This window comes from Genypterus blacodes, unplaced genomic scaffold (assembly GCF_046128005.1).
Source record: "Genypterus blacodes isolate CSIRO-AG114 ecotype Tasmania unplaced genomic scaffold, CSIRO-AGI_Gbla_v1 ptg000043l_1, whole genome shotgun sequence".
Taxonomy (NCBI): Eukaryota; Metazoa; Chordata; class Actinopteri; order Ophidiiformes; family Ophidiidae; genus Genypterus; species Genypterus blacodes.
This window is the reverse complement of record NW_027466856.1, coordinates 378412-437226: the sequence shown is the minus strand read 5'-3', so window position 1 is coordinate 437226 and position 58815 is coordinate 378412. Positions and strand designations below refer to the sequence as shown.

General features: G+C 48.5%; 1 protein-coding gene across 1 annotated transcript; it reads left to right on the top strand.

Moving 5' to 3' along the window:
- Positions 1-9545: 9545 nt before the first annotated feature.
- xirp2a (xin actin binding repeat containing 2a) lies at positions 9546-41698 on the top strand. Its single transcript, XM_076148823.1, has 10 exons — positions 9546-10060; positions 21015-21114; positions 26766-26944; positions 28818-28955; positions 30089-30175; positions 30372-30441; positions 30812-30915; positions 31445-40652; positions 41348-41481; positions 41562-41698. Exons 1-9 carry the CDS (start codon positions 9845-9847, stop codon positions 41440-41442), a joined length of 10197 nt encoding a protein of 3398 aa, XP_076004938.1. The 5' UTR covers positions 9546-9844; the 3' UTR covers positions 41443-41481; positions 41562-41698.
- Positions 41699-58815: the final 17117 nt, after the last annotated feature.

Here is a 58815-nt window from a genome sequence, read left to right as displayed (position 1 = left end):
GCCACGGTCTCGGTTACAGAGGGTCTCTCTGCCCCCACCCCCTCTACAAGGTGTGACCAACACTGACCTGTTTCCACGTCTCGTCTCTGGTTTCCAGGAAGTCCTCTGCTCTCTCTCTCCCTCTCTCTCTCCTCCGCATCACCGGCCCAGCGTTCAGCGGCGGCGGCCAAACATCCCCATGTGTCGTGATGATGCAGAGAGCGCTGCCATGATGCTGCTCTCTCTCTCTCTCTCTCCCTCTCTCTCTCTCTCTCTCTCTCTCTCCCTCTCTCTCTCTTTCTCTCTCTCCCTCTCTCTCTTCCTCTCTCTCTCTCTCTCTCTCTCTTCCTCTCTCTCTCTCGCCCTCTCTCGCCACTATTGTGCAGCACCAAACACAGCCTCTGTCACACTGCTCTCTTTCCTTGTCACTACCTTATGCTCTCTCTCTCTCTCTCTCTCTCTCTCTCTCTCTCTCTCTCTCTCTCTCTCTCTCTCTTTCAACCCCCTCTTTGCCTACCCAACGCTCATGCTGTCAGCGCTCTCACCATCTTCCTTCCTTTGCATTGCATCCTCCCCCTCTCTCTATGTCTCTCTGTCTCTCTCGCTCTCTCTCTCTCTCTGTCTCTCTAGCTCTCTCTCTCTCTCTCGTTAGCTGGATGCTGCTGCTGCTGCTGCCGGCTTGAGGCGCTGGAGCTTGACTGAGGTGAAGCGAAACCCTTGGAGATCACAGAGAGAGAGAGAGAAAGGAAAGGAAGGGAAGGGAGGAGGGGGAGGAGTGAGGAAGGGAGGAAGGAGTGGGAAGTGCAGATTCGGCTGCAACTCTCTTTCATAGCAACATTACAATGTTAAAAATAAATGCCTCTGAAACAGGATGAGCAATAATCCCTCAAACTTGGTCACATCCTTCTTCATCTTCATCTTCATCTCCATCATCAGCTCCTTCCTCTCTGTGTGACCTCACAGGTGACATTTTGTGACTCACGATTAGTTGGCAAGCAATTAGATGAAACTGCGACCTCATTTAAAACGGAAAATTGGCAAATATGGAGAGGAAAGGAGACGAGGAGAAGATGATGAAGAAGATGATGATGAAGGTCACCCAAGAATGACATGTGACTAGTTTGAGTCTAAATAAATCTGATGGGATTGAACTAATTCCAATTCCAATTCCAATATTTAAGGCAGGAGAGGGAACGTAAGGGAAGCAGCGGGAACGTTCGGGGTAGCAAAGGGAACGTCGGGGTAGCTGTGCCTGAGTGTCAAAAACAAATCATCCCCTGCTGCACTGACAGTCAGGCTGGAGTCTGAGCCGGCAGGCAGGCGGGCGGGACGCGACCACAGCAGCCTGTCAGCGCTCACAGCACAGCACCTTTCCTCCATCTTACCCTCAGCACCCACTGTCTCCTGCTCGCCATGGTTACGCCTACATCGCCCCTTACTTACTCACCATCCTGTCCTTCGCCTCTGGAATGCACTTTGAGTTGCATCTTTGTGTGAAAAGTGGCATATTATTACGTTTTGATTGACAGATGGCTTGAATCGGAGGCTGATCAGTTTCCGATCACACGGATATCAGAGCGACAAGATACACAGAGCGACACAGAGACAAATCCAAGAGCGCCACGTGAAACACAATAAGCATAACGCAACGTGGCCCAGCTGTGCAATCAAGCAAACACACACACACACACACACACCCTCTCCAGCACTCCCCTTCACTCCGGCAGCAACAATGGGCGGCGTGATTTGCATATCCAAATGATGACTGTTTGACTTTGCTCTCAGCCCCGTCAGTCACAGAGTTTCGGAGCGAGTGTGAGCGCATGAAGCAGCTCAACGTGTCAGTCTATGAATCATTCGCTCCATTCAGACGTTCTGCTCATTTTTACACGAGAGAAGAAGAAGAGTCTCTGTCATACGTCTGTGCAGAGACAAGGCAGCTTTAAGTGTGGAGAGTGATTAACTTTGTGCTTTATATAGAATATGCGCAGCAATGGCTTTCAAAAGTGTGTTTTTAAACCAGGCAATACACACACAGACACACACACACATTCACACAAGCCCTTAAATTTTGTTGCTATAGCAATGCCAGACCAGGAATATCAGTGCTTGTTAGGAAGACATGTGAGGCAACACACTGGTGAGTCTTAGCCTTGGGTTTCGCCTGCGCAGAGTGTGTGTGTGTGTGTGTGTGTTTGTGTGTGTGTGTGTGTGTGTGTGTGTGTGTGTGTGTGTGTGTGTGTGTGTGTGAGAGAGAGAGAGAGAGAGAGAGAGTATGTGTGCGTCCAGCAACCATCTTCTTTTTCCTTTTCACACACACACACACACACTCATACACAAACACACAAAGACGAAAATCCGAGTTTGCTTCGAAAATGAGTTTAAAGGAGGATTAGAAATAGTGAAGCTTGTTTCTTTATGTGCGTGTGTGTGTGTGTGTGTGTGTGTGTGTGTGTGTGTGTGTGTGCCATTTGCAGTTGTGTGAGCGTGTGGAGTAAAATGTCCTTGCCAGTGAAGCAAAGGGCAACAAAAACCTCATCTCAACATAAATCAAATGTAGATTTCCGAACTTGTGCCACACTGACGTCTAGTAAACAATACGACCTGGTTTCTGTACCTGACCTCCGCTCGGGTGCCGTGGAATAGAAGAGGAGGGGGAGGGAGGGTTGTGTGTGTGTGTGTGTGTGTGTGTGTGTGTGTGTGTGGTGCTTAGAAATACCTCGCTTTTGGTCCGGCAAAAAAAAAAAAAAAACGTTGTGTGGAATGGTCTTTCCAATCAGCTTCCATGGCAACGGGCCACGAGGGGGAGAGAGAGGCAGCGAGGAGGAGGAGGAGGAGGAGGGAGGAGGGGGTTGTGGGGAGGAAGGTGGGGGATGTGGCAGCTCCCTAACGCTGAGGAAGAAGAGAAGAGGAGGGTCTGTGCGAGCTTACGCCGGCGAAAGGAGAGAACACTGTGTGCGCCTAGAAAACTGTGAACAATGGGAACGAAATCAGACATCAGACGTCCATTTTAGACGAAGATGAAGACGATGGAGCGCCTAAAGTTTCACTAACGGCCCTTTGTGACGACTCACAGTCACTTGGAACGACAACAAGATGCCGCTTGTGAGGTCATTAAAGGACAGTGTGTGTGTGTGTGTGTGAATGTGGATTGGGCCGTGTGTGTGTATTGAAAGAGACGCATATAAAAAAAACATTACATAACAGTCCTTTAATGTTCCTTTAGGGGTCTTGGGTGAATTTAAAGCGACGTCACTCTGCTGTTTAAGCTCTAAAACTATATAATATTGCTTTACGGCGCCTCATAATACATAGTTAACTTATTTTGTGTTTTTAATCCCTCATTAAATGACTGTATGATGTCATATATGGTGACGTTTCATAGGTTTGTGGTTGCGTTTGAGTGTCATGCTGTTAAGATTTAAGCCATGTTTGTTGTTTAATAAAGTGAAAACAGCTGGAACCGTTTCCTGCTAATTTGGGTCTGAACACGCTGCAGTGTAGCCGGCGTCCAGCAGAGGGCGGTGTTGCTCACTGACACTAACTTTTTTCCCTTCACTTTGAATCATGAGGTCATCATTAATCCTCATCCTCCCTCCTGCTCAACTCTCTGTCCGCTGCTCAGGTGTAATTGTGTCCCCGGAGACCCCAGATGAATGGGCTCGGCCGAGTAGCTGCGACGTGACCCGCAGACCTGTGTGTGTGAGTGTGTGTGTGAGAGAGATAGCGAGAGAGAGAGAGAGAAAGAGAGAGAGGGAGAGAGAGCAGCAATTTCCATTCCAAACACGACTTATGTACAAATACGTGTTGAATTTAGGAATTCTGAGGATGTAACAATGTAAACAAGCTCAGTCCTGCGTCATTCTAAGCCTCTGTGATGTTTAAGCTGCAGTTATTAAAGGTGCCTGTCACGTGATGATTATTACAAATCCTGTCTGCGTTCTGCCGCCGTCACACGACAGCCAATCACATTAGAACCTGAGTGAAGACCCTCCGGCCCCCGCTGTAGATTCTGTGGTAATATGAGTTCCTGCGGCGCCGATCCAAATGATTATCAGGCCTCGGTGGTGCCATCTGTGTTTTTATTAAAGGCCAACGCGAGGCTGTTGGAGCGGCGATAGGAGACCACTGTGACGCCATTACGGGTCCTGGCTGGGGACAAACACTGATAGAGAAGACACGTTGCGAGAACTTGTTCCCTGTGTAATTCATTAAAAACTAACTAACTGCTCTTTCTGTTGTTTGTTGTCTTTAAATTGCTGGAATCTGATTTCGCCTATTTAAGCTGAAGTAGCTGACAGAATTCAATAAAAGAGAAGTAAATGGCTAAAGCGTAAATTGTGAAAATGTGAGGTTGTTACGTTTGAAGTTGTTAAATCACTCAGGAGGTGGAGATGAAGGTGAACGACTCCAGCTGGCTTTCATCCCGGCGCTCCGAGACGTGTTTGATTGATTCATTTTCCCTTTTACCCTTCCAAGTACTTCAAACATTCTTAGTGGACACACACACAACACACACACACTCGCATTACTGTCGCTCAGCTTTCATTTCAAGACTGTAGTGGCCCGATGACATCGCTATCTGAATGTTTACAAACCCAAACCGCATGTTACCCACATATTCTTCTTATTGTGCTCATATTGTGTCTCAAACTTACTCCATTAATTATGTAAAGCCAAAAAAAACAACAACAACATTCTCTATTTGCACTCCTGCTTAAAGATCAGAAGCCTTTTATTATTTCATGGCTACACAAATATTAAAGTTTCAAAGCAGAGCCAGAACACGAGTCCATGTTAAACTTTTATACTTTGGCAGCCTTGAATAATTAAAAGGCTGCGAGGGGAAACGTTGTTGTTCAGTTCGCAGCCTGAGTCGCAGCTTTGGGTGAAAAGTTTATCAATCGCACGCCGTTTGGTTTTCAATCCCAAGCCGTGAAACGATCAAACTCCGCTCCTGCTTTTCTCCCCTGCCGGCTGGTTCGTCACAGTTAAGGGCCTTCACCTGGTGCATCAGATGTGACCTCATTAAGTGGCTCAAACCAGAACCGGCAGGCTTCAGGCACAGCAGGAGGTCATAGCCAATTAGCTCTTTATTCCTCTGCCATCAACAACAACACATCAGCTCTCACGGTGAGCTCATGGATATGTTGAACTTTTCATACCGGGGTCAAGCTTGATGAACGAATCTGCATGATTTCATTTCATTATCCCTCATCTTCAACCCCAGCCAGACAAAATAACTCAAATGTCAACATAATCAAACTAAATCAATCGCTGCAATCGAGGAATTTGGAACTCTAAATGACGGATTTTTTTTTTCCAAGCACAAACGCAGCTTCACTCATTATCACCCAGGGTGTCTTTATAGGGAGTGACCAGCAGAGGGCAGACAAAGCACAATGGAAACACATAGGAGCGAACCTTTTAGTGTCAACAAACAGTCTCGTGTGTTTAAGAGTGCAATTTAATACTGAATTCCACGCCTGTACACATACTTGGCAGTGGTGAAACATTATATAAGGTAACATGTTCTCTCGCTAGTGAGTAAGTGAATAACAGTGCGATTAATTTCCTCCCCCGTTGCGACTGGAGGCCCCCTGGAGTCCATTAAGAGACCCGCAGAGGTCCCCCGACCCTGCATGGAAAGCCTCTTAAACGCCTTCTGTGTGTATGATCCTTATGCATCACACTGAACGGGAGGCTTTTCTTTGTAAAGCCACCAGGTTAATGGGATTTTTTTTTTACTCTATCAAACTGGTGGCATGCTGGACGACCCAGCGGTAGGAAAAACCTCAACTTGGCAATATGTTACAGCCGCTCTGTCTTCCCTCGGCTCGGCTGTGATTAATGCGGAAGAGAGGAGACGACTGCTGGCTGAGAATAGGTTTAAGGGGGGGGGGGCAAGGGGGGCCGGGATGGGGGGGGGGTTTGGGGGGATGGCATCTCTGTCTCTGCCGAGCACCAAGTCAAACAAAACCCACGCGACTCCTGGGATGATCTCAGAGCTTCCACTGCCTCCTCCTCCTCCTCCTCCTCCTCCTGAAGATTCCCCCCCCCCCTCACACACACCACATTTTCCTCTTAAAATCCTGATCGATGCACGGCCCTGTCCGAACACGTAATTGATTGGACTCTTCAGCTTCCTGTTATGCAGCAGCAGATGGATCAAGCTTCGCCACGTGCGCCCGTATTTCACGCTGAGATTGAGTTTCCATTCCTTCTCCTTGGAATTCGGCCGAAGGGATCGTTACTCCACTGTAATGACTCGATATATAACACCAGCTGCTCTCCAATATTGGAAATGAAGAGATTAACAGCAACTATTAAGAAAGAATTAAAGCATTAATTGTGTCGTTGTGATGCATTTCCAGCTCCTCTGAATATTAAAGCTCCCTGTGCGCTCAGGACCTCTGCCTCTCCGTCCTCTGACCCGATCAGGTGACGTGTTAGAGCTATAATGAAGCTGAGATAGGAAGTAAAACCTCAGTAATTGGAGGAGTGTGTAGCTGTCACCCGACCCTCGCCGCCCGCTGTGTGTGTGCGTGAGTGGCCGCTTGCCTGCAAAAGCCAAGAGGAAGCTTTGTATTGTGTGGTGGAGCGTTGTAGTGTAAGTGGAGCGAGGATTACTTAACCCTCTGCTGTTGGAGGACAATTTGACTTTTCGATGATTTTCGCTTTCACTTACCAGGTGCAAAGTATAAAAAATCCATTTTAGCACGGATGGAATTCACTTTTTGTTCATGGAAGTCGGCAAATGAACAGATAGAATAAGTACAGATAGTAATAATGTGGAGATTTGGGAACCTGATAGTTTGTTTCTAAATCTAAAATAAGCAACAAAGACGAGGAAACAAAGTATTTAAGTCAAGAATCGGAACTTAATGCTGCGTTCCATCCACTGGGGAGGTCAGAGGTCACAGTCCATCCCTCCATCCATGCCAAACAGGTGAGACGTCAGCCTGCGTGGTTGAGAAAATCTGAGTTGGAGTCGAAGAAGATGAAGAATCCATCAAAACAGCAGAGGAGGAAGAGGAGGAGGAGGAGGAGGAAAGTATTTTCCCACAGGCAGTCGCTTCAAGAGGCCAAAATACAGCGTTGCCAGTGTCCACAAACCGGTCGTGTAGGAGCTATATTTATGTTCCTGTATTTGGCCTCAAAGCAACAAGTTCATTCTTCTTCTCTGGTGGTTGTCAAAAGGCTTTATGGGAAACATAGGAAATCACTCCCTGAAGTGGAGTTAGACGAGCCGGGCCCAGAGAAAATGGGAACGCCGAGAAAAAGAAGATTACAGCTCTTTGTCACAAATTGTGTGTGGGGGGGGGGGGTCTGTGTGTGTGTGTGTCTCCGGCGGATGGCTTCTTAAGGATGATTATACAATGAAATGATATTGATCCCAGCTGGAATATTAGAGCCTTGCAGTGGCCCAATAAGAGGAGAGTGCAGAGAGCAGAGAGAGGAATAAAAGAACACAAAAAGTAAGAATATAAAAAGCCTAAAAACAAACACTCAAATCCTCGTTAAAACCATTTAAATGCTGAGCCGTGCAAACTGAGTGTGAATACTGATGAGCTGAGGATGCATTTATGTATCAGTATGCAAATGAACACGGATTCTGCTCTCCTTAGAAAGTCTACAGAGGCAGCCAAGGACCGTGACCTTTGACCTCTCCGCAGCAACATGCACCTCAGCAAGTATGGTGCGCCTCAAATGCAGGAGGAGGAGGAGGAGGTGTCAGAGGAGGAGAAAGAGCTTTAGAGATTTAGTTTGGAGATGGGAGTTTGGGGAGGAGGGTGGAGAGAGGGGAGGAGAAGATGAGGAGAAGATGAGGAGGAGATGAGGAGGAGATGGAGGAGAAGGAGGAGGAGATAGAGAAGGATGAGAAGATGAGGAAGAGATGGAGGAGAAGGAGTAGAAGGGGGAGAAGGAGGAGGAGACAGAGGAGAAGGAGGAGGAGATGGAGGAGAATGAGTGTAATGATGCATTTGAACATATCACATCACCTCCTTATTAGGATCTTAGATTTGCTCCTCATACTTCGTCATCGCTCCAACAAACCGACAGCAGACTGTGATGGGAGAGGATTTGGTCCCGGCTCAGATCTGTGACCAGGCTGATTTATCCTCCAGACGCTCTGTCGGGAACGAGGAGGACCTCTGGCTCTGCAGAGCGACGATAGGATGGCACGACAGCGTCCTGCCAAACGAAACATGTGTGTGCAGATAAAACCACATCATCTCAAATCCGCTTGGTATTCCAGTCGGCGTTCCCAATAAAGCTCCTGTTGTCTCTGCTGCGGGAAATTTAACATTCCAGCAAACCTGCAGCGTCTCTTCTTCTTTAATACCAGGAGACACTTTTAGTCTTCACCGCCCTAAAGTCCCTGATGAAGATGAAGAGAAGTTCCACCTTTTTAGCTCCAACTCAGGTTCATCAGTATTTTGGCCTGTTTCGATTTGGATTTCAGTGTGTGTGGGTGTGTGTGTGGGTGTGTGTGTGTGTGTGTGTGTGTGTGTGTGTGTGTGTGTGTGTGTGTGTGTGTAAAGTGAGTGGCCGCGGTGGACACAGGATCCAGCTGAAAGTGACACACACACCTTTAGTCCCCGTGCTGAATAATGGATCTTGCCGGTATAAAGGGGCTGATAGTGTGTCCTGCACGCTTCTATCAGACGCAGATATCATGACGCTTCATTCATTAGGATTAGATTCTCCAGATTACCTCGCTCTCCCTCTCCCTCTATTTACGTCTCTATTGTCCGTCGTTCCGGGTTTCCCCCCCCTGTCAATCCCTTTCCCTCTCCTGTCCGTCAAATCTCGCCGTGTAAGTCATTCTGGGTAATAGCACCTTGCCACATAGTGTGCGCGTAGGTGAGACAGGGTGAGAGAGTGTGAGAGAAGGTGAGACAGGGACAAGAGTGCGTCATACAGGAAGCTAACAGGGTTCATGTGTTAATTCCCAGTTTCTCTGACAGGAAAACACTCCCGAGGAAGTGTTGGCACGCCCGGGCGAGAGACAGAACAATAAAGCAGCATGTCGCCTGAGAGGCTGGCGAGCCGGCTCTGTTGTTTTGTCGGCCTTCCATGATTTGTTCAGGAATAATGGGCCTCTTCCTCGCCGCTCGGGCCGGAGCCGACAGGCGGGAAGGATGAAGGGCGAGAAAGCTGTTAGAAAAAATCGCCGCCCTCTCCCCCGGCAGAGGTCAGCTGATCTGAACTGTTGACGGCGAAAACGAAGTAGACTGAGTTATCGCCGCCGTCGGAAACCTGCTGAATCAACACCACCACCCCCTCCCTCTTCCTCCCTCTTCCTCCCTCAGAGCAGCAGCCACAAGTCACAGCCATCACCTTGGCTCCCCTTTACCACTCATATCTCAATTTGCTTTTTCCTTGAGCACACATGTGTTTGCTCTCTCTCTCTCTCTCTCTCTCTCTCTCTCTCTCTCTCTCTCTCTCTCTCTCTCTCTCTCTCTCTCTCTCTCTCTCTCTCTCTCTCTCTCTCTCTCTGTGTGTGTGAGTAATTACAGGGCAGAGGAGAGAGGGAAAAAACTTCCCAATGTGAACTTTTCCTTTTCCCCTCCTCCTCCTCCTCCTCTTCTTCTCCCACTCCTGCAGCCGTTCAGCCCACAGAGCCTCGCCGGACACACGCAAGAGAAGAAGAAGAAGAAGAACCCTCACCAGACTCCCACCACCATCTCCATCTCCCTGCAACCCCACTTCCTGTCCCCAGCTCAATCTTCCCCCTCTCTCTCTCTCTCTCTCTCTCTCTCTCTCTCTCTCTCTCTCTTTCTCTCTCTCTCTCTTGATCTCGGAGCGAGTGTCCAGGGCCTGCAGGGAAAAGAGGGAGGAAGATTGAATTTCCACAACAATGGAAATTCAATCAGGAAATGGAGAGGAGGTGGCGAGCGCTGTGTCGGCGACCTCAGGCTCCGTTTCTGGCAGTGCCTCCGGCCCGCAGGTACAAGCGTCAGACGCGCCCGCGCCGCTGAGAGAGGATCTGCAGGCGGCCAAGAAGATTGAGAGGTTTGACATCCCGCTTGACAGCCTGAAGAGGATGTTCGAGAAGCCGGCAGCGGAAAACACAGTGAGTGCCGGGCCGGGAATCAACCCCAAAACACTTTCTAACCATGGAACTTCACTTCTTCTTCTCTCTGTTAGATAAATGGAGCGTGAGAAGTGTGTGTGTGTGCGAGTGTGTGTGTGTGTGTGTGTGCTTGTCCAGCTCAGACGGATGCATTTTTAAGGTTGTCTTGCGTTTGAATAACAAAGTGGAAACGTTCTTGGAAAAACTGGTCTAACCTTCCGAAGCAAACGTGAAGTCAGCAGCGATGACATAACGCGGCTCCGATTTCTAAGCGGTGAAACTTAACACGCTGGAGATTTCACTGCTTGGTCTCCGGTGAGGAGGACGATGATGAAGATGCGTTCAACTCTGCACAATCGGACCTGAGCTTAGCGGCAAAACATACTTGCACTTTGAGAAACTTATGACTCAGTCAGCGGTAATTTACAACGTTTTTGTTGACGCTGCTGAAACACACTTTGACGCCTTTCGCTCGCTCTCTCGCTTTTTCTTCGTCGCTCTTCTTTTTCCGTCTCAAGCGCTGGCTGCTCTGAGAGGAAAAATCAAAGTGTGCTTGGAGGCAAAAAACCTCTGGATGATGGCGCAGAGACGGCCCAGTTGACCTACTTTAGATCCGCTTCCCAAACCCTCAGAGGAGGACGAGAAAAGCCCGATGACCACCAACGCGGCTTTTGACGACGTGATCAGATTGCATTATGGGGGATGAAGTTTACAGTGCTGGTGGCAGTCGGGGGGGAAGCGAGCTGATATTGGACACTCTGTAATTTAACACCTATTTTGGGAAGCTTTATGGTCAGGCCCGATTTCAAAAATAACCCTGTAATCGGTGCGTCAGCTGTGGCTGCAAGGAGCATATGGCCCCGGGGAGAGAGAGAGAGGGGGGGGGGGGGAGAGAGAGAGAGAGAGAGGGGGGGAGAGAGAGAGAGAGGGAGAGAGAGAGGGGGAGAGAGAGAGAGGGGGAGAGAGAGAGAGCGAAAGAGAGGAAGCGAGAGGGAGGGAGGGAGGGAGGGAGGAGAGAAGAGAGAGGGAGGGAGAGAGAGAGAGGGAAAGAGAGAGAAACAGAGAGAGAGGGGAGCGAAAGATAGAGAGAGACAGAAAGAAAGAGAGAGAGGGGAAGGGAGGGAGAGACAGAGAGAGAGCGAGTGAGAGAGCAAGGGAGAAAAAGAGAGAGGGAGGGAGAGAGAGAGGGAGAGAGAGAGAGAGAGAGAGAGAGAGAGAGAGAGAGAGCAGGAGAGAGAGAGAGCGAGAAGGATAGGGAGAGAGAGCGAGCGAGAGAGAGAGAGAGAGAGAGAGAGAGAGAGAGAGAGGAGAGAGAGGTGGACTTACTGGAAGTGAGTGTGATCTGGATCCTGTGCACACATTTGATTCCAAAGTGTTCCCATCTTCCTCTCGTGTTCTATTAGAGCCTGGAAGTTTGTCTCCTGGTAAAGAAAAGTAAAAATAGGAGCTTTATGTCCAAATGTAAAGCTTAGAGTGTGCAGATGAGAGGGAGCAGATTTGGCAGATAAGGGGGTTAATGATCCGCCTCACTTAAAGGCTCAAAGTCTGGGAGCGTTCTGGCTTTGATTCTCTGCTGCAGCTGGACAAATTGACTCTAAACGCTGTATGTGTGTGTGTGTGTGTGTGTCTGTGTGTGTCTGTGTGTGTGTGTGTGTGTGTTTGTGCTGCTGCGCTCTGAGCCGTCACAGCCTGCAGAGATAAGAGAGGTCGCAGCACATTCCAGAGCGTGGCACAGGAAGAGACCAGGAGGGATCTACAGCAAGCTGCCGCATCTTTGCATGAGCGTGTGTGTGTGTTCAGTGTTACTGTATGAAACACACAAAGGTCACGGATGTGTTTGTGTTCACGGTCTTTAGAGGTAAAGCTGCTTATTCTTCTTCCAGTCTTAGACCTGAATAGTTAAACATTCTGCCAGCGTCTGCCTTCACTCTGACGGACATTTTTCCATTAGAATTTTAATTAAATTCCAGTTTATTTTAACAGTGAATCATCTCGTCACTTTAAATTCATTGCTCTCACATTGATATGTTGGCCTTCTGCTTCTAAACTCAATCGTCTCTGTCAGTGAAGGTGAAACATTGAACTCGTCCATATGATGACTGAATCAACGGCGTGCCGCTGGAGAAACGTGGATACGCTCCTCTCTGCCGCCGCCGCCAGATTGTGTGTGTGTGTGTGTGTGTGTGTGTGTGTGTGTGTGTGTGTGTTGACCTTGTCCCTAACTCCTCTGTAAGACTCCACCTTAATATTTGATGACGCAGCATATTTTTCTCTCCGCGCCTCGTTTCATTATTGAAGCGCTGCGATGTCACTGAGTCGCAGTCATAGCGATGAGCGGTGGCCAGGTGGTCGCTACGCCGCCGCCAGCATCCTCACACACATGTGGAGCGATGCAATAGTTTATCTCCAGTGCAAACAGTGTGTTCTTTCCACTCGTGTGGCCGGCCTGAACCTCCTGGGACTCACACACACACACACACGCCCATGTTTGCAACATCTGTCTCACCTTCTGGTCAGGACTGTGCACACAAACACACCAGGGGTCGGAGCTCAACACACACACTCCCATGTGTTCAAACACTCATCACACACACACACACAGACACACACACACACAGACACACACACTGTTATTCTGTGTTAGTTCATTCAGTTTTCCAGTTGATTTTAGCGCTTCTATAAATTCCCTTCCTTGGCTTCTTCTCATGATGTAATGACCCTTACTCACCAGCGGGGGGCAGTGTAGCATCTGAGAGATCGCTGCTGTTCCTGCAGTTCAGTGGAGGATCATAATATTTACGTAAAAGATATAAACCATGATGAGACAAATACCTTTATATACGTTTATTCATGCCAGCGGTCGTGTGTGTGTGTGTGTGCGTGTGTGTGTGTGTGTGTGTGTGTGTGTGTGTGTAGCTCCACTTGTGTCTGAGGCTGTCACATTATCGGCATTTACATATTCAAATATAAATATTAATGCAGGGCTAACGTATTTACAGAGGATTTTACGCCCCCGCCCACAGTGCCCCTCTGAGCTGTGTGTGTCATCTGTGTGTGTGAGTGACAGAGACTGAGAGAGAGGGAGGCAGTGGAGGTCTTGAATGTCCCTGAGTTTATTTCCATAACTCGACCCGTCACTGTCACCGAGTCGCTCTGTGTCTCGTTAATAAGGAGGGACCGGTCTTTCTACTGTGCTCGGGGTTTTCACTCAGTATGCACCGCAATGATTAAAGGCTGAATCAACTAAGACCCGCAATGTCTTCGGTCCGAAATTGATCCGGGTTCCAATGGAGGCGGTGAGGGGACGATGGCGTCGCCCCTCCTTCATTCACCTTCTGAAAATTCCATTAACTTTTAAGCAGCATCTCTTTGGTCGTGCAGATTCAGATCTTTTAATGGAGCTGGCACAGTGGCTGTGTGCGTGTATGCGTGTGTGTGTGTGTATGGTGATGACTTGTTGCTCAGCTCCTTTTGGCTGTGAGAACAGTCGTGGCGTTGCCGCGGCCTCATCGTCTGCCAAACGCCGCTCCAAAACTCACCGCATCGCTTGACTCAGCCGGATAAGTTTGGATTTATTTTCCGAGAATCATTTGTTTTGTTTATGAGTTTGGCAAATCAAAACGTAACTAAAAACCAATAAAGGCTCCTCTGCTGTGCCGTCACCGCTCGTTACGCCGCCACTCTATCCCCGTGGCAGCGAGCGAGTGATGATAATCCGTCCCTTTAGCTGCAGAGTGAATCCACGGCGTACCTCCAGGCCTCCGTCTCCTTCCTTCCTGCGCCGCTCTGATTGTCGCCTCGCAAAAAAACCTGCCGTGACTCTCTGAGCCCGCACCAGAGCACAGGCACGTCCAGCAATTAGCCAGATACCTCAAGGCGCGCTGCTTTACATCATTTATGTTGGCTGGATGTGTCTCTGCCAGAGACGACGACGTGTCTCACGCTCGCTGTTGCCATAGCAAAACATGGGAGTGCTTCCAATGCAAATCATTTGGCAGCGCATCATAAACCAGAGCTTAAATATTAAATTTTACGAGCAGAACGGAGCGAAGGCAGCAGGGAGACTTCGCCGCTTTAAATGAGTCTAAATGTTCCCCCTTTGCATGCGTTCGCGGCGACGGGGTGACACGAAGTTCGTCCGCTCGCATGTGCTTGTATTACACACTCACACACTTATAGACCTAATCCCCAGAATACCAGCCAGGCATGCAAGTGTGTCACCGGATGGTTGTGTGGTTGTGAGTATATTTGGAGCGGCTGAAAACAGAGCCGGATCCTAAGCCGCTTCGGAGCCGGGCGTGTATAAATATGGACGCCCGGGCGCTGCACTGAAAACGTTACGGAAGTCTGATGAAAGAGAGTGAAATTTAGATTTACATTCAGGGAGGCAGCGAGGCGATGTTAGCCGGGATCTGAAGGGATGATGGGGAGGGGGAGGAGGGAGGGGGAGGAAGATGAAGATGGATAGGAAGGGAAGGAGATCCAGAGTGAATCAGCAGGGGGGTTAAGTGAGAATTAATTCGGAGAGCGAGTTCATATTTTAGCATGGCAAGCAGGTCATGGCGCCTGATTAACAAATTACATTCATGTTCAATGAAGATAAGCTTCCTCAGCGGCGCACATCAAGGCGCCGCAATATCTCCCTCTGACTGTTTTTCACTCTTTGCTCTTTCTCCCACAACTTTGTTTCCCTGGCGACGGAGCAGGCGGCTGTCCGTCAGTGCGTTAGGAAAGGCCGAGAATAACGAGAAAGAGAAGCGCAAAGAGGTCAAGGCGTGAAACCGGAGGCTGCCAACCAATCTGCCATCAAGTTTAACAGAGGGAGCCTCATGTTGGGGATCCGATTTTTAAGACTTTTTTTCTGTAGCTTGATACACTTTGCAAAAATGGAATAACTCTGGGGGCGAGCCGGAAAAGAAAGGCCGCTGTTGACTTCTTCCCCTTGTATCCCAGCATGCATTGCTCTCCTCCAGTCTTCTGTGCAGACGCATCCATCACACTGCTACATCCTCTTCCCCTTGATATTGAAAATCGCTACAAACTAAATCTTGCATTTTAATAAATAAATAATCCAAATTTAAAATATTTATAGAAAGAAAATTCTGTAGTATAATTGTTATATATACACCAAAAAACTAGTTTAAACATTATTTTCCACATTTTTCAGTGATTTATTTTTATATTTTTAATATTTATGAAAGAAGTAGCTACTAGTTAGCTACTTTGAAAATAAAGTAGCTTTGCTGCAGCTTAACTACTTTAAATCCCTCCAAAGTAACTTGTACTTTGTAAAGCTACCATTTCAAAGTAGCTTCCACTACCCTGGCAGCCAGCAGCAGCTTCAAAGTACAGACAATGAAGATGAAGATGGAGGATGTGACACGGGACCGTTTATTGTCATGAATAATCACAGCTCCACGTCACAGCGCCGACAGAGCGCTCGGCCGTGACCGACTTCATCGTTATGTTTGCTGAAGCATTGGACGGCGTGCGTGCGTGTGGGCCAGCCTCGCCTTCGTGTGCGATTCGCTTTGGTGTCAGTGTTTTTTGGGGGCGGCTTGTTTGCCACACGGAAGTTGCAGTTGTAAATCCGGTGGACTTCTCCCCGCGAGTGTTGACACACCTGTGACAGTCGGAGAGGCGAGCGTCCGACCCAGCCGTCAGTCAAAACCGCTCCGTTATAAATATTTGACCCGGTTGCCGTGATGTGAAAAGTTGAAGACGGCAGGAAGCGGCGGCGCTGTGAATGTCAAGCAGCCCGGTGGAGACGGACGAGGATCCTGACAGGGCAGACGGCATGAATACTGCAGGGGGAAGCTCGTGTCCAAATGTTGCATCATGTATCCAGGAAAAAGTGCTGGATGTGACCGGAGCGCCAAATATTCATACTTCCCCCCCGTGTGAGACATTCCAGTCTGCTGCAATATTTCTGCTGTTTTCTTCACAGCTTCCTCACCGCTCCTCTTCCTCGCTCTTTAGCTTTTCTCTGTCGCGTGGCCTTGGGTGCAGGATTATAAAACTGCCTTCGTCATCCTCTCTTCTTCTCTTCATGCTTCATGCTTTTTCCATTTGTTTTGACTCAAACGTTGATGTTGCCGTTCCCACCTGTTTATTCTAAATGAGGGCAGGCAATAACAACAAAGTGCTTTTGAACCAAAGCAGCTGCCAAAGCGTTGATGGAGAGAGGGAGAGGGAGAGGGAGAGGGAGAGGGAGAGGGAGAGGGAGAGAGAGGGAGAGAGAGAGGGAGAGGGAGAGAGAGAGAAAGAGAGAGAGTGAGAATGAGAGAGAGAGAGGGAGAGAGAGAGAGAGAGAGTGAGAGGGAGAGAGAGAGAGAGAGAGAGAGAGAGAGAGAGTGAGAGAGAGAGATAGAGAGAGAGAGAGAGAGAGAGAGAGAGAGAGAGAGAGAGCGAGGGAGAGAGACAGAGAGAGAGACTGGGTGACCTTCGGAGGATGAGGAGCTCAGTTGTGGAGCACCGACAAGGACGAAGTGTGAAAGAAGGCAACAAACCACCGTGAAAAGAGACGACCTTGTTGCTTCTTTAACAAAATTCTTCTTTGCCAAATATTTGGATCCAAATTTCAGCCATTAAAAGTTGAACCTTCCATTTCGTCTTCCTTTCTTCATCTGCATTAGCATGCGCGGCGGCCCGGCAAACTAAATCTCAGGTGTGCCTTCAAAAAAACCCTGTGTTTGTGTTTCTCTGCAGTCTGTAGCTGCCGCAGGATCCCCTGAATCACAATCATCACTCGCCTCCTCGCTGCCTCACCTGCTCTGCGTGTAGGACGAGCCGAGAACTCAACGCTTAAGACTCATTTAACAAGCAAGAGTCGAAAATGGCCTCTCCATAGCGACTCGTTGCCTCGGTCAAGAGTCTCATGGGTCACGTTTGAGTGCATCCACTTCCACGCCGTACCGACAAAGCCCTTACGGCAGCTGTCACAGCGAGGGAGCACCCGGTCCCAAGAGCTGCCAGGGTGCTCATGTGGGCAACGCTTTGTGTCAATGGACGCAATAGGTGTGAACAAGAACGCAGCTTTCTAATCGCCCGAACGGTTCTTTCAGATCACTAAGAAGGTGGACTGAGGAGATGAGGTTGAACAATCTCTCCTCTCTGCTGTCCGGAGTGTCGGCTTCCATCTGATATCGAACTGGACGGACCTTATCGACTTCTCCGGACAAGCCAGGAAAGGTCGGAGCGGTTTTCTGAGCCGTTAGGAGGTCAAGGCGAGTTGGCGCAGGCGAGCGCGGCGCTTCAAATTACGCCAAACACAGGTCAGAGGTGACAGGGCTAGCATCACATGAGGTAGCGGCTGCTGTCTCCGCTGTGTCCGAGCTTAGAACATCATTGTCACATTCTTTAGTGCGTGTTGATAAAAATAAAACCCCAGGCCGAGTGAGGTATTAAGAGTGGCAGTTTGCGTGGCGGCAGCGGGATGCAAGGGGACACAGGGAGGACAGGTTTAAGAGGGAAAGAGGGAAAGAGGTGGACAGCTCCTCCTCAGAGACCCTTCACATTAAACTCCACCGAGTCGCCGAGCGGGAGCACGGGTTGTTAGCCGACTTACCGGCGGCGAATATGTCAGCGCCTGACAAAAGACCATCAGGGCAGAATGCCGCCAAATGTCAAAGAGCCTCCCGCAGTCTTGGCGGTGCCGATGTCTCCGCCTAATAGGTGCCCATCTGGAGGTGGAGGGGTGTCACTGCGTCACCTCCCCGAGTCTCACTCTGGGTTTATTACCGTTTCCTTGTTACCATGGTTTCAGTGTGTCAGAGTTCTTTCTCTGGCCTTTTTTGTCGACGGGATCTGTCGGCGTTAATGTCGCGCGCCAAGCGGTCCCAGATGGGGCGGCGTTGATTTCATTAGACCAGCTTCTTTAAAGAGGATTCAGTGATTTTCCTTTTTTTCTCCCTTTTCTTCCTCTTCTTCTTCTTTTTCGCGGGGATTATCTCCTGTGACAGGCTGGCAACGTTTAGACAGATTTCAGCGAACACAGTCCCTTATTAACTCTGTCAGCCTGTTGGAGACACACACACACACATACACATACACACACACACACAACGCTCACCACCCCATCCCCCGTTGTTGCTTCCTCTCTTCCTCTCCTCCTCTCTTCCTCGGTGGCAGCCTGAGCCAGAGGGAACATATGGCCGAGGCTCCCAGCTTGACAGCGCCGATGGCTGCGTCAGACGGCGTAACGTCACAGACTTCGATTTGGGGAAAATGATTAACTGCGGCCCCTCGCCTATATTTTATCTTGCATCACAGGTAGAGTGAGACAGGCTGCTGTGATGGTTCTGGGTCGATTCTATAGGTGCTTGAATGTCTGCAAAACCCTCCAAAGAATGCTGTGGGTTCATAGCCCGCTCAGCTGGCATTAGCAGCCTGAAGGTCCACAGGAACATAAACATCTACAGTATGAGGCGGCGATCGATTCCATACCAAACAACCCAACAACTTAATGTAACTGGGGTAAAATGTTTGATATGGCAGCTTCAGTTGAACGTAGAGCAGCTGAAGCTCTGTCTGTCAGCGTGAGCAGCTGGGGGAGCTGATCTGCTACACATGCTGCCGCTCTAGTCAACTCTCATAGAGGATTCACCGCAGATATCATAAGAAGAAGAGTCAGGGCGATGAAGAAGTGATGGTTCCCCCTTCAGCCCACATGAAGGTCCAGGGCCGGCGTCCAGGTGAGACGGAAGAGGGGGAAGGAGGAGGAAGGTCCAAGGTTCAGACGCTAAATGGTGATGGATGGATGTGAGGGGAGGATTCTTCATCAGGGAAACAACCTTTAACACTCTGCGCTCAAGTGTGTTTAATGTTTAATCTCCCAGCTGCTGCACTCACACATGTGTTTGTACAGGAGTGTGTGTGTGTACAGGAGTGTGTGAAGAACATCAGCTCCTTTATTGAGGCCAGTTCATGTTCCTAATAAACACCAGTTGCATTTTATTAGGGACAGGCAGTGATAAATATGTAAATTCATCCTTTATTATTACCGAGACTCACATACAGACACACACACACACACACCTGAAAATACTCTCACTGTGTGTTTAATCACCTCCGTAGCAAACAAACACCATAATGTAGACAAAACACCGTGAGCACCGTTTAATATCAGCAGACACACACCGAGCACCGGGGAGTCGCGGTTAGCTGCTGGCTTGGTATTTGTGTGTGTGTGTGTGTGTGTGTGTGTGTGTGTGTGTGTGCGTGTGTGTGTGTGTGCGTGTGTGTGTGTGTGTCTGTGACAAGCTTGTAGATGTAGCAGTGATTTGAGATTCATTTGGTGTGCTGTTTCAGCGATTGAGTGACAGTGATGGACAGAGAGAAAGAGACGGAAAGAGAGAGAGAGAGAGAGAAAGAAGGGGAGAGGGAGAGGAGAGACAGAGAGAGAGAAAAGGAGAGAGAGAGAGAGAGAGAGAGAGAGAGAAGGAGAGACAGAGAGAAGAGAGGGAGAGAGACAGAGAGAGGAGAGAAAGAGACAAGGAGAGAGAGAGGAGAGAGAGGGAGAGAGAGACAGAAGGAGAGAGAGACAAAGAGAGGAGAGAGAGAGAGAGAGAGAGAGAGAGAGAGAGAGAGAGAGGGAGAGAGAGAGAGAGAGAGATGGAGGACTCTGTCCTCCTGACAGTGAGGAAGACAGGAGCTCAGAGAGATTGTGTTTACACTGTTTTGCACTTTGTATGTGAGTGTGTGTGCGTGTGCGTGTGCTTGTGTGCGCGCTCGTCTGTGTGTGTGTGTGTGTGTGTCTGTGTGAGATACTGTGGAAGTATGCAAATGATCATGCATGTCTTAGGGGGGATTTGTTAAATGGGATTTTGAGGACAGTGTTTTGTTCTTTGCTTTGCATCTGAAATTATGGTCGACACCTTCAGCATGGAGAAGGAGAGAGAGTGTGTGTGTGTGTGTGTGTGTATGTGTCTGTTTACGTTTACAACCAAGGGTGCCAGGATGAAACTTGGCTCTCTCATGTGTAGACTTGAGCGTCGTGTATGTATGTGTGTGTGTGTGTGTGTGTGTGTGTGTGTGTGTGTGTGTATGTGTGTGTGTGTGTGTGTATATGTGTGTGTGTGTGTGTGTGTTTGTGTGTGTGTGTGTGTGTGTGTGTGTGTGTGTTTGTTGCCACTCAGCGCTGACGCCCAGTGAGAAGCTGTCAAAGGAACGCTATGGGGAATACATTTGATTTGCAAATACAGTGGGAGATTCAACCCACACACACATAAACACAGACACAGACACACACACACACACACACACTCACAGGTGTTTGTTCCCCCATAGGGACTATTCGCAGCTGAATAAGTGTGTTGTTGCGAGCGACTTCTAAGTTTTGACAAAATGCTTCCAAGGGAAAAGCAAGGACGGAGCGTTTACCAGCGTCGCCCCGTTCACCAGGAGGAAGTTTGACGGCGACGCCTTCGGTTAGAGAGCGAGCTGATTAAAATTCAGCCCGCCGCTCTGTTTGCTGTAACTTTACTTTGCACATTGCGCTCAAGGTCGCATGTGTTTGTAGCCGCAGATGTGTTTGTGCTTATGCGCGTGTGTGTGTGTGTGTCTGTGTGTGTGTGTGTGCGTGTGTGTGTGTGTGCATCGCCCGGATGACAGACATTCCATCACCCCATCCAGCAAGACAATATTTCACTGGAATTCAGCACTTAATGCCACCACACACTCGGGTGTCTCATTTGTCATGCTTAGGTTATGCGTGGTCGCATCTGTATCCTCATTTCTGCACGCGCCTGTGTGTGTGTGTGTGTATGCTTGTGTGTGTGTAGGCGCTGGTGTGTTTGTACAGTCCTTTCAGACAAACCCAGCCGGTTTTGGCGACCCACAGCATCACCCCTTCATCTCTCCGTTGAGAAAGCACAGGTGTTTCCTCTGATAGCTCTCCCTCTCTCTCTCTCTCTCCCTCTCTCTCTCTCTTTATCTCCCTCTCTCTCTCTAGCAGGAAGTGAGAGCCGTCCACACTTCCCCGTCCAAACGAGTGACGTCCAGCAGCCTCTCTCAGCAGGAGCCCTCAGCAGGACAGAACATGGACCCCAGCCCTGGTAAGTACCTGGCCTCTCCTTCCCCTCCTGTATTTTCACCTCTTATCTTGAAGTTGAGGCGTCTTTCACGTTTTGAATAAACTTTCTAAAGCGAGTTTTCAGAGCTTTGTGCTGCACAGTTAGACGATAGGCGGCCGAGCTGCCTGATTGCTCCGTATTGGCTCATGTAACAGGCTGCCCCATTTGTTCTCTGTGATAAACATTTGGCACAGAGCAGCGGTTGAAAGCTGGATTGTTCCTGGCCAGATAAGGTTTCCTCCCCGGCAGGTTTTTGTAAATGGGAACCAGAGGGCTCGCTCAGATACTGGAGTTCCATTACTGCGATAGTGCAGCTGCAGCGGCGGTGGCGGCTAACTCCAGTTTGTTTTCCGCCGCCGCTGATAGCAGCAGATAGAGCTCACATGAATAACACAGAAAAGAGGGCAACACGTATACATTGTGTACAGAGAGAGAGAGAGAGAGAGAGAGAGAGAGAGAGAGAGAGAGAGAGAGAAAGATTCAACAATGGTGGGTTCAGTAACAAAGTTCCACCAAAGTGGAAGCAAGGTATAAAACACACACATGCAAACACATCCAGTATAAAAGAGTTTGTTCGCTCACACAGAAACACACACACAGAAACACACACACACTCACACACAGAAGCGCACCATCTAAGAGCACATCTTACCTCCACCTGAGCTCATAGCGGGTTTGCTGTCGTCCCCTGCTCCCATAAATCTCCGCCGCGTCTAAAATTAGAGGTTGCCGTCGGCGACCTTCACCTCACCGCTTCCCCCCCGCCGTCTTGATTGAGCGATGACTTTTGACTCGCGAGCTGACAATCCGTCGTCGCTGACAATGCCGCATGATTTGCCGAGTCAAAGCGACGCAGACGGATGCGGCGGGGGGGCTGAGGGGGGTGCGGGGGGCGTGGGGGGTGCTGAGGGGGCTTCAGGTGCCGCCGTGTTTAAATAAAGCACCGCGGCACAGCAACGACACCCTAAGCGAATGTAAAGCTCGCCACTAAACCTCCACACTGCTGCAGTTTTAAATAGGCTGAGTTGTTTACTTGCCTCTTGCTGCTGTTTCTGGAATATTCCATCTTCTCACTGAAGCCTGTCTCTACATTATCAATGAGGATCTACAAATTAAAAGTCTTACTAATCCAAGCTGTGTTATGTTTATCTTAACACTTTATATGAGATATTCCTGGTTAAATCTTTGACTCTGGACTTGAGTTTTGGCTTTTCTCAGGCGCTTCATTAGGCATTCAGCAGGAGTGTGTTTATTTTCCACTTTCAGAACAGGAAATCCATGTGCAGTAGCAGGGGGATTATCAGCAGAGTGCAGCTTCTCCAGCAGCCTGATAACCGCGCTTTTGTCTGGTCGATGTGTTGCCAACGCCGGCTCACCGGGCGGGAGCAGGCGGACGACAACAACAACACACCTCGTGTTTTGCCAGTAAACAGCGATGATCAGGAACAATAATATGGGCAGAAACAATTTCGCAAAAGGTCTGCCTCACCATGTGTGTGAACATATCAGGTAAATAGGCTGTAAAAGAGACTCGAGGGGGCGTTTGATCACACGCTCGCTCTAAACAGCAGGTCACATTCGAGAGCTGCCTGGCCCTCGCCGCGGGGCAAAGTCTGGCCCCATTAACACTCCACACATGAAAGAGGTGGAGAGAAAGGGTAACAGAAAGATGTGAGTTCTCACCTCGTTCTCTGGTTCCTTAATTGTTGAGGGTTTTCATGTTGGCGCTCTCGGGCAGAAATGGCCTCCTTTCGAGTTGTATTTGAAAAAGGTTGAAAGGCCTTGTGGTGGTAGGCAGAGTGTGTGAATAAAAGCAAAGATCTCTCGCATGAATCACACCGTTTTCATACTATATCTACTCTTATAATGAATTCGCCCCTTTGAAAAAAACACTCAAAGCCATTCCTTTCGCAGCCAACTCAATATTCATCTCAAGCAAAAAGCATAAACAAGGCCTGTATTGTGAAATAGCGGGTTAGTGACATGGTGAACGTGTTGAGTACAAACTGTTCAGACACACCAGCTGATCAAAGCACACAAAGACCATTCCTTTACATTCCTGATGAAGCCATTTAAGTTTGCTATTAAAGCCATCAAAGAACACTTTAATGTAATACACTTTGATTTGAATTTGAATGTCTTTTTATGCGTTCTTTTGTCTCGCTTTTAGCAGCATTCAGCCTGGTGGTGGCGCTCTAACAGCCACTTTTGTCCTGTAACTTTGAACTGTAAGTCAGAGAATCAAACTTCCTTTTTTTCCTGGATTCATTGGGTCCTTTCACATCACTTCATATAGGCCACGCCCCTTTGTACATAACTTGATAGTCACATAATCTTAACACATAGTAGGCGTGGCTTATTCATCAAACCACATAAGATTATTAATTAAGAGTCTTAATTGGAGGTTCTGTCCGGCCTTGGTGCAGGTATGAGCCCTCCGTGGTGCCTTCTAGTTCTCCTTGAAGCAGTGTGTGTTACTGTGTGTGCTGAGGCCTGATATTTAATAACCGCGTGATATTTACCTCGTGAACAAGCGCATTACCTCATCTGCCAAACATCCTCGCTGCTCTCCGTTGTGTCAGTGAAGGATGAAGTCAGTGAGACAGCGGGGGGGCGTCTGTCTTCATAAAGCTGGGTCGTGACTTAAGGTTAAGGGCATGTTGGGTACCTCAGCGGTCTAAATAAAGCCAGAAGCGTCCAACTCCCCCTCCCCCCCCCTGTCCCCCCTGTCCCCCCCCCCCCCCCCCCCCCCCCCCCCGACTCCATCCTGTTTTTATTTTTTTTACGGAGGGGAACTTCTAAAATAAAATCAGCTGTCACTGGATGCCGAGGCCCCACTGAGTCGTGGAGCGCACTGCTGGAGCTGGTCTCCACGCTACACCGTCTCTCTCTGAGCTTTAAGACCAAGGCCACTTTGAGTCTCCAGGCCTCTTTGTGTTCCGTTTGGATTCTACAGTAGAGAAGAGCGGGACGTCGCTGTCAAAGAAGGTGAGCAGCGCTTCTGGATTATCGGCGTTTGAAGGTTGACTTACAGCTTCATAGAGAGATTTTCACGTCTTGAAGCTTCAGTAGAAGGATTGGCTGTTGGTTGATAATGAAATGCTTTGATGTGCCCAGAGCAGGAGATAAAGAGAAGTCCCTGGTGTGAAATGAGAAATAAGACGAAGCGACTGTGACGTGACATTAAGAGCTACATCTGTACGGCGCCGCGTTTCTGTGATTCCTTTGCGGATTTGTCATTAAACATGCATGGGAGTCTTCCCGTTCCCCTTCTGCCAGACATAAGGAGCAGCTATCGGATCTGGGAGATTCTGAAAGCAAAGCAAATTGGAGACAAAGTGCTTAGTCTGGCATAAGGAAGCACTTGCAGGCAATGTGGCCTCTTATGTACAGAACTTCTTTTGAAAGATTTGACAGCTCAATTATTGCTCTTGTTTTCGCTTCCGTCTGTACGGAACAAATCTCTTTTTCCAACAGCTGACGTTTCAATTAGTGTTGCTCTTTTTTTCCCAGCTCCCCCTGTCAAACCTTAACCGGACCGAAAAAGACTCGGTCAGCGTGCGCTCGGCTTGAAAATTGTGTCGCTTAAGGGCTCCTGTTCCCGGAGAGAGGCGGTGACACCTCTGTGATTACGACGCGGCCTCTGCCTGACACCGACGCTGCGAGCTGAGATCCGGCGTCGAGCTACTTCTCGCTCTCTCGTCCAGGCTGAACCGATCTGCCTCTCGCTCCTTCGTTATCTCCCTTCACCTCCCCCCCAGTTTTTTTACCGTTCCGATCGTTTCAGCGCATGCAGCAGTGACAGGCGGGTCAACGGCCCTTCGCCTCGGCTCGATATAGCCGCTGAGTCGCGCATACCAGTGGCAGAGTGGCCCTCCCACCGTTCCTCCCACTCCCGCTGACCCCTACCCGGCCACGCTGCTTGTGTCGGGGCAGATAAGAAGCTACTACGGCAGGAAGACACAGTCGCCCGGTCACAGCTATAAAAATGCATTTGAGCTGAAATGATACGAATCTGTGAGGACGGTTTGTCTGATATGAATAGACTGAGAACAGAGAGATGTGCCTCAGTGAAAACAAGGGGGAGAGGTTGGGTGGAAGACTATAATAAAGTGTTAGAATGGAGTGAAACCTTTGCATTCTAATTACAAATCTTTGAATTTTATGTCCCCGTTCCGTTCAGTCTCTCTCTCTCTCGCTCACGTAACAAGAGAACGTGACGCTGCAGACAGGCGGTTTATAAAAAGGCCGGGTTCTATTTTTCCTTCCTCGGTGGAACTCGGTTAGCTCACCTCCATGTTATGGGAGCTTTGCATACTGACATATCAGAAGCCGGCGCTGACACCAGAAGCCCTTGTCTCCTCTCTGACAGCACACACAGACTATGACGTGAGCTCTTATCCCCTCGGCGATAAAGGAAAGGCATTATCCCCGCGTTTATGTCTTCGCATGGGCGTCGGGTTACAGCGCAAACTCTCAGGTATCGGATGTCGGACCGATATGTGTTTATTTGCAGATGATGCCGTATTAGTTATTGCTTGCCTCAACATGCCTGTTGTTTTAGTTATTGCTCACATCAACATGCCGCAGCGGGAATCTAACATTGACGGAATGAGTGGAAGATGATTTTGTCACACGGTATCTGAATCCGACCCGGCAGGCTTTTGGTTTCGTTCATTCTGATGATGTTTGGATAACAGATTCTATAAGTGGCGAGCTCGCACAGCAGGGTGCAAATTTCTCATCTCTGAATCTCTGCCCCTGGCTTCATTAGGCCCACATGTAGTTAAAAGCCAAGAAAAATACAGAATAAACACGACCACCATCTGAAATAGAACCCAACGCCGGCCTGCATTTCATGCCAAAGTTATGCTTCTGCGTGCAATGTGGTGCAAACTCAGCCGCCCCAATGTGAAAACATAACAAGAAGGAGGATTTGAGAATGTCAAAAGGTTAGAGGGTGAGTATATAATGAGAGAGTGATTCTGTGTCGGGTGTCCTTTCATCCCACACTGTTGTTACCCGCGCGGAGAGAGAACATGCCAGGAGCTAAAAGGTCCAGTGTGGGAGTTTGCTGAGCTGTAACACAGATCTTCTCCGAGGGCTTAATGCTGCTTTGTTACACAGAAAAGGCAAATGTAAAATCAATGACGCTCTCTAATTGGCTATCCACAGGGACGAGTCCAGCAGCACTAGGGCTTGTCATATATTCTGATTGATAAATCTTCCAGCATTTCTTCTATATTGTGTCCGTTCGCCCCTGAACACCGCAGGGTCTCAAGTGTTTTCACGCCAATGAAATTGAACAGAAGGAGTGAGCAGAATGAACAAAAAACCTTAACACATCCTGACTTATTAAATATAATGTGGTGCAGATAAGGTACAATGGCTTTGAATGGCGAATGGCTTTGTACATTATTTATAAAGTTGGATCCCTCAGTGCATTTACAGAAATGTACCAGAGGTCTCATTATTAAATGGCATAGATGTGTCTTCATTGACCTTCCAAAGTGTGACTAATGAGACGGCGGTAAATATCACCTGAGCTTTGGAGGCAGAGATGAGGTGTATGAACATTAATCACACAAATCATCTATCCAGCATTAACTCCTGCGCGTATGTGTGTTTTGCAGCTGCAGGCGGCGCCGGTAGATCCGGGTCTGGACATACAGAAGAAGAGCCCAACCAAGGGAACGGTGTCGAACAGGACCAGGGAGCCGAACAGGTGTCGGTGAAAGAGCGGCTGGCCATGTACCAGGCCGCCGTGTCCAAGAAGGAAGCGAGCGCCTCCTCCTCCTCCTCCTCCGCCGCGGTAAGACCATGACTTCACCGCACAGTCACAGAACAGCCCTGAGGCTTAGGTCCACCTCAGCAAAGATGCCCCGCCCCCCTCCATTATGAAACTAGCCCAAACTTGGTGAAGATTTCTCAAACTTTTAGCTTGAATTAAGACCGTCCAAAAACACCAGAAATCATTTATGATATGTTGTTGTTTTTTTGTCCTCGTATGGGGACGTCCATTTTGTCCACATCTTGATCACAAACTTGTCCTGGAATTTCAACAATATCTCAAAATCTCTCAGAAAATGCAGCCAAAAGAGTGTGTGTCATATGGACTTACTCACACACACACACACACACACACACACACACACACACCAGAAGAATGCATTTTCCAGTGGATGCAAATAAACCCGCAGATCAGCACGTCAGTATGCTTTTAAACATAACTTCTGTTTAACTTAAAGTTTCCTTGAAGTCATTAGTCATGACGGAGGACAAAAAGCCATCAGCGGCTCTGAAAAGCCTGCCTGCACATCCTGCTCTTTATAAATCCACTCATTTATTGTGGGAGTAGTTATTAAGCCGGGCCCATTACAATAAGTCAGCTCTAATTTGTAAAAATAAACTCTTGCGAACTGGAACATTCCTACGTCTTTCTCTGTAAAGAATGGCGACTACTTACAGCTAACAACTTAATGGAACTCATTTACAAACATACAAATGTTATTCTTATCTGTGTGGGCGTGGCAGAGACGCCTTAAAAGCCCCACAGCCGTGTCTTTTAATCTTACAGCTAATAGGCAAATGTTCAATCCCGACAAATTAATGATGCTTTGATGGTTATTGCTCAAAGGTTCGGGACTTTGAAGGGTAAACAGCGGAATGTAACATTTTATTCCAGGATGCCGCGTCCCATTCCTCAATTCTGTCGCCCCCGGAGGTCATAAATAATCAATATCCAGCATGTCTGTGTCCTGTCATCCATCAGATAGCGGCGCTGTAGGTTTACAGAGCGTGACACGCCACCTCCTGCATGGAGGAGACAGCTGAGCATCAACTTCTGCTCCACACATATAATCTAAAAAGGAATTTCTGAACCGATTTTTTACCTTATAGAAGTTGTGGGTTAGTGGGGACAAAGGGAGGAGGACACATACATGCAGTATAATGCCTTTCCTCAGATTCTATACATGCAGAAACCTTCATACACAGCAGGAAAGGACAGTAATTGACAGGTTCGAATAGGAGCGTATAGTGAGAAAGAGAATTGTGAGAAGGAGTCGGCGTGTTGGACAGGATCCTCCTTTATTCACGTCCGTTTCCCTTTTTCAAAGCAGTAAACAGTTTTTAAGAATGTTTTATTTTCCTCGCCGGATAAAGGCTTGGACTTTCTGGCCACTTTGTGTTCCATTAACCAGAATAATGTGCAGAACCACAGTCCGCTGAAGTTTCCCACTGCGTGGCTTAAGACAGATAGAGGGAACAAAAAAGCCATTAAAGTTCATCCTTCTATCTTTGTTATTTCTGCAAATCCTGCACAAAATATACATTATTACCTCATCATATAACTGATTATGATTTATATTGTGTCAAAGACAGCTCCATACCTTGACTCAGCATTAGTCAAGGTGAGATCTAATGGTCCTTGCTCCCCCCTAGAGGCTGCTAGAGGAATCGTTGGCATCTCTTCTCTTACATTAGCATAAACCAAAATATTACATGTGTAAAAACAATAGTGGCCGAGGCTCATATTGGGTCAGAGCCAACCATCTAAATCCCCCCTTAACTCTGGGATTAGAGCATATTTCAGCTATCATACACACACACACACACACACACACACACACACAGATGGGATTTTCCTGCTGTGATTGGTGTTGTCTGTTTTCCCTGGCTGATAGATAATGGACGAGTCGGAAGCCTGCTCGCTGCCCGGAGGCCTGGCCAGTGTGAAGAGACAGTTTGAGAACCAGGAGTTCGCCTCTTCCTCCTCCCAGAGCAGCGTCACCCAGTTCCACTTCCAGCAGAGATCAGTCCAGGTATTGTAGACACACGCATGCACGCACGCACGCGCGCGCGCACACACACACACACACACACACACACACACACACACACACACACACACACACACACACACACACACACACACACACACACACACACACTTTCTGCCCACGAATCACACGTTTGCATTTCGTTTGAGGAAGCTTCAGAGGAGGAAGTGAGATATCGTCAGACGTTCCGCTCTCACTAGATAATGAGTTGTCAAAGAGAGTGAGGATGACGAGGGGGGGATTTCTCTCTTCCTCCTCTCCACAGGCAACGTGTGTGTGCCATAGAGAAATACAGTATGTGAGACGCCTCAGGGCTGATTTACATTCCCGCTGCTGCTGTTATTGTAAAAACGAAGTCGTTACCGACTCGAGACCGCCGCCGATGTCTTCCTCGCTCGGGGTCGAATCAAAGGGTGCGAGCGGATTGAACTTTTCTTCATCTATCTGGGCGCTGTCATGCTGCGCGTGAGGAAAATTCCAGAGCGATGTGTCGGACTATCACAAGGGGGAGGGCGGCGAAATCTCAGTGAAGTAAGGTCGATTCCAACCCCGACACGCATTTCCCTCCCTCCCCCTCTGTGCTCATTCAGCCAGGAAGCAGAGCGGTTTCATTGAGCGCACAGGCAGCTTGCTGAATACTAAATGTAACATGCAGGACAGGGAGAGGGACACATATGGGGCCTTCCTCTCATGCTCTCATGCTCTCATTCCTCTCATGCTGTTAAACTCCTTTTTCTGCTCCCAGGTGTCAAAGGCGAGCGACAAAAGTGTCTTCAGATGGACAGAGCTCTCCTGCCTGTGTAGCTTTCACAATGCAACCTCAAATGTCATCCACATTGCATGCATATCCCAGGAAAATGGCTTTTTCGTGACTCAACGCTTTGTATTTCCGCCGCCTTCAAAAACAAAGTTATTCTCTGGGAAGAAACTCTAATGGAAAAGCATTTGTCAGCGGTCACAGATGGATTTTATGAACTTCTCTCACAACATAAAAATGACTTACTCGCCCGCTGTTACTTACAGCTGGTGTCGTGAACGCACGCGCCCGTGTGTGTGTTTGCAGTGAGGGATTTACTGTCTTCACATTACCCCCCGTTTCTTTCACCATTCGCCAGGAGATGTCGAGCTCCTCGGAGGTGACGGTGAGAAGCAGTGCCAGAGAGGTCGTTCCAGCCACAACCACCTTTCACGATCACCAAGAGGTACTGCATGTTACCCTCGGCATATGTCATCAGCTGCTATGACTGAAAGCCTGACAGATTTTAGTGACTGAATCGGAGCCTGCACTTTTGGTGCAATTTACGTTCCCTTTTTTGAAAATTACCCCAATTTGAAGCTTTTTGCTCCCTGATAGAAGTCTTTCGCAATTTCACTGATGGTTTCCCCTCTTTTTCGCAGATAACACATGATGAAAGAGTCCACCATAACAACGTGGCTGCCAGTTGCGGAAACCATTACAATGAAACAGGTCGGAATGGTGTTATTCTGCTCTTGCATTTCAGGTTGTAAATTACACTTCTTCTTCACAACAGCTCTGCCAGTGTCCTGTACATTAATTATGCTTCCCCTCTTTTGGCGGAATTACGGGAAAAGCTGTGAAAATGAGTCGGTGTGAGGATGATATTCTTCTCAGTGCAGTGGTAGAAAATCTAATCAAGGGCAAAGTCGGGACGGTAAAATATTGGAAAGTGGAAATTGGACAATCACCGTTGCATGGTTTCAGAGAATGAAAACCACTCAGGTTTTTAATGAAATGATTTATTTCTCCTTGCAATCCCCCTGAGCTCCCGCACCGTGAACGACTTAATGAGGCAACCTTCTTCTCGTGTCTAATTCAGTTATGCTCGTCGGAGGAGAGGACCTGCCCAAGGTTTCCACTCAGGCTTTGAAGCAGCACTATGAGAAGACGATTGAAGAAGCAGCGCCAGCCAAGCAAATTAAGGTGATTATGTCGTCTGTTTGTCCAAATAATACTTTGGATCTTTCGATGAGGGTATCAGCGTGAAGATTCAAAAAAACACAATTTCACATGAAGCAGATTGGATTGGATAAAAGACTGTGTCATTACTCAGCCAGTGACTCTGAGTTTTTTATTCACCAAAGGAAAACCAGGCCTGAAATAGAATGTAAATGACTCTACACAGTTACTCTGATCCTCAATGAATATTTCATCCAACATAATAATGAGAAACATGCACTGCCCATAAGTCTCTGCCTGCTTCTTCTTTCTGCTACATTCAAAAGATGTGTTTCTATCTTTACTTTTGCTCAAAGCTTTGGGAAATGCTCAAAAATCCACAGATTCTGACTCAACCGCAAAAATCCTACAACTAATATAATCCGATCCAGGGTTTTTATTTGACATTCCTCACTTTTTATTCTTGATAATTCTGTACATTACCAGGATTTCTCACTATTACACAACTTTCACTGCTCTTTTCTCCTTAACCAAAACTTCCTGCAAACCACAGGTTGATGTGGATTACAGTCAGTTTCAGTGGACACCAGGTAACCAGTCCACCAGAGCTTCCGCGATGAGTAGCTATGACGTCTCCTCCACTGTCAAATCTGCCACTGCCTCTTCATCATTAGCCTCCGCCTCCTCAGTAGCTTATGAGACTACGGATCACTTCCCTCCCCCACCCATAGACCTCCTACAGGTATCACAGGAAGTCCCGGATTACGCCATCTACTCCCAGTCGAACGACGAGGCCTCCCAGAAGTACACAGCTCATAAGGAGCAACACTTCACACAGAAAAGCAAGGCTGAACTGAAGCGCCTCTACAAGCACATACACCCAGAGGTTCGCAAGAACCTGGAAGCAGACTACCTGAACGAACTCAGCGAGGCAGAAGTGGAAGAGCTGGATAGCGAGGAGGCTGTGGGAGATGTGCAGCAGGCGTGCTATCTGTTTGAAAATGAAGGCAGCCCTAGGTCCCTGAGCCCAGACAGAGAATATATAGAGTGGGACGAGATCCTTAAAGGAGAAGTTCAGTCCATGCGTTGGATGTTTGAAAACAAACCGCTTGATACTATCAAAGATGACACCCCGGATGAGAATGAGGTGAGGAACATTGCCCAGCAGGAAATTATTGCTGGCAAAGATGTCCGATTCACAGCTTGGATGTTTGAGACTCAGCCCATAGACGTTCTAGGGACAGAGGCACACGATCCCACTGATCAGTCTCAAACACAGGATGAGCTCGCCAGAGGAGATGTCCGCACTGCTACCTGGCTCTTTGAGACGCAGCCACTGGATTGTCTTAATAGAATTTATCAAGAAGACGAGCTAGAAGGGGATGTCGACGGTGAGAGAGACATCACCGGGGGAGATGTGAAAACTGCCAGGTATCTCTTTGAGACCCAACATCTGGATTCCCTTGGTAAAACGGAAACCATCGAAGAGAGCCACTTCCTGAGCCTGAAGTCTGAGCTGGAGGAGATCAAAGGGGAAGTGAAGACAACCACACGCAGGTTCGAGACGCAGCCCATGTGTGTCATCAGGGGCGATTCCGGGGAGATGCTGGAGATCACCACCATTCGCAGGGAGGAGACGGAGAAAGGAGATGTGAAAACGTCGCGGTGGATGTTTGAAACCCAGCCGATGGATATGATCAACAAAGACCCAGCCAAGGTGAAACTGATCTGCGGTATTTCCATGGAGGACAACGCTCAAGGTGGTGTAAACAAAGGGAGGTGGCTTTTTGAGACAAAAACACTGGACACCATTAAGGATGAGGAGTGGGAGAGTTCCATGAAGCAAAGGGAGGAAATAATTGGAGCTGATGTGAGGAAGCATTGCCTGGTGTTTGAGACTCAGCCTATGGACTCTCTGAAAGATAATGCCAATGCTCGCCCTTTGCACTCAGAGGAGATTGTGGGAGGCGATGTTAGGTCGGCAACATATCTATTTGAGACAGTGCCCATGGAAAATCTGAAGGAACTGAATGAAGTTGGCAAACTGCAGAAAACGTTTGCCTCTGAAGAAGAAAAGGGCGATGTGAGACACCAGAAGTGGGTGTTTGAGAGCCAGCCACTGGAAAACATAAGGGAAGAAAAGAAGTCCGTAACAAGAACTGTGAACATGGAAGCTCTCGATAAGGGAGATGTCACAAACTATAAAGAAAGATTTGAAAGTATGGATTTAAGTAAATGTGAGGGCGCACAGAAGATCCAAGTAGAGGGCGTAACCAGCGGCTCGGTCAAATCTAATAAAGTTTTGTTTGAGTCCACCCCGATGTACGCCATGCAAGACAGCTCTGGCCATTACCACGAGGTGAAGACCGTGAGGCGCGAGGAGATTGTGAAAGGAGATGTGCGGAGCTGCCGGTGGATGTTTGAGACACGCCCCATTGACGAGTTTGACGAGAGTATTAACAAGTTTCAGATCATAAAGGGCATATCGAAGCAGGAGATCGAGTCAGGAGACGTCAAAACAGCCAAATGGTTATTTGAAACTCAAGCGCTGGACACCATTAAGTTCTTCGACGAGGAGGAGGAGCACCAAACTAAGGAAGGCATTGAAATAGAGAAAGGAGACGTCAAAACTTGCAGGTGGCTTTTTGAGACCCAGCCGATGGACGTTTTGTATGAAAAGACAGAGAAGAGTGAAGTCGACGTGGAGGAAATGCAAAGAGGAGACGTGAAAACCTGCACGTGGCTCTTTGAGACCCAGACCCTGGATAATATACGAGACCACACAGAGTCGGAGTCTGAGACGATTCTGAAAACCTGCACTGTGAACCAAGATGACATACAAGGAAAAGATGTCCGCCTGGCCCGCTTCCTCTTCGAAACAGAGAATCTGGAGAACCTCACAGGTGAGGACGCCGGTTCTTTCAGGAGGGTTACAGAAATCAACATCCAATCAGGGGATGTCTCCAGGATGAAGTACATCTTTGAGAATCGCTCCTCCGACATCATGAGCTCCACCTCCGGGGAGACAATGCAGCGGTTGAAGACACAGCAGGTTGAGGATATTCAGAAGGGAAACGTGGTGAACTGCACCTGGAAGTTTGAGAATCAGGCGATCGACGCGATTTGCGAAGATTCCACAGACGCGCGGGAAGTCCGCACCGTGACAGACGTGCAGGGGGGCGACGTCGATCAAGGTCGCTTCATTTTTGAAACATACTCTCTGGATCGAATCAAACAGGAGTCCACAGAGACCGACATTTCAAAGCTGACTAGTGTCATCAGGGATGAAATGGAGAGGGGAGACGTGAAAAATTACACCATGATGTTTGAAAATCAGCCGCTGTACGCCATCCGAGATAAAGAGGGCCACTATCATGAAGTGACCACAGTTACAAAGGAGGAAATCATGAGAGGTGATGTGGTTGGGGCCCGGTGGCTATTTGAGACTAAGCCGCTGGATTCAATTAGAGATTCAGAAGAGGTCTATGTTATCAAAGCCGTGACTGAAGAGGGCATTAACAAAGGAGACGTTAGCTCTGCCAGATGGAGATTTGAAACACAACCTCTGGACGAAATCGCAGAAGATATCAAAGTAAAGGCTAAATCCATTGCAGATATCCAAGGTGGCGACGTCAAGACAAACAAGCAGAGGTTTGAGACAGACGAGACTCAGAAATACATCAGAACCGTCAGCATGAGCGAGATCCAGAAAGGAGACGTCCGATCAGCCACGTGGATGTTTGAGACGCGCACGATGGATGAAATCCACGGCGACGGCGCAGAATATGACCACATGAAGACGGTAACGAAAGAAGAGGTAATGAAGGGGGACGTCACACAGTCGGTGTGGCTCTTTGAGAAGCAGCCCCTCGACACTATCAAAGAGGTGGACGGCACTGAGCAGATCGCCACCAAGGAGGAAATCCCACAGGGCGATGTGAAGACAACGACGTGGCTATTCGAAACCACTCCTATCTACGAATTCAACGAGAGCAGCATGGAAAAAACGGAAATAACAGGAAAAAGCATAAAAGAGACTCTCCAGGAGCTTTACTGTCAGAAAATGGTGGACTCGCAAGGTATCCTCATTGAGGCGGATGAGATTGGCGACATTCGAATGGCCAAATACAAACTGATGAACCAGGAAGAGCCGCAAATCCAAAAAGAGGAAGTCATCAGAGGGGATCTCAACAACATTATGGTGAACCTTCTGAACCGCAGGGAGGCCACAGAGAGGGGCATAACTATCGATGAAGAGGAGAGGGGCAACATTAACACAACAGTGAAGCGGCTATTTAACCAGGAGAGTGGACTCGGTTTGGAGAAGGAGGAAATCGTCCGTGGTGACATTCAAGAGGCTATCAACAATCTCCTGAGGAGCGAGGGTTCCTCAAAGCGTGGCATTCTGATTCAAGAGGACGAGAAAGGAGATGTGAGAATGACTATTTACTCCCTCTTAAATAAAGGAGAGAGCGCCAGCGTGGAAAAGGAGGACATCATTCAAGGTAATGTCAGCAAAACACTACATCGCCTCCTGTCCAACCCCGACGGGGAGGACTCCAAGAGGATAAAAGTGGGAGACACAGAGAGAGGAAATGTCAGTTTTTATTCCACGTGCATCGAGTCTGGCGCCTTAGATTACCTGAAACAGCTGCAGTGCGAACCTGACGAGACGCTGGAAAAGGTCGAGAAAGAGCACATTATCGGCGCCGACGTCGAAGAGACCAAGCTCATACTGAGGAGAAATCAGCAACAGATTGGCCGCACAGTGGCAGAGGACGATATCCTCCCCGGTGACGTGCACGGCATTGTTGAAGTGTTTATGACGGAGCCGGCTGTATCATACAGCAACCTTGAGAAAGGGGACATTATAAAAGGTGACCTCAGAGGTGCTCTGGACTCACTGACCCAAGCTGTCAATCAGAGAGCAGTGATAGAGAAAGAGGAGGTGGTGAAAGGAAATTTAACCACTACTCTGAGGTCACTGGAGGAGGCTCAGCATCAAGCGAAGGAAATGGAAAAGCCAGAAATCGTCAGGGGAGACATCAGAGGTGCGCTGGAGTCGCTGGAGAAATCTGCAACTACAAAAGCTGAAACTACTGTTGAAGATTTAGTGGCAGGTGATATCAAAGGCACGCTGAAGTCTCTGGAGGTGGCGAGCCAAGCTGTAAAAGAGGTGGAAAGAGAGGAGATTGTCAAAGGAGACATTCACACGGCCATGCAGAGTTTACACGAGGCCTCGAGCGAGAAGAAGATTTACCAGTATCAAGTGAGCGAACAAGGGGATGTTAAAGCTACTATCCAGCTCTTGTTAGAACCAAACACTTCACCGGGATCAGGGCGGAGGGGGAGCATCGAGGGAGATGTGAAAACATCTATAAAATCCCTCTACGACGGACAGGAGGAAACACAAGTGGAAAAAGAGGAGGTAGTTAAAGGTGATGTTCAAGGGACTATAAAGTGTCTGATGCAAAGGAAACAGTATTCAAATACAAAACGCATGTATCCTCCCAAGAAAGCAAAAGCGCCACCAAAAAATCCATTAACCGCAAAGCAAGCCGAGCATGAAAGCGTACAAGGCGGCAAGAGTGAGAGTGGAGCAGTCAATCCAGCCCCCGCTGTTAAAAACCTCTCTCAGAGCAGTGAGTCACAGAAACATACACAGAGGCACGACGAAAGCAAATCCATGAAAACGAAGGTAATAACCCAAGAGGATCACTCTGTTACTGTGGCCAAAACAGACAACACCACCTCTCAGCACCTCAGCCTTAAAGAGCAGACCGTGAAACAGAAGGTGCTGCCCGCACAGAAAATAACAGCCCCCAAGCCCACTATGATACAAAAGAAGCAAATGACGAGCAGCGACCACACAGAGCCAAAATCCGCGGTAGATGTGAATGTGGTGAAAGAGGCGCAGAACACATCGCAGACGAGCGTTTCCACCAAGCAGACGAGCGAGACAAAGATCGTCAAACACGTGCAGACGACGGTGTCGGAGAGAAGCGTCACACACAAGCAGCAGGTCAGCACATCAGAGCAGGTGTCCCCCGTGCAAAAGCAGAACATCAAAACTGAGAGCAAGGCCGTCACAGCAAAACAGAGCGTCAAGAATATGAAGAGCGAGTGTCGCAACCTGGACATGAAAGGGAAAGGCCTGATCAAAAAGGGGAAGCCGGAGATTCATTTCCCCCCGCCTCCGCCTCTGACTTCCCCACCGCCGCCGTCAGAGTCTGAGCTCTCCCTTCCTCCGCCTCCGTCGCCGGTGCTCGAGACCCCGACGTCCAGCTCCCTGCTGATGAGGCAGGAAAATGACCTTCCTCCCCCGCCGCCTCCTATGGAATGTGCAGAATTTTTCCCTCCTCCACCACCTCCGACCCCGCCCCCTCTGGCCGGACTAGACTTCCTTCCGCCGCCACCCTCGCAGCAGGAGCTCGGTGCGATTCCTCACCCTCCCGCAGTCAAACACGGGAAACCAATCGGCAAGCCTTTATTCAAAGTGCCCAAACTTCCAGAAACACCCAAGCAGCCCATACATGTTAAACCAAAATGGCAGAAAAAACAGCCGGCGCCTCCACCGCCACCACCTGATGTCCCTCCTGTCAAAGAAACCACATCAGTAGAGAGCACAAAAGAAGCGACGGTGCAGGAAGTGAAAACGGAAATGACTAAACAGGTGGAGACAAGCACAAGGAGTCAATATGAAACAACAGCAGCAGCGACTACAACCAAGATACCCACTGGCTTTGTGAAAGCAACACAAAGCGAAACAACGCAGCCGCAGCCGCCAAAGAAAGTGTTCCCCCCTCCCCTCAAACTGCCCCCTCCGCCAGAAGCTGCCCCGGCGCCGAAGCCGCGACCCTACGCCCGCAAGTTTAAAACCCCTCTCATGCTCGCAGAGGAGAGATATCGCCTGCAAAGGATGGAGGAAGCAGAGAACAGTAAAGGAACCCCTCCCACGTCTCCACCAGCTCACTTTCAAGCAGCGACCCCTGAGCTCTCTGTGCCACAGAGCGTCGAGGAAGAAGTGGCCGAGGAGACAACAACAAAAGCGAAGCGTGAAGAAGTTAAGGCCGTCTGCAAAGAGGAATTCTTGGCACAAGACGTATCATCTAAGAAAAGCTCTTCCCACATCCCTTTGAGCAAGCCTTTGATGGCAATAAATAAGAAATCAGCCGCCGGCCTTTCAAATGTTTTCTCAGATAAAAAGCACATTGTCAGCGAGCACTCGTCTTCAGAGAGAACGCTCGCCTCGTCCGACGCCATTAAAAGATGCACGGCCACAAATCAGGCGCTTTCCTCATTTAATGCTCATCAGGAGGCCGGCGACATTACAGTCCAGCAATGTCCTAATGTGGCCTCTTCTTTAGTCACAGAGAAGCAGCAGTTTGTTCAGAAATCCAGCAGCAAGTCTGTCACCAGCACACAGAGCGTGGTGAAGGAAAGTGTTCATCTTCAAAGCCAGTCTGCAGTCACATTGAGAGCTGAAGATGCAAAGAATATTAATGTGGCGCTGACACAAGAGGGAAAGACGGCTCCTTCTCAGCCCACCAAGATTCCAAAGGTGACTCCGAGTTTCAAGGTGAAAACATTGAAGGTTCCGTTGGATAAGAAAGAGGAGAAATGTGACGTCACCGGGCAAAAAGAAACAATGAAGAGCGAGGTGAAGGGGAGCGTATCGGAGAGTAAGGAGACAAAGGTGATTCAGGAAAAAAACCAGGTGACGTCAGTGAGACACGAGAGCAAAACGGAGATTAAAGTGAAAAACCAGGCAAAAGAAGCGGAGGTGGAGGTTCAGGTGAAAAAGGGGAAACAGATGCAAAAGAATGACGACGAACTGAAGCTCTCTCCGTCCGTTACTGTTTTTGTATCGAAGGAGGCGAAGATGGCACCCTCGCCGACTCCTCAAGGACACGGTCACGTCTCGGCCACGCACGTCCAGCAGAGCGTGAAGGCCGAGCACAGCCAGAGACGGGAGGAGGTGGTGGTGACGGAGAGAGTGGTGCAGAAGCAAGAAGCTGTCCATACACAGAAACAACAAATCAAGATCTCCCAGCAGCAGCAGCAGCAGAGAGCGGAAGCTAAAACGCACGTGATTGGAGGAGGTTTTAAAGGCAATTTGACAGTGAAAGGCGCCGGGAAGACAGCCATTAAGGACGAGACTCAGCAGTCGGAAGACATTACGGATTCGGAAAAATGTGCCATCATGCAGATTCTGCTGGCTCAAATAAAAGACATCGAAGGCGCGCCGAGCAAATTAGAGTCAAACACTGTGAGGATGGTTATAAGCAAATTCCCAGACTGGATAATGGGCACGGAGGAGAAGAGCAACTTGAGTGAAATTGCTAGCCAGAAAAGTAAGAAGAAGTTAAAAGAGCTGACAAGCTACGTGAAAAATATGGTCCGAGCTAAACTCACTTTTTTGGAGGAAAGCATGATCACAGTGGAAAAGAGTGAGAAGCTGTCTCCGCCGCAGGTGGCTCCCAAACCTGACAGGAATGTTTGTGGTGGGATGACTGCTAAGATATCCAAAATCAGTATCGGCTCATCTAAAGTAGAGACGCAGAGGATCAAACTGCATCAGGACATGAGCGAGGTGGCAGATCACAGAGTGTCCTCCCCGCTGGCCAGCATTCGCACCCCGTCGCCCACTTTCATCAGCATCGAATCGGTGAGGAGGATGGACTCCCCGCTCAGGGCGACCCCATCTCCTCCGCCATACAAGTTAGTCGGGACGCCGCCGCCGCCTCCTCTGCGCAAGATGTACACGCCCACGTCTCATTTCAGCCGGGCCACGCCCTCTCCCACCATGAGCCGCTCTGAGAAAGTGATAAAACTGAGGGAAACCCCGACCAAACTCTCTGGCGCCATGACCCCCCCTCCTCCCGCGACAGAGTTGGAGATTTTTACCATCGAAAGCGAGCAGTCATCTCCATTTAGTGGCAGGGAGACTCACGAAGAGAGATATGATGAGGAGGTCATGGATGTGACGGAAATGGTCGACTCCATGTCCACTGTCAGGGACAAAAAGTCTTTCTTCGAGGAGGCCCAGAAAGCGGAGGTCAACAAGGTTTACACTCGGAGAGTTCCCATTGATATCCCTGAGCGCCTCGGGGCTGATGCTGAGGAAGTCCCCGAAGGCGTGAACATAGACCTTCTCAAAGAGGATCTCCCCAGGGTGGACCTGTCTAAGCTGGTCAATAGATTTGAGTCTCCACAACCTAGAGTTTTCACCAGGAAAGAGCCCATTATCATCACAGAGAGGCTGGGGAGTGACACAGAGGATGCAGAGACGGAGCCCAAAACACCCAAGACTGATGAAATCCCCATTTTGAACGTTAAAGCAATAAAAGATGTGTTTGAGACCGGAGAGCACGGTTCTCAGGCAGCCAAAGAGCTGCGAGAACAAATAGAAAGAAGAGAAGCAGAGCCGATCCTTGCTGAGCCGACGGCTAACTCTGAAACAACATCAGTCACAGAGCAATTCTGCAGCATCGACGACTTTGGAAACATGACAAGTAGTTCGACAGAGATGCATTCTGACAGCTCTGTGACCCGTGGCAGCCCACCGTCTTATGCCGATGTGGTAAAGGGAAGAGTTCCAACTGTAGATGTCCCCCCTGAGGCCTCCACAGAGGAGCTGCTGAGGAGCTTCCAGCAGTCCTGGGCCGAGAGCCAAGGAGTCTTCCAGAATCTGGGCTTCAGTGTCACTGAGCAAAGGACTTCACAGATCGTAACGCACCAGCAGCAGACTGTCGTGACGGGTAAACCAGGATGTGCAGCATGAGGATACTAAACAAACAGGAGTGATGGTGTGTTTAACAAAACTCGCAGAGTAAACATGCATTGTGCGGAAGGGAGAACATTAACATTTGACATTGTTTATATACTGCAGAATTCCCTTTGATGTGTGCTCGTTCATTTTTAAACATATTCCTTTAAAAAGCTGCTCCCCCTGTGTGCTGGCACCTGGTGATGATGGTAACACACTGCACACTAATACGTGTAGGGTGCAGTGCTTTGTGCTTTGAGTGTGTAACATTGAATTCAATGTCCTTCAGAGGAGAAGAGCTTCAAAAATGCCTTGAATAATGCTTCTAATTTTCCATCTGTGCATTACAGTCACCTTCAAGGATCCACAGCATTTGAAAATATTACTAAAATAAATTTGAACATATCCAACTGGGTTTGCTTCCAATTTGTGGAATGTTAATGCATCCCTGCGGACACAATTTAGGAATGTAGTCCTTGACGTCCTACTACTGACTCCTACTGGTCAGTCAGGGAACTGAGCAGAGGAGAGCAGTAGAGAATTGCTCATTCCAAATTGGGAAGAAAAGGACAGGAAACACTCACACACTAATGTGTTTTTAATAACAAATGCTTTAGCACGTGTACGTCAATGTCATTTTGTTTCTCAGCTCTTGAATTAAAGGTCTAAATTTTGACATCTTTGCAGAAAATTCGAGTTCCAGAGTCGGAGCTGTGCCGGGCGTGTCGGACGAGGGTTTACCCCATGGAGTCGCTGATCGCAGACAAACAAAACTTCCATAAAAGTTGCTTCCGCTGTGAACACTGCAGAGGCAAGCTAAGGTGAAGCTGTTTCATTCTGTCGCTCTCACTTTTTCATTGCTCGACTTGTGTTTTAACCTCGCCTCCTTTCTCTTTTGCAGTCTTGGTAACTACGCCTCTCTCCATGGACACATGTACTGCAAGCCACACTACAAGCAACTGTTTAAGGCCAAAGGAAATTACGACGAGGGATTCGGCCAGAAACCACATAAAGACCTATGGAATGCAAAGAACGCCCAAGATTCAGCTGAAAAGACAAGAGCAAGGTCGCCATCGCCTGAGAAGAAAGTAATGGATCCTAAACATCTCACTATCCAGGATAATGATGCAAAAAAAGCAATAGACGAAAACAGAAAGTCCACCAGTAAGATTTCCGTCGTGTGGCCCCCTCAAACAGATTCTCCCAAGAAATCGTTCAGTTTGGAGGAGGAAATCAAGTTGGTGAAGCCACCGTGGCCTCCAACGGAGAACTCAGAACAGGAAGAAGAACCCATCAGTCAGTCTGCTAAGCCTCTAGTGAAACAGGTGGATAATACAGCAGTTAAAGTGCAAAATGGTCTCCAGGAAAATGACAAGGTGCAAGAGAGCGTCTCCTTTACAGAGAATGAGAAAAGGCCTGAGGAGGCTGCGGCAGAGAGGGAGGCCTCGGCTTCTCCTGCAGGAGCCTCCGAGGCAGCTCCCACTCCAGTCGGCAAAGAGTCAAACGGCGGCGCTGAGGATGCAACACAAGAGGAGCCTAAAATGGAGTCTGAAGTGCAGCCCGAAGGAGGGAATGATGGCGTATCGGCGGAGAGCAAAGTACCTAAGGAGGCGGATGGAGAGAAAAGTGCAGAAGGGGACGAGGAAGTGAAAGTAAATGGGCATGATGGGCAGATAGGAAGTGCAGAAGGTGAGGATGTAAGTCAGGAGGAGGTAGATAAGGCGAATAATGATGGCATGAACAATGGGGAGGCTGTAAAGGTCACGTTAATAGACGAGGAGGTGGTGGCAGGAGAGGCAGCCAATGCAAACACTAACAATAACAACAACAAAAGCCAGTTATTGTCTGACTACGAATCCCTGTTTCAACGTCTTGACGAGAAGGAGGAGGAGAGGAACCAGTCGCTCTCTCTGGCAGATACAACAAGAGTCAGGGATTGTTTCCTGGCCGATCACTGCGAGGAGTCAAAATGGATGCCAACTGAAGTGCTGCAATTGGCACAGAGGGATGATGCTTTCGTGCCAGCGGGTGCCAAAAGCAGCAGAGCCACGTACTACTCAGACACAGACTTCTTCACCCAGCCATGCGGAGGGGCACCCTCTTTTCAAACAGAAGCCGCTGAGCCAAAGATAAGCACATCGAGTTTCCTCGAGGACATTTTCGCCGGCCTGAGTACGAGCAGCTCCGGCCTGTTATCGGAGTTCAAATCCAGCATCTTCGCTCAGGCTGCCGGGGAGACGCAGGCGGAGTCGTCGCTGGATGACCTTTTGGATTTTGGAAGGGAGTCGGGAGATAAATCCAAAGATCTGAGGGGAGAGGATGAGGAGAGCGACGGCTTCGCCACAAACGACGGCGCTCGCGGGTTCGGCACTTCTCTGTGGGCGGACGACGAAGACGACGGCGGCGACGAGTCCCTGACAGTGGAGGAGCAGATCAAGAGGAACAGATACTACGACGAAGACGACAGCGACGACTCCTGAATTCACACATCACCTAATAATCACACAGCATCAAACATACACACACACACACACACACACGTCCATGGAGAGACGAACTGCTCTGATGATTTGCCTTTCTTTTTTTTGTACTTGAGTTTTAAAAGTATATTTCTGCTGTTATGCAATATTTGGGTTTGTTTGGATGTAGATTGAATGCACCTGGTGTGCAGAGGATCAGTAAATGGAAAATGGATCTTTTTCTTTGTCTTTTACTTAGTATGCATACCCGTTTTTATCCTCTGACTTTGTGGCACTACTTTAACAGGGCTATTTTTCAAAATGTCATTCACAATATGTGCATTAATTACAAACCATGGTTTCCCTTTGTTGTTCCGAATGAATGGCTGTCAGGTTTCTTCTCAGTCTGAATAAAGAGGTTTTTGTTTTCCAATCCTGTTGTATATTTACTGGTATAAATAAAGCCCCGTCAAGTGTACACTATATGACTACTTAATCAGTAAATGCATAGACAAAGTGGTACTCTAATGGTACTTTGTCATAATGATGTGTGGCTGGCTAGTCTGATGAATGGGCCACCTAGATAGCACAGCTCTGCTAGGACCTCATTGGCTAAACTCATTGATTTTCCGGCCCGTTGTTGGAGTTACAGATTTTCCCATTAAGTGGCTTTTGTCACCCCTGACAGATTTGGTTCTCCGTCTCGGTTACGGCCTGATGACATGGGCTAATGCGCTCCGGCAGAAATGTTACTGTAATGTTAATTACACAAGGAGAAAGACGGTGCTTTACTGCCACAAAGTGTTGCCTGGTGATGGGTTTGAGCTGTACTGAAGCTGCCGGTTCAATAATCCAGCGTTCTCTAGTCTGATGCCTTTTGGTGTTTTTTTTTTTAATTGGGCTATTTTGTCGTTTGGAAGTCATCCGTTATGAGCTGCGTCTAATTTCATCGCGGCTCGAGTAGGGGTGCAAAGGTCATTGTTATGTGCACGTGACCCTCTGATCAATTCTGTGTACATGCAGAATGGAAGCTGGCGCCTCAGGTCAGTGGAGCGAAGCCGAGGTTACATGCCTCATAAACATGTGGAGTGAAAAATCAAAGGCAGCAGAGACCAGGGGAGAGCACAGGTGGAAGCGCTCGTGGCTACAGCACTATAATTACAATGGATCCACCTCACCTCACCTCACCTCCCCTCACGGTCTGCATCCACTGCCATTGTTTAGTTCTATCTTGGTGAAAGAGTTCTCGCTGGTTCACACCAATCAGATATGTGTCGCTTTTGAAACAGAGACGTAAACAGGTGGTCCAAACAAAATCAGACGTGTGCTAAAAAATTACAACTCAGATATGATTCTGATATCTCAAAAATCAGATATGGGTCACTTTTAAAAATAGATGTAAACAGGTGGAAAAGATATCCCAAATGAGGCACAGCTCTAGATCTCTAACCTGTCAAATCAGATTTTTAAAAACTCCATTTTGCCTGTTGCACACAGACCCAGTGAGACGTACCAAAGCTCTATCATCATTACCACCTCTCTCTCTAATCAAATCTTACAGAATCAGGCCGTCATCTCGGGGAAAATAAAAAATAAAACACTCTGACGTGCCTTTGGGTTTGTGGCTCCCGGACGCCTTCAGATCAGTCAGGCATGGCCGCTGCCTGAAAGTCAATCTCCCTGTCAGACAAAAGCACCGTCCTCCTCCTCCTTCTGCTCCTCCGCCCGTCCGTCCGTCCTCCATCCTCCCATCCGGGGCCCATTGGCTGCCGTCCCTCCCCCGTCGCGCGGTGCTGATTGGACCGCTCCCCCCCCCCCCCCCCCCCCTTCCCGCCTCTCCCCCTCCCTCACTCGCCCTCCTTCCCACCCCGCGAGCGGCGAGCCAGAGAAGCGCGCGGCGTGGATCCGAGCGGAGTGAACCGGGGCGCAGCGGAGGACGCCGGGACAAGTTAGCAGCACAGACCGGACACCGACACCAAACGCCGGGGTAAGGATTTGAAATACACCCGACACATCATGCGGTTCTCCGGTGTGCTCGCCGAGGTCTTGTGTGACCGCTGTGGGCGCACGTTTTCCGGGCGCAGGTTTGACTCGGACGCTGTTTTGTTTTTTTGGAAGTGGAATTCTCCTTCATTTAGTGTCTTACCGCCTCGTTTCTTGATTAAAATGCGCCATTTGGACTTCACCTCCGGCTGTGATTGTTTATCTCGCCCCGGTTGAGTTAATTTAGCCCCTAATGTGTGGCGAGACAGATCGGGAGGTGTTTCCACAGGCTGCCGGTGATATTGATGGAATTTTCAAGTTGCCATTGTAGATTTTACTTTGAATAATGCGAGTTTGTCTTTGATAGTCGCAATAATATGAATATTTAGAATTAGTCACTGCTCTCGAGGTTGGATTTCTATTTGAATAAGAAGTAGGTTTAATGTGTGTGGTACTTCTTTCTGTGTGTGTGTGTGTGTGTGTGTGTGTGTGTGTGTGTGTGTGTGAAGCAGATGCAGGATAAATCTATTTAAGCAGATGAGCAGCTTTTATGCTTTTCATAATGCTGCAGCCTCTTTATCTGCCCGCTAATCCACGTCACTTAACATGAACTTGTGAAATCCATCAGTCAGCCCCTACATTTCATCCAGCTGCGGTGCATCCCTTCATCAGGTCCTCCAAGGCTGCGGACAGGACAGCGGGGAGAAAAAAAAAGGAAGGGGATAAAAGCCTGCGTGGGGGCCGAGCTCACTGTAGTCAAAGGGTCATAACAACAATTCACAGTGTCTCTGCCTGCTGTGCACCGTCTGCCTGAAGCCTCCACAAGAAACCATTTCCATTTTCCAGATTGATTTTGACAGCTGCTTTGAAACATGAATGTGTCTTTCTCCTGCAGCACGGATCCTCTTTTGGGAATCAGGTCTGGCACATCAGTAGTTCTCCACGCCGTTGCTTGTCGTACAGTCTCTCTCCTCTTTCAACCTCACAATGCTGCCTGGGTCGTTAATCCTGCCAGTCTTGCCAAATTCTCTCATTTAAGCCTGCGTGCTGGCGCGAGACCAGGAGCTGATATTGTATGAGGGGTAAAAAATGTTCCATTTAATTTCCCCAAATGTCCTACACTCCTCCATTCATCTCCTGTGACAAGAACTACACTGGTTTAATCTCAATTAAGCAAAATAGGTGGCGAGCATGCACGGCTGATTCCAAACGCTGAGGAACATGATTTGGGAGGTGTGCTCTGATGAAGCCGGGGTAATAAAGGAAATCATTCTGTATCTCTAAAAAGCCCGAGGATGTTAATTGATGTCAGCCTGCATGACTTCCTTCCTCTCGCTAGTTCTATTTCTCTCCTGGCAGACAGAAGTGTGACTGCAAGGCCGCTGTTTTATTCAGCAGAATGACAACCTAAGTTTATTTCCTGCCTCCAAAGTTAAACGGATTCAGGTTCAATCCCTAACAAAGTTGTTCCCAAACTTTTTCTTTCGCGCCCCCCTTTTTTTGATCAGAAGTTTTTCGCGACCCCCCCATACGTCTCCCCCAATACTGATTGGTCTGATGGAGGGTTTGGGGGGGCGGGGGCGCTCTGGACGCTCATTGTCCTGCACCAAGACGGTATCGCCTCATTCATATACCTGAGGCGGTACTTATTCATATTGCTCCCCCCCCCCCGCAGGAGCTCTGTTCCCCCCCCTAGGGGATGCACCCCCCACTTTGGGAACCATTGCCCTAACGAATCATTTCAGGATGGCAGTGATTTTGGATCAATAAGTTAGAGCTGCATGACTGGCTCTCTGTTGCGTGGAATCAATTCATCATTAAAGGCTAAAGATCGGTATCTTATCACTGCATCTATAAATAAGTTGTTTACATCTGCTGAGTTGTAATCTACATCTTATTGACATCCTGTGAGGGGAAGCAAGCTTCTGGGTGAGCGTCTAATAGGTCTTCGTCTAACTAATTCAACCCTCGTGTGTGTGTGTGTGGAGGCATCCTGTCTGTCTGTCAGGGTTATTGGGAGGATGTCACACACAGATCCATCAGCTGAAATGTTCTGCACTTCATAACACGATGCCTTTTCTACACTTGTAGTGCCGGGGAGAGAAATTGTAGAACCATTTTTGGTTCTACAAGTGAATTCCGAAAGGTCCTCAGGCAAGAACGTATTCTTTTAATTACATCATATTTCTGTCCGGGAAATGATTGGAATTGGATTTATGGCTCTACAATGCGTTCCCAGATGTGACAAACCCCACGCGACATTGATGAATGGCATTTGTAAATAGCGCAATAGAAAAGTATATTGCAGCCCGGCTTATTAACTTCGCCGTTTCGATGCACTTACACTTTTGCCGCTGCTTTACTTGTCAACACAATTTAAAGGGAAAATCTGTCATTTTGTGGTCGGGCCGTTTGTTACCGCGCGCTGTGGCATTTCCGTGTCCTCAGGGGAACATATTTCTTTCAAGTGTACAGCTCGACTTGTCAAATGTCAGCGCTGTTTTGTAACAATCTTCTTTAGAAGGGGCTGCTGTAGAAAGACCTCAAGGTGATGTTGAATCTTTCGGGTCGCCACGGTTGATTTAGTTTTATTTGTTTGGCAAAACCTGCCTGGATACCCATCAGCAGCATAGCAGCCATTAGTGTCTAACCTGTGTTTAGATTTGTCATTGTTTATGGGCTCTAAACTTTCTACTCTACCCACAAGGTCATAAATTAATGAAAAAATCCATCCTAAACACTAACATTGCATTATTTATTTTGTATCTGGAAGATTAATGTTAGGGATGAGTGATATTCTGATTAAAGTTTAAGTTATGTTATGCTTTATTGATCCCCGTAGGGTGATTGGTTCTCGGTATTTAGCCCACACTTTCTATAAGGAGCAACGAGCTGCCACAGTGCAGCAGCTGGGGACCGACTCCAGACTTACAGCCTAGTGCCTTGGTCGAGGGCAATGGCAGGAGCACAAACTGAACTGAGTACATGTTTTCTTTGTGGGAGAAGCCTGCGTACCTTGACGGTAGTTCGGACAAACGCGGTGATTGTTGTTGATGACTAGCTGGAGCCTTGTTGCCCCCCTCTGCTGGACTCTGAGTTTGCGTCAGTGTCCGCTCCACCTAAAGCTCCGCCACGAGATCCTGAGAAATCTCCCAAAGGCAATATAAAACGTGGAGTACTTCTCAAACCTGTCAGAGATGCCAGATTGCTTATTTCAGATACCATGGAGCCGATAGCTCAATTTATTTTGGACATGGCAACTACTTGTGCCTACTGATGTTGACATCGCTCAGCCCAATTTATTTATACACGACGCCATGATCAATCAGTGTTTGTGAATCATTTTCTTGAGCGCATCTTTGAATGCGGCATCACCAGTGAGTCTCAGGCCTCACGCAGAGCTACCGTATCTTTGAACATCCCTCTGCTAGACCTGTGTACTGACCTTTTTTTTTGTGCAAGGAAGCAGACGATTTTACAACGCAAAGTATCTCATTGTGATTCACTTGACCTTTACCAAATAATTTTTTAATTACACCACGGGGAAGCAAACCGCCTCCCTCCGGCGTGGCGACTTGCTACGTTTTCCTCCTAGAATTAATGGTTCCTGTATCATCGCACAATTTATAACGTATTACGTTTTATTATTGGTCTCGTTAGACTGTAATTACTAATATGTGGAGGCTGTAAGTAATCAGGCTGTCATCTTTTATAAGGTCTGTGGGTTAGTAGTGCTGTAGCTGTAGGTTTTGAAGTGATTTCTGTGTGATTATATGCGTTCTCTGAGGACAGTCTTTGGCGGCTCTACAATCGCTCTGTCTTGCCCTCTCTTTCCGTCATTCTCCCTTTCTCTCTCCCCCTCTCTATGGAGAAGGGGTTTGGAATGGAACACGAGCAGCCATGGCTTTGGTCTCCATCTGTCTGGCGTGGCACACGGTGGGGTTGTGTCATCGCGGCTGCCCACCGTCGTCCCAAAGTTGATGTGATCATTGTGAAAATCCCGTTGGCCATAGCGTTCCCGTCCTCTGAGTCTGATCCCCCTCCAAAGACAATATTGTGGTCGCACTGTGTTTTTATTTGTTTAACCTGAGGTGCCATGAGTCTTTGCAACAGTGTGGCTCATGAATAAGCGAAGACAAAGCCTGGCAGTTGTTTCTACAAATGTAGCCATTCGCTGGATTTGACAAACAAAGATACACACCACAATATTTTTAAGTATCAGCGTTGCCAAGCACAAACACAAGAACATGTGTTGTCATCAATTCTTCCTGTTTTCCTCGACCCAAAATGACAAATGAGACAGAATGCCAGGGTGGATGAGCTGTTATTATCCAAAAAGCTGAGCGGACAGATGTCGTCTCTCGTTACACTGATGACACTAAAGCGGTGTGATGCAAAAAGACACAAACCAAAGTGATTGAAAAAGTGGCCCCATTGCCCGGACATGTGTCTGATGGAGCACAGCCGGGAGAGCACAGCACAGTGCATTACACCCTCTTCGTGCAAAGCTCCAAGGGTGTTTGCGGTTCCCCTCTTAACGTTGTACTGTCGTGGGGCCGCTCGTTAGATCAGGGCCGCGTTCACACGGATGCTTCATAACAAAGGCTCCACCTCGCCACAGATGTGGGCGGGTGCGTGTCGGCTGCGGTTGCCTTCCACTTTCTCTTCACTTTTCCCCCACATATACGCCAAGCCCAACACGCCACCGCACTGGATGAGTGCAGCGCTGAGTCTTACGGCCCCGGGTTGTTTTAATTGGCTTCTGATGATAGGACTGTGCTAGTTTGCCAAGCTGGCCTGTGTGACTATTGATGTCCCACAGTTCCCTGAGGTCAAGTAGAGATGATTGGATTTTCATTGGAGTGGTCAGATATCTTGGGAATTCTGGGGTGTGTAGCCTATCTGCTCTCCCAGTGTGTAACCCTGCAGACTGTCTGGCTTCCATCACCGGAGCGGAATGAGCAAAACACAGCTACGACTCCAAGCACGGCAACCATTCCATATCGGTCCCACCAACATAAATCTATGACACAAACGCCCTGTGTCTATGTGTAGTCTCTTATCTAGGCTAATTTTAATGTACCAGGTTTGAAAGTTTTACGGAGCTAATTACACCCTGACCACAGTTTCCAAACTCCTCCGGTATCCTTGTGTGATTTTCCCCTCCCTCTCTAATCCTCTCTAGCGAGCCACGCTGCTCTGCTCACTGTTGGTGTTGATGCAGCAGGGTTCAGGGGGGGGGAAACGGGATGAAGAGGCGAAGTCGTGCTGTTTTTAGTTATTCAGCTAAATTAATTAAATCCAGACTCGGCTCGCCCCGCTCATATGGGAGCGTATTTTTGGAAAGCGCCGCAGCATTTTGTCCTGCTCGTGGCGTCAACTCTGTAGGTGATAGCAACGTCTTCCAGCACGCATGGTTGGTTTCAATCAGCAGCTGCTCTGAACAAGCACGCATTCCTCGGCGGACCAGAGTAACCCATTTGAGTACTCATGTGTGTTTGACTCGCAGGCCTAATTATAGAGCGTGCACCATTATGTGCGCACTAACGCCACACACAACATCATTAATCTTAGCCTAAATAGAGGAAAGACTCATTATCTCAGGTAGGTTTGGCGCACTTGACGCGTGTTTAGGCGCGTCGGCCCTCTGAGGCCTGAATGTAAATTTGACATTTGCCTCTCAAAATGATGTCCACCAAATTGATTTGGGGCAGCAGGCAGATGGAAGACGGAACAATCTCACCGCCGCCTCCTCCTCCCAGTTGGTCTTGTTAACTGACTTGGCGTTCTCTTGTAACTTTCTCAAAGGATTAAAAAAGAAAGAAGGGAGGAAAAATACTTTCATATTAGCCTGACAGAGCCAGATAATCAACTTTCCACATTGACCTCCTGAATCAGAACAGATGTTTCATACAAAATGAAGCGAGCGATTGTGCAGATGTCTCCTCCCCTCGCTTTGTTCTTCTCAGTGAAATGATTGGATTACATTGAACGCTGAGCACTACAGTGACTCTCATCCTGGCCGAGGCTGTAAAGGTAGAGCTTCCTGTTTCTACCTCCAGTCAGGGAAGGATCAAAGGTCAAATAACAGAGCCGTGGTGTCGTCAGCGTCACTGCGAGCGACTCGACGGGGCGAGCACTGAGGCAAACGCAACCAAACACACGGGGTTTGTTTGCTGTAATAATTCGTCTGTGTGTTTATTCTTACACATCCAGGGCACTTTTATTATTTTTGGACTCCAGGCACTTACCTCGCCACAATAGTATTGGTTGTTGCCGTGCTCCGACTCCGACTGCTGCATGAAGGGTACATGGTTAAAAATGATGAATGACCTTCCCGGAGCCGGAGCTTTAAACATCCTTTTATCCGCTTAGATTACTTAAGGAATAAGCGGCTGTCTCATCTGGTTGCGCGGGAAAAGAAATAGTAAAAGTGCCACGCTAATGTGTGTTCCGCTGTGTCGCACACTGTGTCATCTTTAATACGTGGGCCGCATGCATTTTTCACGATGTGGTTGATTACATTTTCTGGGTGATTTTTCATATTTAATCAGCTCTCAGTGTTATGGGTTTTTACTTACCGCGAGCACGCCGATAAATATTCAGTATATCCTGAAGCCGTACAGGGCAGACATGCATTTACTTTGTGTGCATTAACTGCAATGCAGCAAATGCGTTTTTATGGCAGGAGGCGGTTTGGTTTGGTGCGGTCGCAGCAGCCGCGGCCTGAGCCGATATCTGGAGCTAATGCGTGTGTTGTTTATCATTTGTTGATAGCGACGCCTCCTCCTACTCGTTATGTGTTTGCGAAATTACTGCGGAGCCTCCAATGTCACCGCAGCGTCTTCCCCCTTCATGTTTTCAGTCGGGATTAAATAAGATCCATTCATCCTCATATCACACTGATCTAATCGCTTTTCATATTAGATCTACAGAAATCGGGGAGAGAGCAATAATGTGACGTAAAAAGGCATTAGCATATATTTTCCCTTTAATGTCGCTGCCTGATTTAAGGCCCGGAAGAAGGCGGAATTCTGTCCTGATTTGTTGTTTGCCAGCTCAGCAGCTCGGCAGGTAAATCTGGATTCTTCTGATAATTTCCCCTCCATTCATCACTGTCGTCATCCATCTTACTGAGCGGGGGAACGGCAGCATATCGCCTCCGTCACGGACACGAGGTGACCTTTTCCGGCAGGAATACACCGCCAGGGGAAATTTGTAGCTGCGGCTGTCATTTAATTCCACATCTCATCGCGGCGCCGTGAAACTTTATCAGTCCTAGCTTCACGATGTTATACGACGGATCACGCGGCACAGAAACTCTTATTCCTGTCTTATTGTTCCGATAAAGGCGCCATCCTCCATTTCCTGCAGCCACAGCCGTGCCCCCCTTTATTTACAACCAACCATAAGCAGACCAAGTGTGATGAAGCAGAGGATGATGGTCTTGCGGTGTCTTTTGTTGCCGTGACTCCCCCGTGGAGCTCTCCGAGACGTGCTTGATGTGCTGTGACGCCTCAAGATGCCACAATCGTCCTCCAATTTCAAAAGGGAAGAGCGCAGCTGATGCCGTCGCCTGCCAAGTAGGACGCACAGAATGTGCTTAATGATAGCAAGCAGGAAACACATTACCGGTCACTTTGTGCCTGGTGGATGATTAAACGGTCACTCTCCATCTATTGATATGTATGTCATTTCCGTCTTCCTTATTAAGCCCTCTTTCCTTTGCATTTGTCACTGCAGCCTTCACCTCAACCTGCTTACATCTTCACAGTGAGCTCATTCTGTCACAGTACTCATGCGTCTTTACCTTTTAAAGCTTGAATAAACTAGCAACAAATGTGCATCAACACCGTGTTTAACAGATTCCCCATGAGCAGATTCCCTTCATGCGACACCATAGAACTTTTGATTTGTGTTTTACTGCTGCCGTGACTCATTGTGCATGTGAGATGCACATACCAGCGTCCCATGATGGAGCGTTATTGCTTTCCTCCATCACGGCGTACGAGGCGGTGGGCCGGCCATTTCCTTTATCACCATTAGGGGAGCAATCAGTGGCTCTGCAGATCAGCTTAGGCTTCAAGAAACTGAGTGTAGATGGCACATTCAGATTCAGCCGCCCGACCCCAACCCCCCCCCCCCCCATCACTCTATCGAGCAGTATGATCTATTGCAGGAGAAAGCCGGAGCGGCCTTCAAATAAAAGCAATAACTCTGTGTGGCTCTGGTGGAGGAAATCAGGAAGCAGCAGAGTTCCAGCAAAGCCCAGCCAGGCGGACATTTTCCCCCCAAACCTGCTCCGTATATATCTATCTATACTGTATATATTTATATATATATGTACAGGGACATATGTTTCCAGTGCCTGCCGGCCCCCCCAGCCTTTCCCCACATTCGCACTCAAGTTTATCATCAGCTGCTCCTTGTAGATGCCTTATTGCCTTTTTCCCCCTCATCTGTCCGCCCGGCTGAAAAGGCCTCCCAGGAAGAGATTAGCAATCCAATAACTGGAGGAGCATCCACCTCAGCAGCAGGTGCTCTCCAGGGTGAATGCTGATGAGAACAGCCAGGACTCTGTAATAACAGTCCAGACAGTGTTTGCCAACGGTGAGCAGTTTCCCAGAAGCATCAGCACACGGGGGGGATCCAAAACTTCCTCGCTCAGGCGCAGCAGCAGCCGTCGGTGCCACTGTGTGTTTGTCCGCGTCGTGTGGAGACATTGTGTCGAAGTGGGGAATTAAGTCCAGCGGCAGTGGCAGCGCATCATTTTCATAATTTCGTCCAGGGAAAACAGAAGAAAACGGCAAAGATGACCCGTCGATTGGCAAAACGGCCTCAATGTTTTTTAATGTTGCATGAAATGGCCGTGTCTAGATTCCTCAGGATGCTGTATCTGTTGAGTAAAAAGCTAAAAAATGAAATTCCACCCTAGGAAAAAATCCATTCGTGTGGAAGATTTTGCTCGGATATTCACGTGGTTGATTTATGATGGAACTCCAGTAAATGTTTGTATGAGACATGAGGATTGAAGCTAGCCTCTCTGTGTTCCTCACCCAGCTGCACGCTTCCACAAGCTAGTTGTTTTTTTACTACAAACAGTTTCCCATAATATGTTGATAGTGAAACTATCTGCGGCGCCACAGCAACCGACTCATCCTGCTCTCTGGGAAATATTAGCCACGCTGCTGATATCAAGAGCAACAAACACAACCTCAGCACTAAACAAACTGCCAGTGTGTATTTCCTTTTTTCACGGGGAGCTCAAAAGCGCCTTAAACACCGTAAAGCATTTCTGCATGTCGTCTCGCCTTGTCCATAAATCCTCCTTGGCTTTCTGCTGCAGGGTCTGCGGCGAATTTATGTACTCTGCCTGCGTTATCTGCGCTTTGTGTTTCTCTTCAATTTCACGGCGGCTTGTGCTTCATGATAAAGGGCCAGCGGACGCGGGCGCCTCGTGGCCACCCGGTAACGATAGGCCACTCCACGCCTGAGCCGGGTGTTTGCATTGTGCGGTGGAGAGCCGACCGCCTGGCCTCAGCAGAAACGCTTCATCGGTAATGGAGAAATGGCTGCTTTTCATAGAGACGGTGTTTGGGGTCAACAGCTTTATTTTTAGGTTTAAAGACTGCAAATCTAAAAAGTGTTTTGTCCTCTGAGTGGCAGTGACACACATTTGAAAGTAGGTGTTCTCCTAGATTCCGCACTGCTCTTCTTCTTCAACCCAGTCGCATTAGCGTGTGATTCATACTTAGTGGTGAGCGGAGACACAAAGGCCCTGCAGTGTAAAAATCAGATAAAATGTGAAGAGATTTATCCAGAGAGACGGAGAGAGAGACCAGGCAAGGGACATTAGGACAAAGGGAATTGTCCTCTGTGTTCTTGGACGGCTGCCATGTTTGTGAGGTAAAGGCTCCTTACACAGCCGGGTGAATGAGAGGCACAGGTGCGGTAGGAAATCTCACTAATTGAGTGAAGTGCAGGCGCCGGGGAGAGGAAGAGCAGGTGCGGCGCTTACGCGTCAGGGCGAGCAGAGGTCCACAACAAACACCCAGTCCTCCCCTTCGCTGTCCACCTAATTGCGGGCGGCCATGAGCAATCCCTCCGGAAAGAAATACTCGGCGTGTCGAGCGGTCACCTGGCAGCGACTCCCGCCCCGGCCCGGCAACATGAGGAACAAATGAAAAGTGAATTACGAGGCTGAGGGATAAATGGAGGAAAAATGAGAAAGGATGGATTGGACTGTGTAGACACGGCTGCTTTACAGGTGTCTGGAGAGTAAAGACCGATGCCAGGCAGCAACGATCTGGCACCAGGAGACGTCTCACGTTCCAGGAAATGATGAAATGCAGCGGTGAAAGGTAGCGTGATATTAATTGCGGCAGACATTCCCTCCCCACTTATTAAAAGGTAATTCCAACCCTCAACGAATCCAGATCTCATTTTTTTCCCCACCATTGCGTGAAATAAATCTGTGCCAAAGCTTTTAAAAGGAGCGGAGCGTTTAATGCTACAGGAGAGAGGAGATCCAATACGGAGGCAGGTTGCTCAATAGTTTAAGGGCAGCTCGTTACCGCGTTCTTGTGACAGCTTCTCAGTAGGATCTTCAGGTGGAGAAGACCTGAGAGCGGTCCTGACCTGTCCGAGCTGTAGGGGAGGGAGAGATGACCCACCGAGTCCCGCATGGACTCCAATTACCTGAATAACTTTTGAAATAAAAGCACCAATTACTCTTTCTTTTAAGAAAAGGCTGCGGGAGATTAAAAAAGCAAAGACTTTGCCCTTGCAATCGACCTTAATTGGGACAGAAACAGCCTGAGCAGAGTTCATGGCTGCGTCCTGTTTGTGAGTTTGGTCTAATGGAAGTTTAAGCTGTTTGGTTTCGGGGGGGCGGGGTTGGGGGGGCTGCAGCTTCCAAAGCAACATCAAACTTGGCTCAGCTTTACTGTGGGTTAAGCAGAAATGAATCCTGAATTGCCGCGGGCATTGTTACCATGCCTCCATAAAGTCCACCTTCCCTTCATTAATAATGACTAGCTCAATAACCTCCACGCTGATGACATCTTGGCCTTTTGTTTTCCATTTGGGAATGTGAAAGGACCGTTTCATCTTCCAGGGGAGGAACGCCGGCCCCTCCACCGTTTTCATCGCCTCGGCTTTATTGACCATCAGCCGGTGCATTGAAATCAATACGGATTGCGGAGCACAGACTTCAACCGTGGCCGTACAGCTCTGCCCCGGGGTCTCCATGAGTCCCTGCAGCACCTTTTTAAAAGGTCAGTCGTAATGTAGCAGCTGGCCCGGTCCAAAGGCAGGAGATGAGAGGCTTGAAACACACTGTCCTAGTTCAGCACACACACACAACGTAGAATTCACACTCATTTGCATCAAAGCATGTACTCAAAACTGTGTGTGTGTTTGTGTGCGTGTGTTGGAAATCAATAAGGAAAAGCTTCCAGGAGCTGAGGCTTGGTCTCTGTCTGGATTTGGATTATAGATGTGGGCCTTTAATAATCAATAACAGTGCGGATGTTGGGAGCAGATTAGTCACGTAATCCCGGGGTTACGCCTCAATGAAACACGTTACGCCGGCGTCTCGCCAGCGATTGAAAAGTCTCAGCTTAGTGCGGGCCAGCGTTTGTCGCGACTGGTTATTTTAGAAGCGACACTTTAATTAAATTGATTTAAAAGAAAGATGACAGGCTGAGACCCGGCGGTTGGCAAAGTTGGGACTCCAAATGTAAACATCAGGTTGAAGGGTAGAGGAGTGCGAGCGGCGTAATGGCTTTAACTCCTCACTTCCACCTGGGCCACGCCAGGTCTCCGCTCTCCATCTCGCCTCTCGCCGGGCTTTGTACGGCGGGGAGGTCACCATCTGTCGCAATCACGCCGCCTCGCAGTTACATCCCCGGCTGTTTATTGGGGTGTGAGGCGCTGGCACGCGATCAAACGCCACCGCTCTGACCTCCCTTGGCTGATTTCCCAGCACTCTCTGCCGATAGAGGTGAGCCGACCAGGAGAGGAAGAGGATCAGCGCGGGCAACAAGTTTTGCATGGTAATTAGAAGGACCGACCACATAAATCTGCAGAGGGAATGTGTGTGTGTGTGTGTGTGTCACGTCTTATATTTACTGAGCTTGGCAGAGGAAACGGCTCTTGTATGTTTTTGTAGACAGGATGGAGTCGGTTTGGACGCTCGGCCCTCTTACGTTAGAAAGCCTTAGATTTGAGGGATAAACCAAGAGTCCCTTTTCCCATCATTTGTGTGAACACTGTCCTGCTTTGCTGGCTTCTCCTTCTTCCTCTCCTTCCTCCTCTTCCTCTTCTTGTTTCTTATTATTTGCAGCATGTGCCAAGCTGTTGAAAATCGTACTGCTAAGAATCAGGTGACACTCGCCTGGCGAGTCCGACCTCCCACAGCAGAGTGGGAGACAGAAGGGCTCTTTTTCTTTTTGTTGTCGTTTGCAGGACGTTTTGTGTTTTTAGGTTAACTGGCAGCTGCTCTGATTAACAGCTTGCTTGTTTTTCCTCTCTGTATATACGAGCAGCAGAGCTCAAAGCCTGCAGTGTCTTAAGCGTTTTTGCATAACTCCCACTTTGTATCGGCTTTTCTCTGCTGCAGTCGAATCTTATCGCTTGAATCGATTTCCACGGGTCTTTGTCATAATCGGGACTCCACTTTGGTCGAGGAACTGAACCTGGTCGAGGGTCCACCAGCCAGAGCCGGATCTCCATCTCACACAGGCCACATAGAGACCAGCTAATTGTACACAAGGACCAGAGTTAAATCCGTTTGTGGGTCATTTAATTGAATTCTCGGGTCTCATTCCTCGCAGCTCTCCCCAATTAGAAATTAAAAACTGTGAACACGAGACCAGACAATCCTATCAGAGACACAGTTGGCTGTAAATGGAGATTACAGCACACACACACACACCCTCGTTTGCTCCTTTTCAAGAGCGAATGTCGCTGGAACTTTGTTAGCAAAGGTTAACTTGGACATTAGAATTCAGCCGGCAGAGGCGATAATTTATTCTCAATGTGGCGTAATTCAGTTATGGAAGGGTTCCATATTGAGGGAGAAAGCTTGGTGGAAGAGTTCCATCCCTGAATGTCATTTCGAACAGTGGCGTATTAATCCAGCCACTTCACCTCAGCCCCTGTGACTTTGACTCATAGGTCAGAGATTAACGCTCGGCAGCAGAACGCCGCCTGCTGTTACTCACAACCCCTCACTTAATACATTCAATCTGTACTATGAATTAAACACAGTATGAAGTCATTAAAGCACTTAGAGTTAAGTAAATTCAGTTGCGTGATACTGAAACATCTGGCCTTGACAACACTACTCTGTTGCCGTTGTCTGTCTCCTCAAGGAAAAACATTCAAACAACAACACTTGTCAGCGGCTGATGCATCCCTCAGCTGGAGAAAATGCAAGCGCATTTGGCGGCGCCTACGTCTCTCCCGCTGATTAATGGCTAGAGGTGGAGGACCCATGTTGTGGCTTTGATGAGGCAATTTGTACAGTTCTGCAGGAAAACAATGGCAGTTCATTTTATTGCAATGCCTCTCCAGGGATGCATCAGCACTGCTCCGACGCCGTACAGCGTGGCGTTTAGCGCCGCGATAAATCAAAAGACGTCGGCGTGCCAGGGAGGGGCGGCGGTACAGCTCACTCTTTAACGGCTGCCGGGGATGCAGAGGACTGTA

Bases quoted from the DNA above. Each gene is read 5' to 3' on its own strand.
- xirp2a (XM_076148823.1), top strand. From the start codon at position 9,845: ATGGAAATTCAATCAGGAAATGGAGAGGAGGTGGCGAGCGCTGTGTCG. The intron at 21,115-26,765 runs GTAAGTACCTGG...TGTGTTTTGCAG, and splicing joins GAACATGGACCCCAGCCCTG to CTGCAGGCGGCGCCGGTAGA. The intron at 30,442-30,811 runs GTCGGAATGGTG...TGTCTAATTCAG, and splicing joins AAACCATTACAATGAAACAG to TTATGCTCGTCGGAGGAGAG.